The sequence below is a fragment of the Nicotiana tabacum genome, chromosome 1 (assembly GCF_000715075.1).
Source record: "Nicotiana tabacum cultivar K326 chromosome 1, ASM71507v2, whole genome shotgun sequence".
NCBI classification, from domain to species: Eukaryota; Viridiplantae; Streptophyta; class Magnoliopsida; order Solanales; family Solanaceae; genus Nicotiana; species Nicotiana tabacum.
This window is the reverse complement of record NC_134080.1, coordinates 154,162,986-154,235,074: the sequence shown is the minus strand read 5'-3', so window position 1 is coordinate 154,235,074 and position 72,089 is coordinate 154,162,986. Positions and strand designations below refer to the sequence as shown.

The window sequence follows — 72,089 nt, the reverse complement described above, 5'->3', positions numbered from 1 at the left end:
TAGTTGTACAACTCTTTCTTCCAGTTTTTTGAATTTAGCATCTTCAAGTTTGTTCATGGCTTCCATGTCAATTAATTTTTCTCTCAACTTGTCTCTTTCAATTGTAACGGCATTCAAAGACGACTTCAGGTCTCTTATTTCAAGCTGGGAACCATCCGTGGATATTTCATCTTCCCATTCAAAATAACCACATGAATTATTCTGCCAAAGAAACATTTAAAAGATTCAATTTTCTTTTCAAATCAAACCAGCTAGAAAGATTATAGATATTAGACAAATTCACATCAACACATTACCTTAGGGCGTGCACATTTGTAAAATTTCCTACCGGGATTAGAGGGAGTGGTTGATGTGAAATGGTTGGTAGTAATACCACATCGACACCTTCTCTGAGAAGAAGTACTGCTCTGCGTGTCACGACCCAAATCCCGGTCGTGATGGCGCCCAGCACACTACTAGGCAAGCCCGACCATTATTCAACACTTAACCCAATTTATCAAAAATAGCGGAAAGAAATATCAATTAAGCAAGATTAAAGTACTGAAGAATTTAACAAAATACACAATATAATCTCACTAGGACCCGGTGTCACGAATCTGAGCCTCTAGAATACAGAATATCATCCTAATACATGGTATATCCAAAGTCTGATAATGCGGAAATAAAGAGATAGGATAGGAGGGAGAAGATCAATGGCTGCGAACGCCGTGCAGCTACCTCGATACTCCCAGAAGCTGGATCTGCTGATCAACTGGATCTACTGAGCCTGAGACTGCCCTGGATCTGCACACAAGGTGCAGGGAGTAAAGTGAGTACTCCGACCCAGTGAGTAATAAAAGTAACTACAGTCCGAAGATAAGAAAATCCAGTAAATACACAAAGTAAGCTAAAATCCAAATATACAGCAATATATGGAACTGAGCAGCTAAACAACAGTATAAATAGAAATACATGAATGCAATGCAATGCATATGATGGTACATTCCAGTACCCACTGCGGCGTGCAGCCCGAGCCATCCATATTTATTTATCGTTGACGGCGCTCGCTGGGGGTGTGTACAGACTCCGGAGGGGCTCCTACAGCCCAAGCGCAATATCTTGGTCAGTCATTGTTACCTGACCGGTCAGCCATTGTTACCTAACCAATTTATATCATACAGTGCCATTGTTACCACTGTTCAAGTATATCATCCAGTGTCATTGTTACCACTATTTCAAGTATATCACACAGTGTCATTGTTACCACTGTTTCAAGTATATCACACAGTGTCATTGTTACCACTGTTTCAAGTATATCACACAGTGTCATTGTTACCACTGTTTCAAGTCACTTTATAATCAGTCCAGAAAATAATATAATAAGCCCCTTGGGCATTTACAAAACAGAAGTTCCCAGCCCGTAATACATTTAAAAGTATCATTTAAGTTTTCAACACTTAGAATTATGGCTGAGTTTGCAAAACAACATTTAAAACCTTGGACTGAAATTAAATGATATGCAAATCATGCTAAGCAGTAATATCAATCCTCGAAGGATTTTACAAATCGGCACAAGGCCCTAAACATGGCATCAAGCCCCGTAATATCAATGAAGTATGTGTATCAATCACCAGTATAGTATAAACATCACACGGGATGGACCAAGTCACAATCCCCAATAGTATTCGACCCCGCACTCGCCATGGAGTGCGTGTCACGCCTCAATATAGCGTTACGATGTGAAAGTCCGGGGTTTCAAACCCTCAAAACAGCATTTACATCTATTACTCACCTCAAGACGGCCAAAAGTCTACTCCGCGATGCCCTTTCCTTTCGAATCGACCTCCTCGCGCGTCAAATCTTGCCAAAACCACAAGGAATATATTACAATAGGCTAAGGGAATATAACTCAATCGAAAAGACTCGAAAAATATCAAAAATCACGAAATTTGCAAAACCCGAGCCCCGGGCCCACTTCTCGAAAAATTACAAAAGTCACATCGACGGATTCCTCGTCTTGCCACGAGTCCGTACATATAAAATTTACCAAAATCGGAGTTCAAATGACCCCTCAAATCTTCATTTTAGAATTTCAATCTCAAGCCCTAATTTCTTATAATTTGGCTATGTTTTCATGGATTTCAAGGATGATTCTTCAATAAAATCATGTATTTAACTCATAAAACTTACCTCCAATCGATCTCAGTTGAAACTCCATTCAATCCCCGTCCAAAAGCTCTCAAAATGACTGAAAATGGTGGAAAAATGACCCAAAATCGGATATAAACTCACTGACCAGATTTTTCGCAATTACTGTTCACCCGCGCGGTATTGTTCACTGCTGCTAAAAAAATGCACCAGCAGCCAATTTAAATTGCAGCACAGCCATTTTTCACTAAAATAGCTCTAACTCCATCATACGAACCCGGAATTAGACGATTCTTGTTCCTATGAGTCAAAAATAATAATACGAACATAACCCTTCAATCGAAACTCAATTCGGAGCTCATTTGCCCAGTGCGATATCCATTTCGCTCGTTAAACAATTACTCATGTTTCGCGTCAAAAACCTAATCGTGGCTTGATAAAATTAGACCAAAATTTCCAGATTAGTCCTATAATTCATTATCAAAATTCCGGAAGTCTCGGAATCAAATTTGAATCTCTAGAACTAAAAATGAACCTTCAGATCATTACATTTATGCTCAAAATGGCAATAATCTTCCAAAAACTCTTCCAAAACTTATCCGAGCCTCATGGGACCCCGACCAAAAATGCCAACATAATTCATAACATCATTAAAACCTGCTCAAATCATCAAAGTACCTCAAACAACATCAAATTACCCAAAACTCATCGAATTCAAGCCTAAGTTTCCAAAAACTTCCGAAAATATACGTTCGATCAAAAACCCGACCAAACGATGTCCGAATGACCTGAAATTTTGCACACACATCACAAATGACATAACAAAGCTATATCAATTCTCGGAATTCTATTCCGACTCCCGGATCAAAATCTCACCTATCAACCGGAATTCGCCAAAATACTAACTTCGCCAATTCAAGCCTAATTCTACACCGGACCTCCAAAATTACGTCTGATCACACTCCTAAGTTACAAATCATCCCCCGAAGCTAACTGAATCATCGGAATTCAAATCCGAGCCCTCTAACACATAAGTCAATGTTCGGTTGACTTTTCCAACTTAAACCTCCTTAAAAGAGACTAAGTGTCTCAAACCTTACCAAAATCATTCCGGAATGACTTCAAATTTTGCACACAAGTCACATTCAATATTACGGACTTGCCCCATCTTTCAGAACCACATTCCGACCCCGATATCAAAATTTCCACTTCCGATCGAATTTTCTCAAAAACCTTCAAATTTCTATATTTAGCCAAATGACTTCAAAATGACCTCCGGGCATCCGAATTCACTTCCGATCGCGCTCCCAACTCCAGAATCACCATACGGATCTATTCCCAGACTCAGAATCCCAAACGGACATCTATAACACTGAAATGCCTTCCAACCCAAATTTATGAAATTCTTCTAAAGTACTAACTTTCACAATATACGCCGAAATGCTCACGGGTTACCCAAAACCAAATCCGGACATACGCCCAAGTCCTAAATCATCATACGAACATGTTGGAACTTTCAGATCCCAATTCCGAGGTCGTTTACTCAAAATTCTAATCCTAGTTCATTTCTTCAATTTTAAGCTTTCAAAATGAGAATTTCCATTTAAATTTGACTCCAAACTTCCTGAATTTTAATTCTGACCATACACACAAGTCAATATACCTGAGATGAAGCCGCTCATGGCCTCAAACTGCTGAATGACGCGCCGGAGCTCAAAATGACCGGTCGGGTCGTTACAATCTCCCCCACTTAAACATATGTTCGTCCTCGAACGTGCTGAGAACTACACTGAAGTAGTCCAAAATCACTTGTTTAACACATCATGCACCTTCCCATGCTACCACTACTCCGTTGAGCAGATTAGCTCGATAATTCTGTAGATATACTTATTTATTCAAGCAAATAAGCCATTAGGCCCAATTCCAACATCCTGAATTTCCCTGTCAAGCCTATTTCCATCATACGACCACCATATCAATCTCCACACGGTGTACCCAAACATGACTGCATAACTTTGCTGAATTCACACTTTGCATCACTTACTCATAGAATCACAATAACATTCTTTAAACATAATGGTCGAAATTCCACGAATCTGATGCTCCCATTGCATCTCATGATCTACACAGGTCTTGCTCTAGTTTTTTTTTTATATATATATATTTTTCAACACCGATACGACTGAAGAGATGTGCCGAAATTCACAACCAACTGCTGAATCAACAATTCATTGGATCTACACTCCTGACAAGTTCCATTACCTTGTCCCAAACCAAAGAATGATCTTTGCTCTATAATATACTTCATATAATCAGTTTGCACTGACCCCAAATCTAATAACCTCGTCTCACCTAGTATGAACTGCCCAGGCAATAAGTCACCTCAGACATAATCAAAAATCCCACAAGGCGCCACAATGTGCCAGTATGCTATCAATTCGAACGCGATACAAAAGGAAGGCGAACTCTAGAAGGAACTACTCAACTCGCACACTAACATAGACTTCCTCAGAAAACAAGGAAACAGAACACACAAAAGCAAATATGGGCACTGAACTGAACATCACACTGTTGCGGCGTGCAACCCGATCCAAACAACATACCCATGGCGGTGTGCCACCCGATCCACATATAGAACTCACATAAGGAGATATACGTCGAGCTGAATAGCTCATCACATCAAAATACCGAATATCGGTCATAAACACACTAAGGTGCATAATATCATTCCCAAGGAAACATATAGCGCTATAGGCTACAAACTCAAGCACAACTAAGGTGCGATACATGATCTAAGTCTCATCCTGCTCATATAACACACCGCTGAGCGGAACCTCAACACATAAGGAATTTACCAAGCCATCTCACAACTCATACGGTGCAATATATCTTTACATGAATTAACTGACCACGAAATAAGACCGCGACTATCCTTCCATAAAGAGCGCATTGCTGAAATAAACACAACTGGCCTGACGTAAGGCTCACTTCCACATTTAAATCTATCCACCGACCTTAAGTCGATCCTGATCGTGCTAAGCTAGGCCAATAATCTTTCACAAGTCCATAACCCAATAAATAGAGTGCCCTCCAGGCATAAATTCTCAAATGGATGATATTACCAAAATTCTCATACTTGGTTTAAATTTCTAATTAATCAAGTGACTACATGTCACACTTATACAATATTCATGTGGGACAAGCTCCCACCATCTTCCGAAATAATTAACGGGTCTGCACATCCAAACCACCGGCTGCACTAACGCTGAAAAGCGTTCAAGAATCCCTAACCAGGATGCAAAGCCTTTCTCACAGAACACCGACCTTAGGTGATACTGATGTCAATACCCATCTTACTCAAAACACTGAAACTCATATACTGCTTATCCGAGATCGTGACATCACAGTCATTGACCAAACTGCAACCTTGGTCCTTACTTCAAATTCCATACCACTCACTGCACCTCACGTGCTAATATACGATAGACGCGATTTCCATCACAACTCTGGAACCGCCGATAGGCTAATATTTCATCACATAATACTTTCCATTTAACTCACTTCAGGAGAACTATAGCAGCATACAGGCGAATCCTCATAATCGTCGAATATGCCAATCTCTAAGTAGTTGTCCAAGCCACCATAACATTTTCTGGGATCTGCCTACTCATAATAGGCCCTAACAAAAGAATGCTTCAGAATAACATCAATCACTGCGGCCGACAAGCCTCACATACATAACTCGATCACGCTGAACGAACCGATCACTGACACCAGTATACCAACTCAACTATGGCTAATCAATCTACTTCCTTCCAATTTATCCTTGATTGCCTTAGAAATAATAATATCTCCCTTTAACACCTAACTTATTTCAACCAAACTCACCCCGAGTGACCTTAAATCACGAGACCATGCTGTCTCAAATACCATGACCATTTCATGTCTCTCAAATGCTACACCACAAGTCAAAACATCATAGAACATTCTGTGTCTTTCTTCATAAGCTGCTTCAAAAGCTTGACTCTTAACCGTACTTATAGACTCAAAATCATTAGGCACCACACTTTACCTCTTGAATTAACTAGGACTGCTATTGAGAGCCACCCAGCTCTGACTTGGCCCCGAATGCAACCAACTCTACTGAATTTTATAACATATGAATACCCTCTCGATAAAGCACCTAGAGGGATCACATCCCTCGAAGCCTGCACCTATACGAGGCATAAATCATGAATCTTCTCTCAAGTCTGAACATGAGCCAATAAGGCTAACCATAGCATGCATCCAACAATTCATTTACTTAAATTACCACTCATGGTCCTTTTCCGTAGAAGCAATAACCCACCAATACGCCAATAACCAGAATTCACGCAGGTAATAAATCGTGCAATCAGCTAATCAACAGCAAGCTCCCCAACTTGGCTCGAAGCCATAGATCACAACACATATACTCTATTGCTGTCGTAATATCATGGTGAGATTAAACTCACTCCATGATAAGCTCGTGGAAACACGAATCATCTGGAATTTTAACTCTTCTGCAATTCTTGCATTTACTCACACAACAGTTAAGCCCACTCTCTAGGCGACCAATTTTTTTTATTTTTTTTATTTTTTTACTAAGTCCTAAATTTTTCAAAAATTTCGGCAGAGCCTCCTTTGTAATTGGTCCTATCCACCTGCCAGAGAATCACCAAAACCATCCTAACAACACATCCACAACTTGACAAAGCATCACAATGCATATCAATTACATAAATCTAAATTGATACATGGACATGCGTTGCACCTATTTGAATCATAACACATAGAAAATACCTTTCAACCCTCCATTATTGGGCTAATCAACCAAGTAGGAACATATTCTTTCTTTAATATTTTCGACCTTCAAGGTGGTCTCCTTGACTCAACGATTTCATCATAATACATTTACGGAAGCGATCTCAGCTCCCAGACTTATCTAACTAGGAGACACAAAAAATATTCTTCACGCGCCCATAACTCGGGCTACTCAACAGATCACAATAAGAAACGAATCACTTAACAGTTCATCTACTATCCAGTAGGCTTCTTCGCCACAACCAAGTCGTACAAATACACCTCGCAACACTAGCATACTCATCACGTGGATATCCAACCGCCATTCCGACTAACAAGGACAATAATGAACATATGAGTTCAAAACACTTGCTCACAAAATCAGCACCTCGGTGCTCAAGCCAATGGCAAAGATTTAGCCTCAAGTCCTCCAGACTGGTCTAACTTCAAACTCACAGAGATTACACCTCGCCCCTCGATTGGGGAATCAAAGCCATCGAGACACATCTGATACTAAGCGCCCGTTGGTGCATACGATCACGCGGAAGGAATTTCAAAAGTTTCTTTTCAAGCTAAATCAAGAACGCACGATAAGAATTCAAGAATGTGAAGTTTTCCTAAAGGTTCGGCAGCCTCTCGAGGATAAGTACAGACGTCTCCATATCGATCCGCGAGACTCTACTAAACTGGCTCATGGCTCGCGAGACCAAGTAACCTAGGCTCTGATACCAACTTGTCACGACCCAAATCCCGGTTGTGATGGCGCCCAGCACACTACTAGGCAAGCCCGACCATTATTCAACACTTAACCCAATTTATCAAAAATAGCGGAAAGAAATATCAATTAAGCAAGACTAAAGTACTGAAGAATTTAACAAAATACACAATATAATCTCACTAGGACCCGGTGTCACGAATCTGAGCCTCTAGAATACAGAATATCATCCTAATACATGGTATATCCAAAGTCTGATAATGCGGAAATAAAGAGATAGGATAGGAGGGAGAAGATCAATGGCTGCGAACGCCGTGCAGCTACCTCGATACTCCTAGAAGCTGGATCTGCTGATCAACTGGATCTACTGAGCCTGAGACTGCCCTGGATCTGCACACAAGGTGCAGGGAGTAAAGTGAGTACTCCGACCCAGTGAGTAATAAAAGTAACTACAGTCCGAAGATAAGAAAATCCAGTAAATACACAAAGTAAGATAAAATCCAAATACACAGCAACATATGGAACTGAGCAGCTAAACAACAGTATAAATAGAAATACATGAATGCAATGCATGCATATGATGGTACATTCTAGTACCCACTGCGGCGTGCAGCCCGAGCCATCCATATTTATTTATCGTCGACGGCGCTCACTTGAGGTGTGTACAGACTCCGCAGGGGCTCCTACAGCCCAAGCGCAATATCTTGGTCAGTCATTGTAACCTGACGGGTCAGCCATTGTTACCTGACCAATTTATATCATACAGTGCCATTGTTACCACTGTTCAAGTATATCATCCAGTGTCATTGTTACCACTATTTCAAGTATATCACACAGTGTCATTGTTACCATTGTTTCAAGTATATCACACAGTGTCATTGTTACCACTGTTTCAAGTATATCACACAGTGTCATTGTTACCACTGTTTCAAGTCACTTTATAATCAGTCCAGAAAATAATATAATAAGCCCCTTGGGCATTTACAAAACAGAAGTTCCCAGCCCGGAATACATTTAAAAATATCATTTAAGTTTTCAACACTTAGAATTATGGCTGAGTTTGCAAAACAACATTTAAAACCTTGGACTGAAATTAAATGATATGCAAATCATGCTAAGCAGTAATATCAATCTTCAAAGGATTTTACAAATTGGCACAAGGCCCCAAACATGGCATCAAGCCCCGTAATATCAATGAAGTATGTGTATCAATCACCAGTATAGTATAAACATCACACGGGATGGACCAAGTCACAATCCCCAATAGTATTCGACCCCGCACTCGCCATGGAGTGTGTGTCATGCCTCAATATAGCGTTACGAAGTGAAAGTCTGGGGTTTCAAACCCCTAGAACAGCATTTACATCTATTACTCACCTCAAGACGGCCAAAAGTCTACTCCACGATGCCCTTTCCTTTCGAATCGACCTCCTCGCGCGTCGAATCTTGCCAAAACCACAAGGAATATATTACAATAGGCTAAGGGAATATAACTCAATCGAAAAGACTCGAAAAATATCGAAAATCACGAAATTTGCAAAACCCGAGCCCCGGGCCCACTTCTCAAAAATTACGAAAGTCACATCGCCGGATTCCTCGTCTCGCCACGAGTCCGTACATATAAAATTTACCAAAATCGGAGTTCAAATGACCCCTCAAATCTTCATTTTAGAATTTCAATCTCAAGCCCTAATTTCTTATAATTTGGCTATGTTTTCATGGATTTCAAGGATGATTCTTCAATAAAATCATGTATTTAACTCATAAAACTTACCTCCAATCGATCTCAGTTGAAACTCCCTTCAATCCCCGTCCAAAAGCTCTCAAAATGACTGAAAATGGTGGAAAAATGACCCAAAATCGGATATAAACTCACTGACCAGATTTTTCGCAATTACTGTTCACCCGCGCGGTACTGTTCACTGCTGCTAAAAAAATGCACCAGCAGCCAATTTAAATTGCAGCACAGCTATTTTTCACTAAAATGGCTCTAACTCCATCATACGAACTCGGAATTAGACGATTCTTGTTCCTATGAGTCACAAATAATAATACGAACACAACCCTTCAATCGAAACTCAATTCGGAGCTCATTTGCCCAGTGCGATATCCATTTCGCTCGTTAAACAATTACTCATGTTTCGCGTCAAAAACCTAATCGCGGCTTGATGAAATTAGACCAAAATTTTCAGATTAGTCCTATAATTCATTATCAAAATTCCGGAAGTCTCGGAATCAAATTTGGATCTCTAGAACTAAAAATGAACCTTTAGATCATTACATTTATGCTCAAAACGGCAAAAATCTTCCAAAAACTCTTCCAAAACTTATCCGAGCATCATGGGACCCCGACAAAAATGCCAACATAATTCATAACATCATTAAAACCTGCTCAAATCATCAAAACACCTCAAACAACATCAAATTACCCAAAACTCATCGAATTCAAGCCTAAGTTTCCAAAAACTTTCGAAAATATACTTTTGATCAAAAACCCGACCAAACGATGTCTGAATGACCTGAAATTTTGCACACACATCACAAATGACATAACAAAGCTACAGCAATTCTCGGAATTCCATTCCGACTCCCGGATCATAATCTCACCTATCAAACGGAATTCGCCAAAATACTAACTTCGCCAATTCAAGCCTAATTCTACACCGGACCTCCAAAATTACTTCTGATCACACTCCTAAGTCACAAATCATCTCCCGAAGCTAACCGAATCATCGGAATTCAAATCCGAGCCCTCTAACACATAAGTCAACGTTCGGTTGACTTTTCCAACTTAAACCTCCTTAAAAGAGACTAAGTGTCTCAAACCTTACCAAAATCATTCCGAAATGACTTCAAATTTTGCACACAAGTCACATTCGATATTACGGACTTGCCCCATCTTTCGGAACCGCATTCCGACCCCGATATCAAAATTTTCACTTCCGGTCGAATTTTCTCAAAAACCTTCAAATTTTTATATTTAGCCAAATGACTTCAAAATGACCTCCGGACATCCGAATTCACTTCCGATCGCGCTCCCAACTCCAGAATTACCATACGGATCTATTCCCAAACTCAGAATCCCAAACGGACATCTATAACACTGAAATGCCTTCCAACCCAAATTTATGAAATTCTTCTAAAGTACTAACTTTCACAATATACGCCAAAATGCTCACGGGTTACCCAAAACTAAATTCGGACATACACCCAAGTCCAAAATCATCATACGAACATGCTGGAACTTTCAGATCCCAATTCCGAGGTCGTTTACTCAAAATTCTAATCCTAGTTCATTTCTTCAATTTTAAGCTTTCAAAATGAGAATTTCCATTTAGATTTGACTCCAAACTTCCTGAATTTTAATTCTGACCATACACACAAGTCAATATACCTGAGATAAAGCCGCTCATGGCCTCAAACTGCTGAATGACGCGCCGGAGCTCAAAACGACCGGTCGGGTCGTTACACTGCGACATTGATGAAGATGAGAGAGGATAGAGTCGAGCAAACGAGAAGAAACCCTATTTTTATTCGACTGATATTGTTTTTAGGTGGAATTATTATAAAATGGGGCGGGTTATTATACGGGGCGGGTTAAAAAAGTCTAGTTGGCAATATATTGACTGGTTGGCACATTATTATGGGGGACCCGGTTGCCACGTAGGAGATCCGTTAAATTTAGGTATAAATTCTCCTATTTTAATAACGGCAGGTATTATTTTAGCCGAAAAGTAGAACGGGGTATTAACGTGAATAATTTTGAATAGTAGGGGTACAATTTTGGTTCTTTGCCCAACTAAGAAATGTGTAGTAAAGTCCCGAAATTTGGTTCAAAGATTTCGAAAGAAATGCAAGCATAATAGGGGAGTAGACAGATATATGGTTTTTTTGGGATGTCCGAAACCACTGAAATGAAAACCTTAATACACAAGACACATCAATCCAACTAAATTTCATTTTTAACGAACTTTCTAGAATACATGTGTTGGGCAGATTCGACTATTGGTAGATGAAGCTTGAGCATACTGCAATTAGTTAAGAGGAGGTAAGAGCTCCACTTATGGCACAAATTGCCACTAGTGGAAATGGAGTTCACAAACATGCAAGGAAGGAGTTCTTAATGAAGAAAGAAAAAGAACATGACCTATACAGTAAATCTTCAAAAGGAGAGTGTAGAATAAAGAATATTATGATGCCAATGCCTAGTAAGCCAGCATTGAGTGCTGCTATTGTAATTGAATATTATACCTCCTGATTTTTGTACATGAAAAGAGATGCCACATATATTAATGAACTTCTACGAAAAGTTGACTTCAATACAACATTAACGCATGAGTCACAATTTTCTTTTAAGGCAAAATCTGCCACGTTGAGTTCTTATCCAAAATATTTTGGATAATTATCAATTACCCGCATAATTAAGAATTATCCCAACTTACTTAAAATACTACTCATTTTTAATACACATTATATAACATACTATAATATACTTGTACTATCATGATGTGGTACTATACAAAATAAATACATATACTATTATTTCATTAAAATATCCATGTAAAAATACATATATCTTCTCAACTTCTAATTTTCCTAATCTCATATAAATAGTACAAATTTTCGTAAGCTTAATTCTTAAAATGGTAAAAAGATTACCTTCTTTTCTTGTGAAAAAAATAATTTCTATCTTTACAATAAAGAAAATCTCATAAACTTTTCTCATATTAGGTGTATAATTTAAAACATATTCGAAAGTAGTAATACTAATAACTATATGAAATCATATTATTATTTTGTTTCAAACTATTTTACAAAAATATTCCACTCAAAATACCATATCAAACGCATATAACGGTGTCAATATTGCTAAACTTACGGGGTGTAATAATTTCAGATAGGGGTGCTCAGTTTATTCGCAGTTTTGGAGGTCTGTGTATCGAGAGTTGGGTACTCAGGTTGAGTTGAGCACAGCTTTTCAGCCTCAGACGGACGGACAGTCCGAGCGCACTTTTCAGATATTGGAGGACATGTTGAGTGCTTGTGTCATTGATTTCGGAGGGTCATGGGATCAGTTTCTACCGCTTGCAGAGTTTGCTTATAACAACAGCTACCAGTCGAGTATTCATATGGCTCCATATGAGGCTTTGTATGGGAGGCGGTGTAGATCTCCAGTTGGTTGGTTCGAGCCCGGTGAGGCTAGGCTATTGCGGACAAACTTGGTGCAGGATGCTTTAGAAAAGGTGAAGGTGATTCAGGAGAGGCTTCGTATAGCGCAGTCAAGACAAAAGAGTTATGCTGACAGGAAGGTTCGAGATGTATCCTACATGGTTGGTGAGAAGGTTCTGTTGAAGGTTTCGCTCATGAAGGGTGTTATGAGATTTGGGAAGAAGGGAAAATTGAGTTCTCGATTCATTGGACCTTTTGAGGTGCTTTGGAGGATTGGGGAGGTGGCTTATGAGCTTGCTTTGGCACCCAGCTTATCGAGCGTGCATCCGGTATTTCATGTTTCTATGCTCCGGAAGTATATTGGGGATCCATCTCATGTTCTGGATTTCAGCACGGTTCAGTTAGATGGTAATTTGACCTATGATGTGGAGCCAGTAGCTATTTTGGGTCGTCAGGTTTGAAAATTGAGGCCAAAAGATATAGCTTCAGTGAAAGTGCAATAGAGAGGTTAGCCCGTGGAGGAGGATACCTGGGAGACCGAGCAGGAGATGCGGAGCAGATATCCTCACCTGTTTGAGGCTTCAGGTACGTTTCTTGACTCGTTCGAGGATGAAAGTTTGTTTAATTAGGGAGGATGTGATGACCCGGCCAGTCGTCTAATGAGTTACCGCTCCGTTTTCCCTATTTCTGCTTCTTTATGCTTTGTTATCGTGTTATGTGGTATCGGATTGGTCGGATCGAATCCGGAATGATTTTGGTAAGGTTTGAGATACTTAGTCTCTTTTAAGGAAGTTTAAGTTGGAAAAGTCAACCGGATGTTGACTTATATGTTAGAGGGCTCGGATGTGAGTTCCGATGGTCCGGTTAGCTTCGGGAGGTGATTTGGGACTTAGGAGTGCGATCGGAATGGGTTTTGGAGGTCCGGAGAAGTTTTAGGCTTGAATTGGCGAAGTTGATATTTTGGAGATTTCCGGTTGGTAGGCAATATTTTGATATAGGGGTCGGAATGGAATTCCGAGAGTTGCAGTAGTTCCATTGTGTCATCTGGGATGTGTGTGCAAAATTTCAAATCATTCGAACGTGGTTTGGATGGGTTTTTTTATCAAAAGCGGAATTTGGAAGATTTTAGAAAATTTTGGCTTGAACCCGATGTGTTTTAGTTGATTTGATATTGTTTGAGGTGTTTTGAAGATTAGTACAAGTTCGAATAAGGTATTAGGATATGTTTGTACTTTTTGTTGAGGTCTCGGGGGCCTCGGGGTGATTTCGGATGGTTAACGGAGAAGTTGGGACTTTGTTGCAGCTGGTGAAGTTACTGCTGCTGGTATTTCTGCACATGCGGATTGGGGACTGCAGGTGCGGCGCCGCATAAGCGGAAGAGTAGTCGCAGAAGCGGAACCTAGAGAAGTTGTCAGGAACCGTAGAAGCGGCTAAGGGGACTGCATCTGCGAAGTCGCAGATGCGGATAAAAGATCGTGGAAGTAGAAATGCCTGGAAAGGCAGTGACCACAGATGCGGTTGATGGACCGCACCTGCGAAGGCACAGGTGCGGGAAGATTGATCGCAGAAGCGGGTTTGGTCCATTAAGTGATTTCCGCAGAAGCGGAAGAAGAACCGCATATGCGGTACCGCAGAAGCGGGTATTGGGTCGCAGATGCGAAAAGTTCTAGGCAGAAAGTATAAATTGTGGCCTTCTCGAATTTTGAGCTATTTCACCATTTTTATCTCGGCTTTGGAGCTTTTTGGACGAATTGAAAGAGGGATTTTAAAGGGAACTTCATTGAGGTAAGAAATTTGGACCTAAAACTCGTTCCTATGCTATAATTTCTTGGACTAGAGCTAGAAATCATGGAAAATAAGGGTGAAAATTGGGGAAACTAGGACTTGGGAATTTAAGCCTTTAATTGAGGATTTTAAGGACCATTTGAGGTCGGATTTCAGAACTTTTGATACGTATGAACTCGTGGGGAGATAAGGAACCTATTGATGTAAAAATTATTGAATTCCGAGACGCGTGCCCGGGAGTCGGGTTTTGGTAATTTCGGATTTTATGAAATTTATTGATTGTTTTCGCTTGGGCTTCGTTCCCTTAGCATATTTGACGTCCTCGTTCTGATTTTGGATAGATTCGACGTGAGTAGAGGCCGATTCGAGGAGCAAGGCGTCGCGAGCTAGAGATTTGACCGGTTCGAGATGAGTAATGATTGTAAATGATGTTTTGAGGGTCTGAAACCCTGGATTGCACATCGTAGTGTTATATTGAGGTGAGGCACACACTTGATGACGAGCGTGGAGTCATGCACTATTGGGGATTGTGACTTGGTCAGTACCGATTGATAATTTTACCGCGTATTTGACTGGAAATTATTTTCTATCATCATTATTTGGGTTGAATGTCATATTTGGGCTTCATGCCAACTATTTAAATCCTTCGGGGATTTTTACTGGTATTTCCTCACTATTTTGACTTTATACTTGAACTCAGTCATGTTATTTTCCAATGTGTTCGTACTCATCCATGTTTACTCAGTTTTAATACTTAAATGATATTTTTAAAAGATGTTTGGGTTAAGAAACACTATTTTACTATTGCCTGAGTGGCTTGTGAGGATTTTTGACTGAGTGAGGCCGAGGGCCTATGTTGTGAGGAAACATTTGATACTGATTATGAAGTCGAGGGCCTGAAATGTGTACGCCATGAGGTGGCTTGATTGATATGAGGCCGAGGGCCTAGTGATGATGCCACGAGATGGCTTGACATTGCTCTTGGGTCGTAAGGGGCCCCTTCAGGAGTCTGTACACCCCCAGTGAGTGCGGGTACCCATTGTGATATGAGATTGAGCCCGAAGGGCTGATATTATGATGTGAGATTTGAGCTCGAGAGGCTTGTACTGTTCTGAGATGTTGCCCGAGGGGCGGATTTGTTGATACTGTGCCCGAGGGGCGAGCCTTTATGTGTTTATTTTTCATAATTGACTGTCAATTACCTGCTTAAGTATGGAAAAAAGGCTTTTCATGAAACTACATCTGAGATAAAGAATTTTACCTATCTTTCATTTATTTACTAGTTTTACTTGGTTTTACTACTTCATTATAGAATGCTTTGTGCCTTGCGTGATTTCTTGCTTTCGGCCTTTATTTACATTTGTTACTCACTCAGTTGGAGTACTCATTTTACTCCCTGCACCCTATGTGTAGATTCAGGCATTGCGGATCCTGCTAGTGCGAGTTGAGAGCTCCCAGCAGATATCGGAGTTCACGAGGTAGCTACTTGACATCCGTAGTCCCGTATTTCTCCCTCTTTATCATTTCTATCTCTTATCAGACATTTGTAATAGTTTGTAGACTCTTTAGACTTGTATTAGGTTTTATAGATGCTCATGACTAGTGACACCCCGGTTAGGGCTGTGAATGGGTGTTCTTCCGCGTATTTATGTTATCATTGTTATTTCGGATTTCTTTTATCATGTTTAGACCGTCTCTTAAATGCTTAATTGTTAATAATTGGATAACGGGAAGTGTCGGCTAGCATTGTCCTCACGACAAGCGCCATCACGACCGGGTCCGGGTTAGGGTCATGACAAGTTGTAGCTACACCTTAGTTCTCTGTGGGATTCGACTCCAGACTCTTAGACCGGATTATCTTTGCAACGATCGATTATCCTTTTTAGGACTAGAGTTGGGCGTGATCACTTATCTTCGAGAGTCTAACGAACTGTCAGGAAAATTCACTTTCTTGTATTCTTGTCGTGCGAATTTGATATTTTCGAAATTTGAACTTGACTCTTCTATTCTTTCACAGATGGTAAGGACACCTGCGACTGAATGAGGCGGGCGGCCACGAGTACCATCGGATGGGCCGCGAGTGGTTGGGGCCACGATATAGGCGAAGGTGTGGCTCGTGCAACAACTAGAGCAGCACTTGTGGAGCCCCCAGTTGCTCCAGCTTAGGAGCAGGTACCAGATGTGGTTGAGCTAGTAGGACCAGCTCCGGCACTAACAGTGATCCATTGTGATTCCTGGCCTTTAGGAGGCCTTAGCACATATTTTGACTGTGTGCACGAACCTGGCTCAGGCAGTCTCAGATCTAGCTGCACCAGCCACTTCTCAAGCCAGGGAGGTGCCCAGACTCCTACCGCCCGTACTCCAGAGCAACTAGCTCAGGGTCATCAAACACCGGGCGTATTGCCAGTTCACCCGTAAATAAGGCATGTCCTAAAGATTCTTTTCCATTGACGAATATTAATCAAATGATCGATGCTACGGCCGGGCATGAATTGAGGAGTTTTTTTGATGAAAACCCCGGGTATAATCAAATAAGGATGCACCCGGAAGATAAATAAAAACCCTCGTTTATCACAAATTTAGGCATTTATTACTATAATGTGATGCCTTTGGGCTTAAGAATGTTGGAGCCACTTATCAAAGGCTTGTTAATAAGATATTTGAATGTCAAATTGGTAAAACCATTATATTAATGACATGTTGGTTAAGTCTCTTAGTGCAGGAAATCATTTGACTCATCTACAGGAGACATTCGATGTTTTGAGAAAATACAACATGAAGCTCAACACAGAAAAATAAGCTTTTGGAGTTGGGTTCGGGAAGTTTCTTGGCTTCTCAGTTTCTCAAAGAGGAATTGAATTGAATCCCCACAAGATTAAGGTAATTGAAGATATCCACGACCAACTAACAAGTGTGAAAGAAGTGCAAAGGTTGACCGGCAGGCTAGCAACCCTTAGCAGATTCATATCAAGGTCATCGGAAAAATGTCATTATCTCTTTCCACTTTTATAAAAGAAGAATAATTTTTTGTGTACACTAAAATGTCAACAAGTGTTGAGAGACCTGAAAAGGTACTTGTCTAGTCCTCCATTAATATCTAAAGTAAAGGAGGGGGAACAACTATTAATTTATTTAGCGGTCTCAGAAGTTGGGGTGAGTGCAGTCCTGGTCTAGGAGGAAGAAGGTATGCAATTTCCTATTTATTATGTTAGTAAAATACTATCGGGAGCGGAGACACATTATTCGCACCTGGAAAAGTTGGATCTAGCTCTCACAGTTGCCTCTTGAAAGCTTAGATCCTGCTTTCAATATCACCCAATAGGCGTTGTGACCTCTATTTTAAAAGGCAGAATTGGAACTCGCCCGGGACTCACCCTGAGGCGAAACACTCGTAAAATTCCCTTAGGCTTATGTGTGGGGCTTAGTTCCGTCAGACTTACGTCCATCCACCGAGGCTTACGCACCGGACACGCTCAACGCCCGGTGTACCGGGCTCGTTTCATAGAACTTTATGCAATTGTGTGTAACTAACCTTGTAAATCCTCAAATTTTATTAATAAATCTTTGAATATTCAAAATTACTTGTTCTTAATCATAAATTATTAAGTTGAGAGTATTTTATGCCATAATTAAAATAAAAATTACTGCACGTTATCCATTAAGACTGCTATGATAGTAAATTTTAAATAAATCTTTCATTTAAAAGTATTTATTTATTAACTTTTGTTATGTCTTTATTATATAATATTCCATAATTGTTTTTATAATTATTTTCTTAAATATTATTTTTTTCACGTTTACGAGATACAATACTTATTAATTTAATAGCTCAGTATTAGCTAGTAACTATTTATAACTAATTAATTATCGTGGTATAGTATGGTGAATTATATGTCACTTTATTAACTTGTTGAAACTTAAAAATAAATGATGCTAGAGAGTCATATTTAAATTATGAATTATATTTTTATAAAATTCTCTTTCAAATAGAAAGCATATTAAATAAAAGAAATATTTTTAAAAAAATCAAATTATAATATCAAAATTCTTTCAAGATTCATTACTTCTTAAGAGATATATATAAGATTTCGCATCGAATACGTTACTTTTAATGTTTGAGTTGTAACGACGTTGTAGCAATTTGCATATTATGATATATGTCATACTTTTCGTATTATTCTAGTTGAATTATAATTTATAAATATTTTAAATAGATTATTTTTTATAATTTTATAATTTAATGTAATTTTTTATAATTATTTTTTTATTTTATACTATCTTAAAATTCTTGAAATTAGTAAAATTTAAAGATCTGTGGGACTTATACCCCATGTATCAGGGCTTACGCCTCGCCTCGTCAGAGGTAAAATGCCTCGCCTTATGCCCCCGCCTTTTAAAACATTAGTTGTGACACTTTCCCCTTGAGGAATGTCCGATATAAGCCTAAATAATCGGGTCGATTGGCTAAATGGGAAGTTAAAATTAGTGCATTTAATATAGAATGTAAACCTCAGACTACGATTAAGTCACAAGTTTTGCCCGACTTTGTGGATGATTTTAGCTTGGGAATGATTTCTTTAGCTGCTAAAGAAGCAATTTTGGTATCAGGAACCATCTCTGGTGTGCAGTCCTTGTTTACGGACGGAGCTTCCAATTTAAAAGGGTTCGGTCTTGGGATAGTACTAATCACTCCATCAGGAGAGACACTGAGACAAGCAATTAGAACTGTTCGATTGACTAATAATGAAGCCGAGTATGAGACTTTGGTGGCAGGACTTAAATTATCCCGAGGACTAGGCTCTAAGGTGATTGAATAAAGTGTGACTTCCAGTTAGTAGTGAATTAGATATATTGAGTCTTTGACATCAAAGAAGAGTGTATGTAGTAGTACTTGAATAAAGTTCAAGTTTTACTTTCCCGGTTCAGGGAGTGGTTGGTAATTCACATCCCAATGGAAAAGAACGTGGAGGAGGATGCATTGGCCAATTTAGGGTCATACACGGAAATAAAAGGAGTTGATTACGGTGTAGTTTTTCAGTTGTTGCATTTCAGTCCTGGACGTGGATGGGTATTGCGAAGTTAACTCGAGTAATCTAATCTGGGATCGGAGAAACGAGTTTATAGAATATTTAAGGCATGGAAAATTGCCTGAAGATTCTAAAGCCTCTAGGGAACTACGAACTAACATTGCTCGTTATTGCCTTATTGATGGTCAATTGTACAAAAGATCTTTTCAGGAACCGTTGGCTCGATGTTTATGAATATCAACGGCTGATTATATGATGAGAGAGGTTCATGAAGGGCTTTGTGGAAAATCATTCTGGTGTGGACTTGTTGGTTCTTAAATTGATAAGGGCTGGTTACTATTGGCCCCAAATGGAACAAGACGCAAAGGCATTTGTACAAAAGTGTGATAAGTGTCAGCGTCATGCACAATTAGTTCATTAGCCGACAGAGCTTCTGCATTCAGTGGTGTCATTGTGTTTATTCATGAAATGGGGGATGGACAAAGTTGGGCGTTTGCCTCAAGGGCCTGGGCAGGTAAAATTTCTTTTAGTTTTAACTGATTATTTCACTAAATAAGTTGTAGTTAGTGCTTTCAAAAATATTGGAGATGAAGAAGGGATTGATTTCATTTGAGGTCATATCATTTGCCAGTTTGGAGTACCAAAAGATATTTCTTGTGATAATGGGCCACAATTTATAGGTTCCAAAGTCACAAAGTTTTTGGAAGGATTGAAGATCAAAGGATCACATCTTCCCTATATCATTCAAATGTTATTTGTCAAGCGGAGTCAACCAACAAGGTGATAATTCAAAACCTCCAAAGGAAATTTGAGGATGTTAAAGGCAATTGGACAGAAGAGTTACAGAGAGTGTTATGGGCATATCGAACAACGGCGAAGTCAAGCACGGGAGAAACACCCTTTTCCCTTATGTACGGTGAAGAAGCTTTGACTCTGGTGGAAATTGGGGAACCGACCATAAGGTATCCCTGGGAAAATGAGGAGGAAAATGATGAAGCAATGTTGATCAAGCTGGATTTACTTAAAGAGAATCAAAATATAGCATATGTGAGGATGGTGGCACAAAAGCAAAGGATGGAAAGGTACTATAATCGCAGAGTAAATATTTGGTATTTCAAAGTTGGAGATTTAGTTTTTGCGGAAAGTGACTCAAAGTACCCCGAGAAGTTAATGCTTGAAAGCTAGGACCAACATGGGAAGGACCTTATCGAATTTCAGCTATAACCCGCAAATGTTCATATCAAATAAAAATCAAGATGGATTAAAATTGCCAAGCAATTAGAACATGACTCGCCTCAAAAGGCATTATTGTTGAAGACCATTGATGATACTGAAAGTATGTGCCGCACTCTTTTTTCCTCCGTCCAATTTTTGTCCTAATTGGGTTTTTCTAGCAAGATTTTTAATGAGACAGCAACGTGAAGCATACTACGAAGAAGGATCATCGACAACATCAAGAACTCCAGTGTTCGAATTCTCATACCTAGCATCTGAACACTGGGGGAACTATTATATATCAGAGCACTAAAAGTGTCATTAAGACCGGGGACTATTAAAACTGGAAGTTGTATCTTATCAGGACAGGGGGATGCATGATCCGCCCCGTAAATATAAGTAGTACAAGTTAGCCACATGTATTGCTAGCTTTAATTGCTTAAGTGAATTTTTTATCATGTAAATGTACCTTTAGAAATGGAAGGAATAAATTAAAATCCTTTTGTTCTTGTCTTGTTTCTTGTCCAAATGATATGATATAGTCTTTTTCATTTGAAATTTACTTAAATTTCAAATGTTTGTGCCGGAATGATCAGGAAACATCCTCTGCAGGAGCATCTTAAACATAAGGGCCCTCTCTTATGCAACCCTCATAGTTAAAGGGTAAAAACGGAAGTATGAATGCCCGGAATTAAAGTTATCGGATGTAAAAAAAATTGAACTTTATCAAATGGAAAAAGATATTTTTGCACAAAAATTAAGCAAAAGATGTCTTTTATTTGTCAAAATGCCAAACTCAATAGAAGTTTCGGCATAGTCACAACAAAAAAAATACATCAGTTGGTTTTATCAGCAGAGTCCAAAGGATGAGAAGTCTCCACTGCATCTTTTGAAGATGAAGGATGTTCCGCATCCGGTTTAGTACCTTCATCCTTATCTTTATCCTCTTCTTCAGCTTCCTCCTTGGTTTTTGAGGATCAAAACAAGTGCTCGAGGAGCTTAAAGCAGTGGGCCGAGCATGAATGTTCTCGAAGGCGGTTGTCTCCAATTCAAGAGCCTCAACAATGCAGTCGTCCATGTTTGAAATGCCTTCTTTGGCTTTATCCAAAGTTTTCCTCCTCACATGATAAATCGCATGAGTTTTATTAAGGAGGAAAGAATATTCTTGGTCCAGGAGTTTGGCTTTAAGCTTTTTGATTTTGGACTGCAGCTGGTCATTTTCAAATCTCATGATGTCATAGGTCCCGCAAAGATCAATATTTGTCCTCGCATGTTCGCGATTTTGCTTCATGGCCCTTTTGAGCCTTCCCTCCATCCTAGCTCTCTTCTCCTAGGCTACAGAGCCTCATCAGTTTTGGAATGTAAGTGTGCTTCCAGGTTATTGATTTGTTTCGTGGAAGCAAACTAACGTTCGACATCTACAGTTATAGTATCCTACAGCTCAGCCCACTTGACTTTCAACTCAAAAAGCTTTGTATGCAACTAAGTTGCCTCTTGGCTATGAATCGCTTTTTCTTACTCAGACTGCTCCAATCGGGCTTCGAGTTCGCCCATTTGAGCAAGTCTAGCTTCTAAATTCGGGAGGCGCTCAGCAAGTTGATCTCGTCTGGCAGCACTTTGATCCCGCTCGGGAGCAAGTTCTTCTTTAACTTGGATCGTCTTTTGCAAGCCCTCAAAGGCAAGGAGGTTAGCCTGAAAAGTCAAAAATTAAAATTATTGAGGTTAATGTTTAGCAAATGGAAGAAAGAAGAGTAAGATGATACCTGAGAAGCAAAGTGCATGTTGTTATTGATCAGACACTCCGCAGAAAGAGCCTCCATCTTCCGCCTGTCTTTGTTTGAAGCCAAAGGCTTTAAGTAGTTGGCAACTCCTACCGGCTTGGAGAAGGAGGTGGAAGAATATCAAAGGTGGAACCCCTCTAATCGGAAGCAACAACTAGAGCCCGGAAACGAGATTCTGCGATTTCAAATTATTTCCATTTTAGTAAAGAGTCCTCGAATTCCTTCCGATTGAGCAAGGGAAGTCTTTCTTCTTTTTCTTTGAAGAGAAACCATTTCATGATCATCCTCAGTTTTGTCTTCATCATAGACCACTATGGTCGGTCCAGCTAGGGTTTCTTTTGTCAAAGGCTTCTCTTAAGTCTCAACTTTCGAGGTACGTCTTATTTTTGGTTTTTTCTCCTTGGGCTGGGGACTTACGGAAGATGGGCCTTCACCTAAAATAGTAGCATCGCGAACCCTCTTCCGGTCAATGGCTGCTCGAATTTGTTGATGAGCCACCATTAGGTCATAGGAAACCTCAACAGCAGAGCAGACAGAAGACCCCGTCGAAAGGCATGTGTATTATGAAAGGGAGTCAACAAATTTGTAATATGTCATGATGGAGATTGAAAAGGAAAGAAGTTTTACTTACCATGGTTCTTGGCCTTTGAATTGAATTTGGGTGAAATTTCTTTCCACTTACGGGAGTCCGTTGTGAAAACATCCAAGATTTTTTGTACTCATTGGGTTATGTTCTAAACCATTGTAGGAATCCAATGGGTAGCTGAAATAGAAGAAGGGAGAGTTAGCAGAGGAGAGAATTTTCTTTAATGAAGTAGAAGAAGGAAATTTGAAAAAAATTATGAGTAAAGTTTCAGGATTCAGGGATAAGATGTATTGTTGCCGGTAGAATATCCCTGATAGCAATGATAACGAACCTCTTTATCCAACCACGGTCATTATCATCATCTACACGGTGACCATGGCATGGTGGCCGCATTTACTAAGTTTGATCATGCCTTCTCGGAAAATATTTGGGGAGTAGAGGTCGATCAGATGAGCAAGAGTGAGGGTTTTACCGGCCCAGGAGCATAGTACCCGAAGGCACGCCACAGTTCTCCATATTAACGGGACTACCGGAGCCAAACAGACTTGGTAGTTCTTGCAAAACTTTAAAATAATGGGATCAATTTCTCGGCCCATTCTTAAAGTGAAGAGTATGTATAAATGTACATGAACCCTTGTTTGCTGAAGGTGACCCTTTCCACTTCATTAGGGGCTAAAACTTTAATATTTTGCTAGTCATAGTCTTCCTTCAGGACAGGGATACTAGTAGGACTAATAGAAGAAGTATATCTGCTGACTAGCTAATTTCTGTCATTTTTAGGGTTAGGAGGTTCCTTTTGTACTTGAAGATCTGTCCTTAAATTTAATTGAGAGGGAATGATTGTGTTGGTAGTAGGAAGACCGACATCAGCTTCCTTGGTTTTGTTCTTCTTAGAAGGGCTACCACCGATGTAAATGCCTGAGTTACCGGGGGAAGAGGTAGAAGAAGGCATGATGATGGAAAATTTGAGTAAGAAAATTTTACTTAGAAAGAGAGTCTGCAGAAAAGCTTTAAGAAAATTCGAAGAAGAAAAGTTTGTAAAAGTGAAAGGTAAAAATGATGAGAAGTGAAGGAGTTTATAGGCGGCAAAATTTATGGTCATCATTACCTAGGAAAATGGCGAAAATATTTACCGAATTACGGGATAACACATGTTCGGCTCATTAAATGCAAGGAAACGTGCGTCCTTTCAAGTGTCAGAAATCGTTCAAGAATTTTTTTGCCAAGAAAAGAGGTCTTATCTACTTCCTGGTAATATAAAGTTTAGTCACCGGAAAGTAGGGGGACTATCTGTATGGGGTAAAATCGATAAATGACAAGTGGATGTTCGTCAAGTTGACACATGGCAGTGAAGACAAATAAGATATGAGTCAGCAAATAGCTAGCGCCGATTATGAACATGTAACCGGTGTTGAGTGAGTTCTGAAGACGCTGGAACCGGGGAGAAAGTTTGAAAGGAAGATATCGGATGGAAAGGGCAGCATTCAATGAGAAGCCGTTACAAAAAATCTTTGCATTTATACTCAAATGTTATGCAGTCATCAAGAGGAGTTTTATTCATATTAAAGAAGAGCTTGATTTGGGGATCTTGTCTCCTTGAATTGAGCTAAATAGAACTTGTATTCATTGTAGGACACGAAACATCTGTACGCAAAAAAATAAAATTGCTCTTATTATGTTAACAATATTCTCTCTTCTTGTTTTACATATTGTCTTTATTCTTGCTTCCAGGGAAGCTCGTCTCACAGTCAGGCTTGTATTTTCTTCAAGTTCCTTTATTCAATTTATTTCTGTTCTTGGTTATTTTATATTCTTGGATCAAATTAATCACGTATGTATAAACGACGTTACAAATTCAACTGTACCGTTTTACGAGTAAACAACTCCATGGTCTACAGCTTCTACTGTGGAAGATATTCAGATGTATATGCAACTATGTCAGGTGCAGCATATTCATTGTTATAGGGAAGGTAATGCATTGGCAGATTTCTTGGCTAATCATGCATTTGAAGTTGATGGACTGGTGCAATTCCATTCTTTTGCAGGACTTCCATCCCAAGCTCGCAAAATCTTGAACCTGGATAAGGCTCAAGTCCCAAACTTCATAATCAAAACAAGAAGGATTATTGCAGGATGAGCTCTATAGTGTTTTATGTCATGACAGTTTACGATAGCACTTGTTACAATTCTATCGCCAGATACGGAAGGAAGCTTATTCATGAGTGCATTACTATGGATAGGTTGGGGACGTCCAGTGCAAATGACAAAGGAGTACCAGTTTTGAGTTTCTGCAGATTTATGTTAAGTTAGTTAGGTTAGATAGCTGTAATGTCAAGTTTGAGTTACGCAGTAGCTTGAAATTGATCCTAGCCTTAGTTATTTTCGCAAGTTCTTTTTTTTTTAAAATAAATTGTAAGACATTATTTGGATTTTGATGTTATTAATAAAATTAGCCAGTAGGCAGAGTGTCTAGTGGTAATATATATATATATAAAAGACATTCTTTATTCTTTTATAAGCACAAGAGGAATATTATCAGATACAAATAATGCAGGTGAATAGTCAAAGCTGTTGTTCTCCTCATAAATTGAAGTTGCTTCAGCTATTGACTAAGATAATCTGCGGAAAAGGGGGAGGCAGATATGTAGCAGATGCTGTGTGTTGTAAGAGAAGCATAATACATTGCTATGAATATCAGATATCTCAATTGTGGGATATGTTCCTGAATATGCGAAGGAATGATGTTCGAATAGGATTATAAAAAACACACCACTCCTGCTGTTATTTGGGTAGATGATAAGGATAAAAAGAAATCAAATGAATAGCAAACGAAAAGATGTGCTTTTTTAGAACTTAGTTTAGCATCAGATTTTTCTGTTTCCTTCAGCTGGTTGTCCTAGTTTTTTTCTCTGTCAATTTGAGATGGTAGTGCCAAAACAAAGTTCGCATCTACCACTATTATATATTTATATCTGCCAGACGCTAGTATTCCTAACTCCCAGCATCTATTAAGCATACAAGTTTCCGTCAATGCCTTGTATTCAGGAACATGGGTCTCAGAATTGCCTCAAGCCACTACAGAAAAAAGAAGATGAATCTAGATTTGCAATCACAAAAAGAAACAAAAGTATATCGATATATCTGATGTAACATTATAATCAGACTTATTGATGGAATTCACAAAATTTTAACAGAGTGAAGATTTGATTGTTATTAAATGGGAAAAAGAATCAACAGCCAGACTTACAGAAATTAAACAATCCCAACACTGCAGAGAAACTAGGAATTAGGGAAAACCAATCAAGACTTCCATTTACTAAACAAATAACAAGTGGAGTGGTTACACACTGTACACAACCTCGCGTCACAGCCTAATGAGTTTTCATTTGCAAACCCCCAGGTTTTCTATTAAATCAATGATGGCTAAAACCAACCAAAAATAAAAAAAATTGGAAAAGAAATAGGATGCGTAAAAAAATGCAAACTCACAACAAACAAAAAGAATCAAGCAACTAACTTATAATAAATTAGCAAAAAGAAACCCCCAAAAATATCACTGGAAGTAAAGAAGGGATCCTTAGTCCTGTTCAGTTCCGAAACATAGGACCAGTAGCAGCTAAAATTACACTGGCGCTGTCCCTCAACACTGTTGAAATTGGTCCCTTGTTGCTGTATGAGCCAATTATAGAAAACTGGAAGCAATTGGAATGGGCGAAAATTGATAGAGAAGGGTTGTAAAATTCTCTAAGTATGTTTTCTTCTATCCGCAGTCTATGCTGCAGCAACCTGGGAGAGAGTAGGCCTGGATGCACTCAGAACAACTGGAGTGCCATTTTTAGCTTATTCTGTTTCCACTTGGGTAACTTGTAGAAAGCATCCTTAGCCATCCCAAATTTCTCTCTGAACTCTTCTGAAGACAAGTAAGTCTGCAGGGAAGGAAAAAAAAAAGGGGATCATAGTAAAATCAAAAAAAGCATCATGTACTATCCTCCAAATGGAGCTTTCTGAAGACGCACCTCTCGCTTAGTTACATCAATTTCAGTAACAGGATCTGCTGCTGTTGTTTTAAGCCGGTCATAAGGATAGATCGGAAGTCCTTCCTCATCTTCAGTTTCACCCTCTTTCACATCTTCCTGTATTGTTTCTGGTTTAGGTTTAGGAGCCTCCTCTGTTGTACTATTAACTGAGTTCTCCTTTGAGTTTGCCTGAGGACTTGATGTGAGGGTTTCAGTGCTCAATTTTGGTGCCTCAGGGATCCCTTCATCATTTGAAGAGGTTTAGTTTTCTCATATGGAGAAACGAAGTTGTTAGTTCCAAGATAAAGAGACTGTACCTTTGATAGAGCGAGGTATTATGACGTCCTTGGCGGGTAAAGGTTTATCAAAACTTGCTGTTAATGCTGCAATAGCAGCTGATCTGGGTGCCAATTTTGCTGAATCTGGAGTCACAGATTTTGGATAAAGCTTTCTCACCATTGGTGGAGGCGTAGATAGATTTCTAGCATTTGGGTTCTCAAAAGTAGCTGCCAGTGCGTTAAAAGCAGGAGACCTGCCCCTAACACGAACTCGGTCAGGGCTGAAAGATACGCTCCTCGATCGCTGTGACTTTTCAGGGGCAGCAGACCTTCCACCATATGACACAGGTGTTCTCCTTTTAGGTTTCTGATAAAGCAAAGCATGCAAAGTTAGAAAAATCAGCACGAAGATAGAGGAGTCATTACATGAAGGGCAACAACAACTCAAAGAACTCACCCAAACGCTAAAAATTAGAAAAGGGACAGCAGTCTATACAGGGAAGAAACAAGACACCAAAATCACGTGGAAGCGCCTAAGAGCAAGATGATTCTATTTCCAGAAATATATGTATACAAAGGGAAAAAGCCATCTCTTCAAGTAGACTTTGAAATAAAGTTTGCATTCTATAAGTCGTATCTTATAAGAATGATAAAACAGCTTTGACTTTTGCAATCCCAACAACAAATTTGAAAGGATAAATCAACGAACAAAGTGTCATATGAACTAACAAAGTGCCAGATGGTAAAAGAAGAAAATAAAACAAACATGGACAATGAAACGTATAGTAATTCATTACCACTGTAGTTCCAGGAAAGGAAAGACAGCAAGTACATATAGGAAGAAACTTACATCCATTGGTGGAGGGCCCCCATTCTTCACTAGTGTGAGCTTTCTTTGGAATGAGTTCCCATGCATCTGCCAAGTGTTCTCTATTAGCAAAAATTAGCGTCAGAAATCATATGAAAACATCATTAAGACACTTACAGCAGATTTAATGGAGTCCCAACTGAAATGACGAGTGAAGAAAGGCGGTTCACTCCCTTCCATAACAATATATATTGGAGCTTGGTGAGATAGTTTCTCCATAAGAAAATCGTATTCCAGGAATTTCTGATGGAATTGATCAAAGATAATGTCATATTACAAAATAAAATTAACAAACCACGAGATCACAAATTCAATTTTGGTTTTGTTAAACTGTGCAGCTATAAACTTTATGCTTTAGCACTTCATAAACTATGCAAAACTAGTGTTTAGGTTTCTGAAGAATTGTTATCTTATACTTCCCAGGGAAACGGCATTATCCAGTTAATCTTGTATTCACAGAGGAATTCAAGAAAAAGAAGACTACATGTCTTCAAAGATTGGAACTTGGGTGCTGAGGCAAGAGGAAGTCCACAAAAGTAAGAGATAATTAACTCTTTTGGTGTAGAAAGAAAGCATAGATGAAGAATGCTGGCGATGATGGGGGTTTTGTGAGTTATTTAGTGAATCACTCTGCTGTTTAAATGTCAAGGAATTTCAGTAACAAGGGTTAGCTATCAAAAAAAAAAAAAAAAAAACCCTATTCTTGAACATGGGTTACATGTTCTAAACAAAATAGCTAAGCATGTAACTTCACTTTATACATCCCTATCAAGGAGAATGGAAAGGGTTCATTCTTAATTTTTAAAAATATTAACTCTGACCCTATATATGAGAAAAATGCCAATAGCAACTACTGGAAAAATACGTTGAACAGGTGATGATGTCACAATTACATTGGAATATCAGTACATCCAGCTACTTACATAAGAAGAGTAAAGCGCAACCTAGGATCCAGATTACCAAAATTTAAGCTGGGCGTTTGGGTCTTACTAAAATCCTACACGAATGCTCGTGTGACACTACTTGGACACTCGAACATGTTTTAGACATCCACCCAGTTTTGGCCTTTCCGCAAAAGTCTTTTGAGCTTTGATATTTCTTACCCATTTGGGACCATCATGTCACCCTGCTAGACACTCAGGGCTCACTTGATTGCACTATAAAAAGTAATCTACGTATAAAACTCAGCATTATGCATTATTTGATTTCTGGTATAAAATTTGGATTATTAGCACACTGCATTAATAAGTTAGTATTTGATCTCCTGTATAATGTATACGGGAATCTATGTTTTACTTTATACTCGATAGACATGGAATAAGACGTGTATCAGCAATACTGTGACAAAGTTAATTCTTCACTTCGGCATTACAACTGCACAACAGTCCTTGTTAATATTTCATCACATAACAATCTCAAAATTATCATTCACCGAACAACCAATTCCGTATTTCAATCCCTAAATAACTAGTCCTCGAACCAAATGGTCCCAAACTAGAAACTATGTTCCAGTTCTCTATTTGGAAGTCCTCACGTCGGGGCTCCCTGCAATCATTCAAGGAAGTAGCTCTTGACACGACTCTCTTTCCTGCTCTTTTCTTAATCAATGTTTAAATTGTAAATCACACATTTAAAGGAACAGATAACACTTAGTTATCACACATGAAATTTCTTTGACAAGTTTTATTTAAATGATACATGAGACTGAACAGCCAGCCCTCTTTCTTTTCGTTCCACGGTGTACTTTTTTGGCAATAAGTACCCAAGGGTATGCTAAAAGATTAGTGTGGACTTGACCCAGCTTATAGATTGAAAGAATCTAAGAAGTCCATAATATGTGCTATATCATTTACCATATTCATCCTAAAGCAAAAGCCCAAAATTTCAAAGACATCTAAACTGTACAAAAGAAATGTAGTCCTTTTTCCCCTCAAAACACTTACTATTTCTTTTCTATCCAAATTTTCCAAATGATACATAACAAAATCATTTCCAGATTTGTCTCTAAATCATAGCTAACTCTTCTCCCAACCACTTGTTGAGTACATCAAGTCTTCTGACATCACCAACTGAACTCCAAACATATGAAAAATGTTATTCAAATTTACCAATTCTGCATGCAATATAATAGGAGGTGGCCGATTGATCCAGTGGAATCTTCACAAAGAAAACATCAACTGCAGATTTTGAGGCCTAATCTTTTTCTTTTCTTCCTTTTTTCTTCTCTTTTTGGCTTTTTTTCCACATACTATCTTGTTTCAGACAAGCACCAAGTGCTGCAGTCCAACAAACAAGCTACTTTGGGTAGCAGTCTACCATAGTGTATTTTTTATAAAAGACAAGGCTGAACAAATCTGGGAAGAGCTCTTTCAATGTCACATTCTCCAGCTATTTCTCAATTCACATTCTATCTTCTTCAAGATGCCAAACTTTATACTGAAATTCTTCAGTAAAGGCCTTATTACTTCCACTCAATCAAATTGAAGCTTCAAGGAGGGCGAAAAGGAACATGCTAAAAATCAGCAAGCAACTGGGGATAAAATCAGTTGATGTTGAAGACAAGCTAATGGAGCTCCTTTTACGAGTTGAAAATGCTAGACCCAAGAAACCTCTCTCTCCTCCTCCTCCTCCTCCTCCTCCTCCTCCTCCTTCTTTACTTCGCAAACAAAAAATATGAAGGGAGATGAAGCTTCTTGAGTTGGGGATGGGCTTTGGGGGAAAGGCAAGAAAAGGGAGCAGAGTTAAGGGTAGGAGGCCTTTGACAATTGATCACTGAATTTGAAGTCATATGCTGGAACGTTAGAGGTCTAAATGACAAAGATAAAAGGGACATGGTGAACATTCTGTTGCGGAAGTCGAATGCTGATATTGTTTGTCTGACAAACAAAAATGGAGGGTATATATCATTCTTGTATCAGTCAGATTGGAGGCTAAAGATGGACTGATTGGGTAGGGTTGGAAGCACAAGGGAACAGTGGTGGGATTCTTATTTTCTGGGACAAAAGAAGATGGAATTGCCTGGAGAAATATTTGGGACAGCATTCAGTAACTATTATGCTGGAAGAAGCTACTTCTGGGCTCCAATATGCTTTTAAAGGAGTTTATGGTCGACAAGAAAACGAGGAAAAAACTATGAAGGGAAACTGCCGCAATTAATGGGATTATGACACAACCATGAAATGTGGAGCAAGACTTCAATGTGATAAGATTTGAAGAGGAGAAGCAAGGGAGGGCCAGAAATACAAGAGCAATGAGGCTTTTCAAAGTTCATTCATGATCTGTCTCTGATTGATCTGCCTCTTCATGGGGATGCTTTTACATGGTTTAGGGGAAGAAACAGTCAGTGTGCTTCCAGGATAGACAGATTTTTAGTATCAGAAGGTTGGGATGAACATTTCAAGTTTGTGATACAGAGGGTTTTCCCCAGAACCACCTCTGATCATTGTTCAATCCTTCTGGGGTGTGAGGAATGGAGAAAAGGAAAAGGATACTTCAAGTTTGAGAATATGTGGTTCGAACACCAGGGCTTTATTTAACAGTTAAGAGAATTGGTGGAGCTCTTATAATATCTAAGGTGAACCAGATGCTACACTTGCCAAGAAATTAATGATGCTGAAAAGTGATCTTGAAAAATGGAACAGAGAAGTGTTTGGATATTTAGAAGAAGAATAAGGCATTGGCCAGTGGAAGCGATAGATCATGGACAAAGAATCAATCAAGATGAGGAGCAGATAGAGACAAAGAGAAACTCTATTGAAAGGGAATTAGAGGAGGTAGCAAAAGCTAAGGAGATATCATGGAGACAAAAGTCTAGGTGTCTATGGCTAAAAACATGGAGATAGAAATACAAAGTTCTTCCATAAACCAGCCAATGCCCATAAAAGATTTAATTGCATTGATAAGATGGTAATTGATGGGGAACTGAATGATGATAAGAAACTCATAAAGGACCATATACAGTGCTTTTATGAAAATCTTTTCAGAGAAACAGAAGAATGGAGGCCAACCCGGGAAAATGAAAATCTAAAGAGGCTTTCTGAAGATGATAAAGAGTGGCTGCAAAGACCCTTTTCGATGGAAGAGTTGGAGGTTGTAATCAAGTTTTTCAAAGGTGACAAAGCTCTTGGCCCAGATGGTTTTAATCTATACTTCATTCAGAAATGTTGGAATATTGTGAAGAATGATGTTTGGAAGACTGTGGAACCATTTCATCAGAGAGATACCTTTGTTAAAAGCTTAAATGCTATTTTTATTGCATTAACTCCAAAAAAGAAGGGAGCAGTCAAGGTGAAAGATTTCATGCCCATTAGCTTGTTGGGAAATGTTTATAAAATTATTGTTAAGCTGTTAGCTGAGAAGCTCAAGCTAGTAATTGATAAGCTAATTTCAGCTCCCTTTCAATCACGATTCAATCACTAGAATATTTTCCTTGAGGCTCCCCTATCTCTCTCTTGTTTACTCAAAGAAGCAGTGTCAAGCGATGAAAGTTTGTTTTCTTACTATGCTCATCCTCTCGTTAGATCAAATGATTATAAATACTTTTGCTATTGAACCATTTTCTTGACTTCCATATATCCTGTCACAAATCCCTTAACCAATTTGCTTTTATTATTTTGAATTTTAAAAAAAATAAAAAATCATTTGCATTGCAAATTTATCTTGCTACGATGCATTGCGAAATTACAACTCATAGATTCCTCAACAGCAGAGAGTTTCATCATCTAAGCTCTCTCGACATTCTTCTTAAATTGCAACAAAGAACAAAACCTAATTTTGGTACTCCATCAGTTCTTTACAGAACAAACTGAGGGTTTATCCCTTAAAACTTCCAGTCATTCAAGGAATTCAAACAAGGCATGTCCTATCTGAATAGTACATACCAGGATAATCCTATAACATGCTCAATCCAATTTTCTGAAGACTCAGATTAACAACCTAAAGTAAACCTCACCAACAAATAAATGCGGAAGTTTATATTTAGTAGTTCATAATCACCTTAGTAATGAAAGAACTTCCTAGATAAAATGTTGAAGGCATACCTCACCAATGGATAAAGCCTGCATTTTATTCTTGTACTCTACCAGCTGGCCAACCCAAACATAAATATCCGAATGACAATCAAGGATAAAAATATCTTCTGTCATCAAATCATCTTGGTCGAAATTGTAGATCTCTGTCACCTGTAATACAGAGGTGAGTTGTCACATTGGACAAGTTTTAAGAGAATCAAGTCAAAGTGAAGTCTAGAATTTTTCCGTTAGTGTTGACTTGATGATAAGTGGGCATCCACACTTCGTCACTTAAGGTGTCTAATAACTATCTATTATATACACAAGCTACTTGTAATAGGATACAGTGTGTATCTTGTGACCATTGTATTTTATCACTTCCCCTCCTCTCTCACGAAGTAATTAGGCAAAACAACAAACTGCAAAAGTCTAAGAAGATTTGAGCGATAAAAAGAACAGTCCATCCGAACACTCACCTTTAGATCCCCTGGAGATCAAGTCAAATTCCAGTAGCCAAGAAATGGAGAAGTGAAGAAAATTAAATTAGTTGAACTACTAAAAGCAAAGAACCATATTACTGCAAAAATGTTGATCTATTCTTTAAGTAAAAGATTCTGAAAATAAAAACAAAAAGAAAGTGAGAATCCTTACCTTTTGAGAAGGTGCACGAGAACAAATGAGGATCGCTTTCAGCATCCCGTCCAATCTTCTCACTAGGATATTCAGATTTTCCACCCAATAACTCCCAAAATTGCTCAGATTCTGCCCCTTCTTTTTGCAGTTTCGACTGCATATCAGGCTGCACATTGTGTGTGACAAATAAGACAAGGATATAGCATAATTAATAGAACCAAGATGCTTCAGTTTTTGTTTTTTTGTTTTTTATGAAGAGAACCAAGATGCTTCAGTGAGAGCACAAAACTGGTTCAATGCTCAGACCCTTCACATTCCTTGTCGCACCTGTGTCGACTTGACATGATTTAGGTGTGGGTGTGGGATCCACACTGGATTGGTCAAGTTACTTTTGGGTGCTCTGACTACATCTATGACCAAGAAGTATAGATTAATTGGGTATTTGGTTTGAGTTTGGTTCATGTCATATATATAAAGTTATATGAAGTATCTGAACGTTATGCTATATTACACGAGTATCTTATGAATAGAATATTAAGTGTTTAGAAGGAACGAAATTTTATTAGTGTAGTTAAATAACTTTAATTAATCGCATTATATACTTATATATGTCGTAATTTACATTTATTGGTCGTATCCCAGCACCTATATCCACACTCGGACCCATACCCCTGATCCTAAATTCATGTGATGAAGAATCCGACCTCTATATCTGCATTCGGATCAAGTACCCACAACCGAGTCCAAAAACATAGTCGCAAGTTAACGAGTTACGCAGGTTTCAACAAATAAACATTAAATGTAAATGTGAGAAATATGACACGGGAAAATTATATTATTGATTAATTTTCTATGTTACAATAAGCCTTAATTATATGTATACATCAAGCTAGTGTATATAAATCATATGTACCGAACTTGTTACATATGTAGTTAATACGAGGACCAGTGAGGGACTTGGTGAAAATCTGATCATTCAACTTCACAAACTTTGTAGCAATATCTCTCGAGAGTATCTTTTCTCTAACAAAGTGACAGTCAATCTCAATGTGTTTAGTTCTCTCATGGAACACTGGATTTGACGCAATATGAAGAGCAACTTGATTAACACACACAAGTCTCATCTGACTAATATCACCAAATTTCAACTCCTTGAGCAACTGTTTGATCCAAATTAGCTCACATGTCGCCATAGCCATTGCTCGATATTCTGCTTCTGCACTAGACCGAGCAACCACATTTTGTTTCTTGCTCTTCCAAGACACCAAATTTCCTCCTACTAAGAAACAATATCCAGACGTAGAACGTCTATCAAAATGTGATCCTGCCCAATCAGCATCTGAGTATCCAACTATCTGCTCATGGCCTCGATCCTCAAACAATAAGCCTTTGCCTAGAGCTGATTTTATATACCGAAGAATGCGGACAACTGCATCCCAATGACTATCACAGGGAGAATCCATAAACTGACTCACAATACTCACAGGAAAGTAAATGTCAGGTCTAGTCACTGTGAGGTAATTTAATTTACCAATCAACCGCCTATATCTTGCAGGACCACTAAGAGGCTCCCCCGTCCTGGTAGAAGTTTAGAATTCGGAACCATCGGAGTGTCAACATGTCTACAACCTGTCATTCCTGTCTCCTCAAGAATATCTAAGGCATACATCCGTTGTGAGATCACAATACATGAGCTAGACTGAGCGACCTCAATACCCAGAAAATACTTTAATCTGCCCAGATCCTTAGTCTGAAAGAGATGTTGCTTCAACTTACTAATACCATCCTAATCATTGCCGGTAATAACAATATCGTCAACATAAACGACCAGATAAACACAAAGATTTGAAGCAAAATGTCGATAAAATACAGAGTGATCAGCTTCACTACGAGTCATGCCAAACTCCTGAATAACTGTGCTGAACTTACCAAACCAGGCTCGAAGAGACTGCTTTAGACCATAGAGGGACCGGCGCAACCGACATACAACGCCACTAGACTCCCCTTGAGCAACAAAACCAGGTGATTGCTCCATATAAACCTCATCCTCAAGGTCACCATGAAGAAAAGCATTTTTAATGTCCAACTGATAGAGAGGTCAATGGCGAACAACAGCCATGGATAGAAAAAGGCGGACTGATGTTATTTTAGCCACGGAAGAGAAAGTGTCACTGTAATCGAGTCCAAATATCTGAGTATACCCTTTGGTAACAAGACGAGTCTTAAGTCGATCAACCTGGCCATCTGGACCAACTTTGACTGCATACACCCAACGACAACCAACAGTCGATTTGCCCGAAGGTAGAGGGACAAGCTCCCAAGTGCCACTCGTATGTAAAGCAGACATCTCGCCAATCATAGTCTGTCGCCACCCTGGATGAGACAGTGCTTCACCTATAGACTTAGGGATGGAAACAGAGGACAAAGATGATACAAATGCACAATGGGATGATGACAGACGATGGTAACTTAAACCGACATAGTGGGGATTAGGATTAAGTGTGGACCGTATACCTTTTCGTAGTGCAATCGGTTGACTAAGAGGCACAGTATTAGCAGGGTCAGGTGCAGGACGTGAATCAACCGGGCCTGATGCTGGTGCGGACGACGATGATAAGTCAGCAGTGGTGGAGCTGTAGAAGGTTGAACTAGACTAGGTGGTGGCACTTGAGCTATAGGTGGTGGAGCTGCAACTGGAGCTATAGGTGGTGGAGCTGCGACTGGATCTATAGAGGAAGATGAATGGAAGATAGTGACTGAATCTCCAAAAGACGGAACTGGTAGCACCTCAGAAATGTCAGTGATTAACTGGACTTGTGAAGTATGATTGGGTTTCAAAGAAGGTAACATCAATAGACATAAAAACCCGCTGGAGGTCAAGAGAATAACATCGATATCCCTTTTGCGTTCTCGAGTAACCCAGAAATATGCACTTAAGAGCACGAGGAGCTAACTTATCTTTTCCTAGAGTAAGGTCATGAACAAAACACGTACTTCCAAAGACACGGGGTGGAAGAGAGAACAAAGGTAAGTGGAGAAACAGGACAGCGAATGGAACCTGATTCTGGATAGCTGAAGATGGCATACGATTAATAAGATAGCAAGATGTAAGAATTGCATCCCCCAAAAACGCAGCGGAACATGAGATTGTATGAGTAGGGTACGAGTAGTTTCAATAAAATGTCTATTCTTTCTTTCAGCTACCCCATTTTGTTGGGATGTGTACGGACAAGATGTTTGATGAATGATCCCATGGGAGTTCATAAACTGCTGAAATGGGGAAGACAAATACTCTAGGGCATTATCACTACGAAATATGCGGATAGAAACCCCAAATTGATTTTGATTTTCAGCGTGTAAAAGTCTGGAAAATAGAAAACAACTCAGATCAATTTTTCATCAAAAATATCCAAGTGCACCTGGAATAATCATCAATGAAAACTGACAAAGTAGCGGAATCCCAAAGTAGAACTAACCCAACTAGGACCCCAAACATCTGAATGGACTAAAGTAAACGGTGACTCTGCTCGATTATCAAGACGCAGTGAGAAATGCGAGCGGGTATGCTTACCGAGCTGACATGACTCACACTCTAGAGTGGACAAGTGAGATAAGCCAGGTACCATTTTCTGAAGTTTTGACAAACTAGGATGTCCCAACCGTTTATGTAATAAATCTGGTGAATCAGTAATGGGACAAGTTATTGAAGGAAGACAAGATGCGAGTCCATGTGATTTTGCAAGGATAAGGTAATAAAGTCCATCTGATTCACATCCGGAACCAATGATCCGCCCCGTACTACGTTCCTGTATAAAAACAAGGTCACCAAGAAATAAAACAGCAGATTTAAGTGATTTGGCTAAGCGACTAACGGCTATGAGATTAAAAGGACTACCAGTAACATAAAGAACAAGAACTGAGTCTAAAGGTAAGGAAGGAAGTGGACTTGCTTGACCTATTGCAGTTGCCATGGCTTGAGACCCATTGGCCATTGTAACTGTTGGAAGAGATTGAGAATATGAAATACTAGTGACAAAAGATTTGTTACCAGAAATATGATCAGATGCACCTGAATCAATGACCCAAGACTCGGAGGTTGAAGATTGGGAGACACAAAGTCACGCTACTGTCTGTTGGAACAACGGAGGCTAATCCTGAAGATGTCTGTTTACGTGCTTTGTACTGAAGGAACTCAATATAATATGGTAATGAAACCATCTGGAATGGATCCAACGGATTGTGAGTTAAAGGCTTCTGATATGAATGCCATTATAATGTTGCGCCGAAGAGTATAAAAGTGGTCGGAATTTGATTTAAACTTGAACGAAAAGACTCGGAATAACCTCCTGAGTAAGCTGTCCAAAAAAGTTGTCGGAAAAAATCACTGTAGCTGCCGGAAAGTCAGTGTAGTTGCCGGAAAATCTCAAAGTGATCGGAATAAAAAGAAAAAAGTATGGGTAGGCTCGGAATTGCTGTGCGACCAGGCTGTCCTGAAGAAGGTCGGCCAAAAAATGGCCGGAAGAAGCCTCACGCGCCGGCGCGTGACGACGGAGACTAGCTTGAAAATATTTTCCGGCGGCGCATGAGGGCACGTGGGAAGGGGTCTGCCGGAGAAATTTTTACGGGTTGGTCGCCGGAAGTGAAGCACGGCGACTGTTTTGAGTGAGTTTTCTTTCCCGAATGTTTTCTCACTGCTGCTCTGATACATGTGAGAAATATGACACGGGAAAATAATATTACAGATTAATTTTCTATGTTACAATAAGCTCTATTTATATGTATACATAATACATAACCTACTCCTATTAAATAAGGGATTAGGATTAATTACATACATTCACATAACTATTCTAACAGTAAAGACTACCAAGCATAATTCCTTAGTAGCTTGCAGATAAAGGTCAAGTAATACATGTTCACAATGAGAAAGCATCATATGACAACTTGCCTTGATAAGATCCAGCTGCCTCTCAACAAGTTCCTGGTCCTCAGAGGTGGTAAGATTTCCAGTCCATGTGAAGACAGAGGAGCCACTGTGTAATATGTAGCAATATGAGGAGTTCAAAGACGAAGCCACCTGATCCCGTTAAAATGGTAAAATGAAAATTGTGATTTGTTAGCCAAACACTACGTAGGCAGAGTGCAGAATAACATAAGTGTATACATGTAGCTCTCAACAAGCACAACAGACACAAATTCAGGTAAAATAAATTTTCCGAAAAACAATGACCACTCAATTTTTAGTAACTGGACTGCCTATCTAATATTAGTTTTGTTTCTATTAGGATCTACGAAAAAGAAAAGTGCAACAACTTGCAAAACCCAATTCGCTGAAGAACTACATAGGAAGATGTTTAAAATCAGGATTTGCCATACACAAGCATGACGTTTTCAGGAATAATATATGGTGTACCTCATCCACTCAATGATTTATTAATTATTCCAATTATTTCATGTTAAAAACTTTCCAAATTGGGACATCTTACAGTAATTGGAAAACATCTCAATTATAAGAACAGCTCCTTTTTCCTATAGCTGTGATGTTCCACTGAATACATACTACCTCCACCAACACAGGTATTGGGTAATTCTGCCTGTTAAAGCATTAAGTAGATAAGGAAGAATTCACCTAATGTTGCCACATCTAGAATTCGAACCTTGGTTTCCAAGGTTGTTACTTCAGCTCTTCAAAGAGCTTTCAAGCATTCCAACTCAAGTAGTCGATGTTTTTTGAATAAAGTAATCCTTCTTTTGTGAAAACAAAAAACCAAGTAAAATGCATTCTTTTACTTCTGCAAGTACATCACATTAGTCAAACTATCTTTTAATCTCTGCAACAAGTTAAACACAGATAAAATAGGACTGAGGGCAACAAAAGAATTTGGACCACAACAAGCTCTTTAAGGAAAGATTTGACAAGCTACTAATCTACTATGTCATCTGCAGGATGACATTTCTGTGAGGGTCGCTTAGTTGGACACTAAGGTCCAGATACAGATACGGTTTTGGTGTAACAAGATTAAAACTTTCATCTGGAAGCATTTTCCTTTCCAAAAAAAATCTCAGAATCAGAGAAGACTGCAGTCCTCTCAGTAGCATTTGAAGAGTAGTAGGCTGGGCTAGCAAGATAGAATCTAGAGTGAGCAACTTCTTAATTGATGATCTATGCCTGTTTGTTCCCTGACACACCCTGGTGACGGGGAAGTAACAAATAAGAAAATGTGATAATTGACATCATAAAAACCAAGAGAAACTAGTGATAAAACGAAAACAGTATTAATTTATCAAAAAATAAATAAAACTACTTTCAATGTCCATATAAAATAATGAGAAAATCGTTTAAATAATGGAAAAACTGGAATCCTAAACTAGAACTCTTAATCACTGCTGACGAAGAACAGCTAAAATGGAAAGAAAACAAAGCAAGAGAACAGAGATCCTAAAATAACTAGGGAAAAAATATAGTAGAGATCCTAATATACACACGAAACCAAGAAATTAAAAAAGAATACTCCCTCTCCAATTTATGCGGTACCATTTGACTCAAGTTACGGAGTTTAAGAAAGAAAGAAGACTTTTGAAACCTGTGGTCTAAAACAAACCTCAGGTATTTGTGTGACGGTAAATCATGTCATCAAGGATTAAATGAGAATTTTAAAATTAAATCATTTCTAAATATAGAAAGGTGACACTTTTTGGGACAGACTAAAAAGTAAAGTGTTTACTTCCTTACCTCGGGTAGGTTGAAAAAGTGTGCCATAAATTGGGATAGAGGGAGTAATATGTACTGCAATCTGAGCAGTACATGATAAATGGTAATTCCCCAACCCCAACCCCAGCCCCCTTTTCATCCCCAGTCAGTTAGACAGAGTGAAGAAGATTCCTAATTGTCAAATGCTGAAGATTCAGCGGTCATGAGTTACGCCATTCACTTTTGAATCGGAATTTCTAATCTCACTTAAACAGGAACCAGCACAAATAAAACCGTTTTAAGATGGATTTGAGGCCAGAGATATTAGGAAGAATGAGAGGACTTCTAAGTCAACCATGCTGAATAAACCAACCCACTCGCACCCTTCTTCCCCTTGTAGCATCCTTTTGTATATCATTTGGAAATGGGAAAACATTCTACATCGATTCACATTCCAACTAGACACATTTATGACACCTCCAGTACCAATATGTGTGCATGTATATAATGAACTGGCAGGATGGACTTACAGGTTCTACTTGAATTGATTGCATATTATCAGGTCCAGTACCCTGAATTCGGAATAATGCAATTCCATCCTCTTTATATGTATCATCAGCAAGCTCCTTCTCTACTAGGTGTTTTTTGTATCCTTCACTAAGACCACCCTGGTAATTTTAGTATAAATAAGTTTACAATAAATGTTCAAAATGATTTTAGAAAAGACGAAACAATAGCCTCAGTCAGACACTTTCTGCACTTCCACAAACCTTAAATACAATAAAGCTCTGAAAGATGACAAAGAACTGGAGTGGTTCATATCCTTCATATATGCGAGCCTGGAAGTTTTCCATATTAATCAAAATTCAGCATCAACTCTAAGTTAATGATCAATTTTCAATTTTGAACTATTATCATGCCAGTGAATTACCTGAGTAGCTGAGAACTTCAGTGACTCACTTATCTTGACTGCTTGAGAAATTGCTGAAACTCTATCTTCCTGTGTTCCATAACAAGAAAGCAGGATAAGTAATGCTATTTTTTTTTTTTTTGATGAAGTAAAGATTTTTATTAGCATAAGTAATGCTATCTCTAAATGTTTAATAGCCGTTTAGAATTTGTTTTGACACAAGCACAAGGGAACCTTTCAAAACTACACATCCCCACTCTACTTCCTGAACCAAACCAAAAGCCATATTCTCTCCACTTGCTTTTTTTAGTTCTAGAAGCTTTCAACATTCATTTTCTTTGCTGACTTGATAACTTGAAACATGCTTCTTTTATATGTTATATAATTTTTATTGTATCCTTTTTATATTGATCGTTAGCCTTTCCGATTGTTCACAAGTTAAGAAGTCTGCGAGATAGAACATTCAATACACAGGCAGCAAGAGAAGAGGCGGATTGAAGGACCTCTCAAGTATTCTTTTGGATTTAATGGAAGGAGAGGAACAGAAACATTTTGGAGAAGTTGCAACTACTTGTATGGAAGATCAAGGGATGTCCTCTATTTCTTATCAATGTTGGAGTTGATACAGATTTCCAAAAGGATAGATGCCTGCAGAGGCAGATCTAGGATTTTTAGTATATGGGTGCACTACTAAAAAATGAGAAAAAAAGGTATTACGTGGAAATCGATCCCTCTTCCTCTTGGCAAATAACTCAACTTTCAAGCAAATGCACCATTGAAACTTCTTGGAGCATGGGTGCCAAGAGTTAATATTATACCAATTTTAGAAAATATGTACATAAAATATTTAATTTTGCAAAGAGACCATGGGTTCACGTGCCCCGCATTGTACCCTATGAATCCGCCCCTGGATGCCTGGCTTGATATTTTGGTTTGATATTCATTCTGGCACTTTCTTGATGCCAGAATATAACGTTGATTTACAAAAACAGTGTCAATTCAAGAAGCACTAGCCTTGGACCATATTCCCGTAGGTTCGTTCAGTGATTTGTTTGTGACTTGCGGATATGGGTGGTTCGGGTCCTGAAGGTCCCCGGGAGCGTTTTTGTATGCCTACTAGTTAACTAGAAGCCTTGAAGTTCGAGGAGTTGACCAAAGTCAACAATTTGGGTTAACATGGTTCAAATCATGGTTTGAAGCTTCTAACAAGATAATTTTGGACTTGTACAATTTTCGGACTAGGACCCCAGGGGCTCGGGTACAGGGGCTCGGGTACACGATTGCATGAAAGTTGGAAACTTAAGAATTCACTTGACTTGAGTCTTGATTTGATGGTGGGGCGTTTACCTTCGTATTTTGAACCTTCTTTTTAGAATGGTAACAATTTTCATATATCAAAGCACTAAAGATGTACCAAAGCCATATTTACAGGAGAGAAAGTGGAAGAAAGGAGGAAAAAAATGTCCTACAACTTACAAGGATTCTAAATCTCTAGGATAGATTCAGTATTGACGGTAAATTCCTCTTTACACCAAAAATAAAATAACAAAAGGGCATTCATTTTGATCTTCTGAATTGGGCTGCATGTACCCTCAAAACATCTTAAATTTCTTTCTGTCCAGATAGTTCACCAAATGCATGGTGGTATCATCTTCCATCTGCTTTTCTGCCTGGGAAGACCACCTCCCCTGTTCCAGCATTGTTCCAGCATTTAAGCAATTCCAAGGAGCTTTTTGGCATTACCCAAGAGAGACCCCTCATACACACAAAAAATGTTCCAGATTTGTGAGGTAACCTCACAATGCAAAAAATAGATGAAAGTTGGTATCAGCCTTCCTGCCATATAGATGGCATCTAGAACACAAAGGAAAGCCTCTCTTCATCAGATTTTCTTCAGTTAAATAGGCCTCTTTTATCACTAACCACATGAAGCATGCCATTTTGTATGGCATTTTGACTTTCCATATATGTTTCCATGGCCACAGTTCTAGCTGAATGAGAGCTTTGTTGAGAGTCTCATAGATAGCTTTGACTGAAGAGAGTTCGATATATGTTTCCCTATGAAGATTCCCTAACTGTTGCCCTGCCTCCATAATCCGTCTTCCCTTTGTTCTGTGCCCTTGAACTGTCCAAGCACCTTATAGAAATTAATAATTCTCATAATTTCCCAATCATTTAAAAATCTTCTGAAAGTTAGGTTCCATTCCTGATGAGTCCAAACTTCTCCAATTTTACATCCATGTTCTTAGGATATAAATATCTGGAAAACCCATCTTTAAAGCTCCCTGTCCCAACCAATTATCCTCCTAGAATAAGATCTTCATACCATTCCCCACCCTAGAATAGGTTCCTAGTAGATCTCTCCTCTCCCACCCCATAAGGAGTAGTTAGCTTTTTAGTTGTCCATAGCCCCTCTTCCCAAAGATTCTTTTTCCTTATTTCCATGCCATAGAAAGCTCCTTCCTAATTTGTCGAATCACAAAGACATCATGTATATAGGCAAAGCATCTAACACACTATTGTTCAGGGTTAATCTACCTCCCAAGGATAGATATTGACTTCTCCATTTTGTAAGCTTTTTCTCACACCTCTCCAAAACACCATTCCAGATCTCCAGAGATTTGTTGCTCCCATAGGCATTCCCAAGTATGTTGTTGGGCAGATTCCCTACTTTAGCCCCTAGAATTTGTGCCAGGCTCTCCATCTCAGGACTAGATTGACAGAAAATAATGAGCTTTTTCCCCAAGTAATATGTAGGCCAGAAATTCCTCCAAATATAGTGAGAATCACTCTGATCATCCTCAGTTGATCTTCCTTAGCTTCACATAGTATAAGTGAGTCATCTGCATGAAGCAAATGTGTGATCTCCAGGCTTGACTCTCGTTTCGGGGGTTGACCATGTGAGCCTGGGTTGATTTTTGTTGACTCTGACCTAGGGCTAGAATTAAATGGGATTGATTCCTATAGCCTTATTTGACCTCGTTAAGCATTCTTTGGCTAGAGTGTGGATGTTTGGAGACCATAGAGAAATGAAAAGGCATTCTCGAAGCTTGAAGCTTGATTGGAGAGGGTAAGTATTTTGCCTAACCTCGACTTGAGGGAATTCTCCCTGGACTTGTTTGTTAGATGCTATGAGGTTGGAGGTAATGTATATGAGAAGTGACGAACGTATATACATATACCAAGGGTTTATCCATGCTCGGGGTAGTTTTTTAGGCCTTATTATGCTTTGTTTTGCTATATGTCTTTACTTGTTGCACGTCTTTACTTGTTGTATGACTACTTGAGCATCTTATTCATGCTAGAATAATATTATAGGCATCCTTCACACGCTAGTTTAACTTTCATGTACTTGTCTTACATGGTAGAGTTGCGTAGTCATACACTATTTTTTTTTAATTAATATTTTTTTAGTAGAACCCACCCATGGTGGATGGGCATTTAAGGTGTGTCGCCATGACTGAATGTTGACAATTCTATTTGATTTGAGTGCTAACGCACCCATAGTGGGTGTGTTTGTATGTCCATCTTCTTCGTTGACAATTCTATTTGATTTAAGTGCTAACGCACCCATAGTGGGTGTGTTTGTATGTCCATCTTCTTCAATCAAGTTCATGGCTCACACACCCATATTGGGTGTTTTTCCTTGATACACTGTTTCATATATGCACCTTGATAACATATATCTCTTGTTCTCATACTTGTTGAGTCTATTGAGAGCTATTGAGCTTTTAGGGCGTTTGGACTCACGTTCCTGTTGAGGTATCAGTTTAGGCAAGTCATTACATGTCCGTGTAGAGCGTATGGATTCCCTCCAGAGTCACGTGATCACCATTCTACTTTAGGTTGTATGTGCGAAGTTTTTTTATGATACTAATTGATGAGTTTGAGCATAAAGGTGGAAACTTTATCCGTTTAAGTGAATCCTCTATGCTTATTCATGCATTTTTATATGCTCTTATATGCATATAGATTATGTTGTTTTATGTGCCTCTTCTCTATCACTGTTATGTATAAAATTTTAGATGTTATGTAAAGCGTGTATCTTTTGCCAAAATTCCGTTATTACTTTGTTAGGGTTAGACTTGACACTTATTGAGTACATGTTGATTATTTTACTCATACTACACTTTTGCACATATTTGTGCAGATACAGTCCGGGTACTAGCAGGATCCAGGAGTGAGCCTAGTAGTGGTTCGTGTGGAGACTCGAGGTAGAGTTGTCCGTTCGTTTTCATACCTTGAAGCAGTGTTGTTAAAAGCTCGCTCAAAGCACGCTTGAGTCCAGAAGCTCGGTGGAACCCAGGATGTGAGCTTCGCCTCGCTTAATTGGCGCTTTAGTGCATGTGTCAAGGTGTTAAGGTGTATGCACCTGTTACACTCCACACCTAAATAAAGCTTGGTAAGTGTGGTCTCTAGCGTGGCTAGTAAGCTGGCGACACGTGTGAAGCTAAAGGGGTTTACACGTTTCAGCAAGCTTTCGCCAGCTGTCCCACCCGGTGTCATAACCGGGGCGGGGCAGCCCATTTTGCATGAGGACCCGGTGGAGATTTTGCATGAGGACCCGGTGGAGATTTCTATGATTGGTACCTGCATAAAAAACGGTAGTAAGGCTCATTCTCTCTGATTCTAGAAGTATTACCAACACTTGTTCTCCCAAAATACTCTTAACGCCCCTTTAAAATTTCCTAACAAATAAAGGCAAAGTCGAAGGTGAGTCTGAATCTAAGCAGGATTTAGCGTGAAGGAGCCTGGAATCATCGTTGTAATAGTTATTATCTAGTTGGATCGATTTTTGGGATTCATTGAAGGCAAGGTGGATCATCCTAGAAGTGTAGCTAGTTCTTCAACAAGGTATGTAGGGCGACTTTCTTTGTTGGCATGAATTAGTGTAAGTTTCTCCTTCCTTCTAAATGATTCCTGCACTGAATGGTTTGGTGGTTCTAAGCCCCTCCAAATGATGTTGTTTTGTCCTTGTATATTCTTGCTGGTAGCGTTCCTGTTAAAGTCTAAATTGTTTCCAGTTGGCACCCTGTGGTCGAGAAGTATGATTCATTCTGAGTTTAAACTTATTATCTCTTGAAGATGATTCTGCATATCACGGGTATGGCACCTATTGTGCAATCACTGATCGGTTGGGTATGAAAAGGCACAATATGATATACTACTGAGCCCTTGTGTGGCCAGGTACGATCGAGCCATTGTGTGGCCGGGTACGACCGATCCTTTGTGTGGCCAGGTACGACCGAGCTCTCTATGAGGCCAAGCATGGAATAATATGCTATAAAACACCACCTGGTCCTTTCATGGCCGGGTACGATCGAGACCTCTTGAGGCCGGGTATGATGTGATAAAAGGAATGAATCTTACCGAGTCCTTTGCGATGCTACGATATAAAGTAAGATGTCCCAATGTAGGGCTAAGTAATCTTATATTGTATTCAATGCAAAGATCTAATAAGTGGCCTACTCCTTTATAAAGTTGCATCTTTACAAGTTATGGCTTCTAAAGTTCATGCCCCCTGTGACTGTTTTCGGTAGCCAGGTTGATATCATGCGATCATGTTTCTTATACTATGACTCTGATTTATATGCTTTCTTAGCTTTAGATACTCGGTACATTTTCCGTACTGACTCCCCTTTCTTTTGGGCGTTATGTTCATGTCCATGGGTGCAGATAGACCCGGTGACGTCCCTCCCCAGTAGGGTGTTGTTCCTGTTGATAGGTTGTTGCTCTCCACTCCTTCGGAGTAGCTGTTCAGAAGTCATTAGGTACTGAAGCAGATTCATAAACGTTTTGGGCATGACGGGGCCCTATCCCGACCAAGTTGTGTAATATATATATCTAGGCCCTATCCCGACCAAGTTGTGTAATATATATATCTATCTCTTTTGGTACTCTTAGAGGCTTGCAGACTAGTGTTAGTGTTTGATTGCATGTAATGGTCGGGTATGGCTATGCTAGTGACAGTGATGATCATGTATAAAATGCCAATGTTTCTTTTGATAATCAGTTATTCACATGTTAATTCTGGTGCTAATGCTTGGAGGCCTCAATGGCCCGATTTTGTGGATAAAAAGAAGGTAATAATAGATGTTGGTTCGCACGGGCCTTCAGGCATCGTGTGTCAGTCGCTCATCCCAAGGTTGGGGTGTGACAGCACCTCACCAATGGGTTATGTCGTTAAGGGCACAGCATCATATATAGAGCTTAAATAAGTTTTTCCATTCTTTTGTCCAAATAATTATATTTGTGTTTATAGTTACCTTTTCTTGCAAATACATTTATGTTTTTATATTTTTCACTTTGACACTTTTTTTTGCCAAGACCCACACTTTAATTGCGCTTTGCCTTTAACGCTTCAACAGACTTTAGAGCTCTTTTGCAATTTACGCTTTTGACTACTCTGCTTTGAAGTCACTTTCGTCTTTTGTTACTGTTTCTTTATACCAAAGAGTGATGTATTATCCAGGGTTATGTATTTTGGTTATTTCCGCATTGTTCCAGACTTATTATGTTTCTTATTTATGATATTACAGTGAGACTTTATTTATATTGTCTTGTTATGGTTGAATATGAGTGTTGGTTCGCCAGCGGATTGGGTTAGATGTCATTACGATCCTAGTGGCATTCATGTCGTGACACACATAAAATTTTCCGGGAACAGAACAGAGAATGATAATGCTGACGATTTTACCTCAACACTTTGCTTTCCAAACCAGGTGCCAATGAGATGTTCCTCCTTATCTTCTCCAGGATAAGAATATTGGAATATATAGCAGTCTCCACTATAAAATTTTGATTGATCTGATGCTTGAAGAAGAGTCTTCTGCTGGCCATTCACACGCCACACCTGAACATTGAAATGATGAATCAAATACTTACAGCAATGTAATGTTCCATAGAAGATATTTGTCCAATATATTACTTCACACGCTTCTCGTACTTTGCTTCACAAATAACTTCTACTTTAACATGGAAATCACCAGAAAATCTTTGTAGATCAATACGGAAATAGACAGAAGTTAGACACCTGTAAATTGCCTGTGCAGTCAATATATGGTTGAGGTTCTTCCTTTGGAGGAGCTGCTTTCATTAGGCCCCTCACATTAAGCCCTTGACGCTTTAGAAGCGCTGAAGAACCACGAGGAAAGGAGAACATCAGTACTATCATCAACAGGAGAAATTGCGCGAAGAAACAAAAATATGTTGCTTTTTAGTTCTAGGAATTAGCAGAAATCCACCAGTAAAGTGACTAACCAGCAACTTTGCCTCTACCATCCTCCGTCACTGCCACATTAGTTGATTGAGGCCAAGAGTCGAACTTTGAGCGAAACATGACAGTCTCGAACCCTTCAATTACACGAATTACATGGCACTTTGGTCTATCAAGGCCACGGAGTAATTCCTATAAGGTGATAGTGAAATGAGATAATGATAGGGTAAACATAAGTTAAGATACAGATTTAATAATCCAAACCGACAAGTGAAATATTACATCTGCAGCCCCACTTGCAGTTTTCCTATCATCAAGAGAAGTGTTTCTTCCCATCCACACAAAAACTTCTATTCCACAATCAACTATATAGCAACCATTTGTATCTAGCAACTCCCTTGTCAAAGACTCAATCTCAAGAGGTTCTGCTTGCCCTTTCTGAACTCTGTAAAAATAAACAAATACCAGCAGAATTGAGATGTAGAGGCTATAAAGGTGATCATAAGAAAAGGAAAAAGAAATTACACTTCTAACATCTTGAAACGTATCTGAACAAGAAATCCTTCTTTAGTGGCAAATGTTTCTCAAGTATAAACGTTGCACATTTACCTATAATTTGCAACTTTTGGATAAACATCATTTTGCTTTTTATTTACTCTGGTCTGTTATTAAAGTCTGAAACACTCCAAAAGTACCTGACCACAGCAGAAATAAACTGGAAAAACATGAACTTTATACCTCCAAAATATGAAGGTAATAGAAGATCACTAAACATAGATTTTTAATGCTTGAGTCTTATTTTAGTCCCAAAGGCCAACTTCTGTATGCCTCCTAGGACTAATGTTAGTATTTCTAACAGGGAGTCTCCCTCTCTAGGATTCCAGCAAACAGATTTCAATTCTTTTCTGTTAAAGTAAACATTGTTCATAAGCATCCAGAGGATGCAAGCAAACTATAATGTAAGATTAGCTCCAGTACATATACTTTGAGCATTCAAGTTTCAAATAAGATTCATGGAGCTAACAAAATCAATGATCTGTACGATGCTATTTACATTGTGCAAATTGCACCAGCAAAAAAGAGAAAGTCAAACACCTAGCTTTCAGAGAGTGAATGGGAGTTAAAACTTCATTAAAGCATCTGCAATCTCTTTCTGTCCATACACACCAAAAAAATGCAGGCAGAAACCATTAGCCAGATCTTTTTAATAGGCTTTCTAACTCTCCAAAGTCCCCAGCTTGCGTAAGCATCTCTGTTACTATAGGGCATTACCAAGTGTACCCCAAAATCTCTTAGGGGTCATTTGGTAGGATGCATTAGATAAGCTAATGCATGCATTAGCTTTGTGTATTAATAATACATTGTTTGGTAGACATTTTGAACCTATGCATTAGTTATGCAAGCATTAGTTATACATCCTATTTGGTATTATCCTATGCATAAATAGGATGCATAACTAATGCATAGAAAACAATGGTATTAGCAATGCAATGGGTTTTAATGCATGCATTAGCTTAGTTAAAGACAAAATTGTCCTTCAAAATTTATGCTTGATTAAAATATGCTAGTTAATATATTAATGCAACTTCAAAATAATCCAAATAGTGAGAAATAAAATTATATCCTTAGTAAATAAATAAATACTTAGCATATTTCCTTTTTTATAAACAAATATTTAATTTTATTTTACAATATAGGTAGACAAATAAAATAATTTTTTTTTAAACTTTTTCATATAAAAACATTTCTCAACATATGTTTCTTTTAAAAAGTTAGAGTGTGGGCTAGTTTTGAGGATATTTTTGTAAACAAACAATTCTTTTAGAAACTGTGCAATGCTTTAATACATCAAACCAAACAATGGATAAGAAATATGTCAGCATAACGAATACCAGCATAACTAATGCAAGCATAACTAATACCAGCATTACTAATACACCCTATTCAGCATTATTCTTATGCACCCTACCAAACGACCCCTTAGGAACATGCTCCAAATGTCTTTAGCTTACTTCACAGTGGAGGAGGGAGGAGAAGTCCATTATCTTCAACTTCTTTTTCGACCAACAGATTTGAACTCTTAACCCAAAATTATAAACATTCCAGTGATTATAATGGATTTAGTTTACTGGGTAATGTAGGCCTAGGCTACAGAAAAGAGAAAGGTAAGGCTAAATTCGCTGTTTAAACTTGAGAGAGAGAACAAATACGCTCCTTGTGGCTGGAAAAAAAAAACTGTTTGAAGTCAGGAGATTGGAACTACCATCACAAATGGTACACATGATTACTGAAAGGAGAGGAAACTAATAGAATTGGTAGAGTCAACTTTCTTAGCGTTTGCAAGCTGCTGAGACTACTTAAGGATAGACGTCATTTTGCTGGTGATTCTGCCAAAAAAAATGTTGCACTAGAGGTGCTAGTTCCGGGGTAAGAATGTACAATTTCATACTATTCCTGACACTGCTTGGAACTTAAATTTTAGAAGGAATAATTTTAATTTAAAAAAATGGAAGAGTCAATCTCTTGTTAGAGAAATTGACGACAGTAGAGTTAAAAGAAGATTTGAATTATTCCTTACTGTGGAATCTCTGTTAGGTAAATTAGGGACAATAGAATGGCAAGAAAACTTGAATGATTCCATACAGTGGACTGTAGGAACGACGGCAAATTCTCTGTTAAGTCATGCTATTAGTATTGCTGAAGGCTGAAGCATGAGAGCAGTGCACAAGAACACTGGCCATCCAGAATGATTGGAAAACTAAGGCCCCTCCTCAGGTGGCCTATTTTGAATGGAGCACAGTGCTCAAAGTTTGATAACATTCGATAATATAGAAAGAAGAGGCTTTACTCTTTACAGCAGGGGCTATCTTTGTGAAGAATACACTCAATCAGTCAAACATCTTCCACACTGCAGACAAACATGGAAAACATGGACAATGTTTCGGAATTTATATGGAGTCCAGTGGGTGATGCCAGGTGACCTAAATCATGGCCTTACTAGTGGGCAGGGACAGTGGGAAAGAAGTAGAGACAATGCTAGAAGACTATCCCATTATGTGTATCTTGGATGATTTGGATAGAAAAGAAATCATAGATGTTTGAGGGGAAAAAGAAATACATTTCTTATATAAAGCTTAGACGCCTTCAAAATCTATACTATTGTTCTAGGAAGAATGTGGTAAGTTGGTATAGGGTACAAGGTTGGACCTTATAACTCTGTACACATATAAAAGGAACCAGGTCCACTGACACCTTCTAGGTACTGTATATTACTCCCTACGGTCCATAATAAGTGACTTTTTGGCCTTCGTATTTTTGGTCCAAAATAAGTGTCGTTTTACATAATCGCGAAGGAATTAACTTATTTTTCCAAAATTTTCCCTTATTTACATATCCCAATATGTCAAGTTAACAATATGCAAATTCTAATTAAGGGTAATTAGTCAAAATACTTTTTTTTTAGGAGCTAGTATTTTCTTAAGGGGTGTGCCGAAGGCCAAAAAGTCACTTATTATGGACGAGGGAGTAATATTAGTATATTACTTTACTCTAAACAATAAAAAATAAACATAAAATTGCCAGGAAAGAAGGCAGTATGTAATAGACCTTCAGGTCATAGTCCTTATTTTATCTGCAATTTAAAATTAAACTACTGGAAAATACAACAGATTTACAGGGGAAAAAGGTATCAGCATATCAGTAAGGTGATGAATCAAGCAACAACATATATAATAGCATTACCTAATTTGATGTGGAAAGGGGAATCTGAGGATGCAACATCAGATGTAGGAATAACTCACCTATACAATCTAGTAGGAACAGTATCAATGCTTTTAGCCTCATCCCTTGTAGTCTTCCTTGGAAGAGGAGCAAAGCCACCAAAAAAGCCCCAGAATTCTCCGGTCTCGGCGTCAGCCATCAATTTACCATCCTCTACATGTCAATCAGACCACAGTTTAATGCAACAGACACTTCAGCATAATTGCCTTAAGTAACTAAATTACTAACTACTTACCAATTGCAGCGACCTCACATTTGCCGTCGTGGTACGTATCTTTAATGTACTGAACAACTTCAAGTGCTTTCGCCCTTTCTTGAATAGAGGAATTGGAACCATTAAATTGGAAGATTTTTGACTTGGTATCAAGAATGAAGATGTCATCATGATTAAGTGAGGATCGAGCGAAAGGAACCTGTCCCAATAATGTAGAAATTGGTAATGAAAATTTAAGCTTAAAGGTTTTCTCATCATTCATTATCAGAAGCAAAGTAGTTGGGCAGACTTGCCTCCTTCACATGGACGACATGCTTCCCTTGGCATACATACAAACAGGTCTTGTACTCTTCTTCCTCGACATGCTTAAATCCAGATGCAATTCCACCTTTTAGAGGGATTATACATGGTTTGAAATAGGAAAGGAACTTCTCAGTTTCATGGCCCTGCACTTCACGATATTGAACCGCACGCCCACCAAGTGCTGCATCTAATTCAACAGTTTTTATGGCAGCAGCACCAGCTTCATCCTAAATAAAACAGATTCAACTATAAGATTACATTTAAAAAAATACTGGCTGCATAATCTTCTAACTAGAAACAAACCTGACTAGTATCTTTACCAAGCCAATAATGAATATCATGTCGTAAGGCACCAGTTTTTGATGTGCTGGTCTGCAAAAAGAGCAAAAAAAAGCCTCAGATTAACAACTAAAGCAATATAAAAGAAAAAATTGTTGATAAGCTACAGCACTCTAACATTTTTTGAAAAGGAACACTTTCTCAAGGATATCAAGTCTACTGTTTTGCATCTTATTTAGTCCACTAAATGCTGCTTTAATGATTAGATCTAAATTATGTCTCTACAAGCAAATGGCAACTGATACTCCCATAAATTCTCTGTTTCCAGACTACATTTGAGAATTTTCTCTAGGCCAAATTGATTTTTTTTTCCTTGTCTTCTTGATTCTTGAATTTTCAGCACTTTCAACCTATACACATAATCCAACTGAAATATAAGATATATGAGGTCTTTTCCAGCGTCATCAAAGTTTAGCTACAATCACAGTAAGCTCCTACAATCCAAACGAGAGGGAAAGACTAAAGCTCTTATAGCTGACAACTCTGACTTATTAAGCTGCAAAAGTTAGGTCAGTACCGTCCCTTCAACCAGATAAGACACAAATGACTTCCAATTCATCAAGTGACTCATGCTGATCCAACATCATAAATGGCTCCATAATAGCACAATGACAGTTACCCTTTACCATGGCATAGAAGCACAAAGCATTCTAGAAATAAAGGTTATATTCCAATTTGAAACTTCAATCAAGCAGTACAATACAACATGCCAGACTTCAAAGGAAGAAACAGATAGCCTAAATAGATTCATTTAGTTAGACTGTTCCTCATCCATAGGATGCAATAAGCATCTTCTATGGATCGGCCAGATTATATTAAGAATGAAATATTCAAGAAAATCTAGCAGGCCAAAGGAATATTTTATTTTGTTTTAACAGTTTAATAACTGCTAGTTTGAGGTATGTTGTATATTTAAGATTATACCACGTATATAATAGTAAAACACTATGCAATGACAACCAACGTTTTCCTGTCAGTCTAACAGTATGGAAGTAAAACAAAATGACATCAGTAAGATCTTTAAACAGATGATGAAAGATAATAGATCAACAAAAAAAACATACCTTCAAAACAATATAAGAGTCTCCTGTGTAAAATTTACCGTGTGATGACTTTGGAACAGGGACTGGACTTAGCTTTTCAATACGCCAGATCTCTATTCCACTATTAATGGGGTCAAGGAATTTGAACTTGAACACTTCTTTAGCTAAAACGTTAGTTAATGAAATTAGAAATTAAATTTGGAAACAAACATAGACATCAATTCACGACAATGTTACACTTCTACATGACCTAAATGAGGATACGCCTTTTGGCCTGCTCCTTGAAAAGCTGGATCCAAATCTCTCATTGAAACAGCCATAGTTGTTCCTTTCTGCTTTCAGTACTTCAACAGAAGAGAAGGGTATGAATAATCAGGGATAATATCAATAGAAAAGGAGAAGTTTCGAAACAAATCCTTCTACTAGGCTCATGGCACAAGAGCCTCATAAACTTCTCAGAAGATAATCCGAAACATAATTATCCAAAAGACGAAAAAAGATGGTAGAGGCAGGTTGCACTACTTAACAAAAGAATACAAAGGTGAAAGATAAGTACAGCTGCCACAAACCTGTACATTTAGCAGAAAAAGGACAAATTATACAGAAACTCATACAAGAACAGAAAAATCCATCAAACATCGAAATCAAATGAATGTATGCTTCACCAAGTGATGCAAGATCAAGAAGGCCAAGAATCCATTCAAGATGAGGATTTCTTTTCCTTAACGATTCGGATTTCTTAATTCTTATTTTAGTAGGATTATATTTATAGTTCTAGTCAAGCTAGGATTGTTAGTTGGTAGTCCATTCCTACTAGAATTCTGTTTCCCAGTTTAGTTAGGATAGGTTTTCTAAGTCTTATTCTTATTCTAGTTTAATTAGGATTTAGTTTTCCTTAAAGCAAGAGCTTAGAAAAACTATTCACCAATGTTTATTTTCAGCATATTGAGCCCTTTAAATAGAGGCCTTACAATAAGTAAAATAAGGTTAAGAAAAACTAATCATAATTAAACAGATTAAGAAGGAACTTTCTATGGGATGGCAACAGCATCAGTGCAAAAATCCACTTGGTGAAATGGTCCAAGGTCACACTTCCTAAATCACTATGTGGACTTGGTGTAAAAGATCTAGCCTTACATAGCAAGGCCATGTTGATGAAATGGCATTGGAGATTCAATCAAGATGATGCTGGTCTCTGGAAAGAGGTTATCACGGCCAAGAATGGGAGACTTAACTACTGGTGTACCAAACCTGTGAGATCACCCCATGGCAGAGGGCTATGGAAACACAAACTGCTTACGGGAAGATTTCTTCAGCAGCACATACTTCCAGGTTGGAGATCGGACCAACATAAAGTTTTGGACAGACAAATGGCTAGGGGATACTACACTAAAGGAAGCATTCCCAACTCTGTTCCTTATTGAAGATAACCCAGACTCTCTCATTGCACACAATAGAGAGGTCAACACATGGAATCCCATTCTTAGAAGGAACTTGCATGACTGGGAGGTAGATGAGTTCATTGACATGATGAAAACACGGGAGAAATGTTCAATCAACTCTCAGCTAAGGGACAAACTGAAATGGGGCAACTCTAAGGATGGCCTTTACACTGTTAAGGCAGGGTATGCTAATCTTTGCTCTAACAATTTGATGGTTGATCTTTGGCCCTGGAAGCTAGTTTGGAAAACAAAACTTCCACCTAAAGTGAGCTGCTTCAGCTGGTTGGCTCTAAAGGGTGCCTGTCTCACCCAAGACAACCTTTTTTTTATGAAGCAAGTGGTGTATTAATTAAAAGGCATCCAGAAGATGCAATGATTACAAAAAAAAAAGGAGATATCAGCTCCAAGGAAAGACAAAAACCTATTTACAATACTATAGAGTTGATAAAGTCCAAAAAAAGGTCAGGGTTATACACAGGGGTGTGATTCACCCAGCAAAAAAGTAAAACCAAACATCTAGCCTTGAGTTTGTGTCTGACAGTTGAAATGCCATCAAAGCATCTTTGATTCCTTAATGTCCATATGCACCACAAAATAGCAGCAGGAACCATAGACCAGATTCTCTTGATGGACTTCTCAACTTTCCAGGAGCTCCAGCTCACAAAGGCATCCCTGACATTGTGCGGCATAGTCCAATGTAGACCAAAAAGTGATATAAACATAGACCAAATGTCTGTTGCAACTGTACAGTGGAGGATCAGGTGATTGATTGTTTCATGATTTCTAAGACACATGTTGCTAAGACACATATGGCATCTGTTAGCAAGTTCAGAAGAAATTTCCAACTAGCAAACAGATGTTTCATGTGTGTCAAATTCAGAATCCATTAACCACCTTCTTCTGCGCTGTCCAGTCGCCACAGACATCTGGAATTTGTTTCTTAATATTTTTGGATTGAAATGGACTATGCCATCATTTGTCAAAGATGCCTGTGCAAGTTGGAGCTTAAGGAAAGTTGATAAGACCATCAGAAGAATATGGATTATGGTTCCTGCTAGCATTTTTTGGTGTACCTGGACCGAGAGGAATAGTATATTCTTTGATGGTGTATCAACTTCAATTGGCTATCTGAAGGCTAGATGTTTGGTTAACTTTTTTAGTTGGGCTAACCTCTCTCCTGTAAATTAACTCTGACATATTTTTAGACTTTGTCAGCTCTCTAGTTTTGTAGCACTTCAAATATAAATGAGCTGATAAACTTTGCTTTGTAATCTTTTTGCATCTTCTTGATGCCTTTAATGATATCCTGCTTACTTCATCAAAAAAAAAACGTGATTTACTTTTTATTTCATTGTTCTTCCTTTATTCAACGCTTCTTGCAATCTTGCGGGATTGAAGAACGTATGGGTGAGGTTTCTTTTCATCTTACATTCTTTTAAGTGAGTTTGAAGAATGCTTTCGCTAGTTTTGTGGGGTGCTTTTGTTTTTCTCTCTTCTTTGTGCTTGAGAGGTGCAAAACCTTCAAAGTACATCAATTTGGTATCAGAGCATAAGTTCCAGGTTCGAATTCTTGACTTGCTATCTTGTTCATCGTGTCACCAAACAAGAAAATAGCAAATTTGTGATCCTCTCCAATGGATTTTCAATTAAAATTTCAGAAATTAAGAATTACAGTCATTGAACGAGACAATGAAGAAATTAAAATGCAGCTAGATAGCTTGGCGGAATCAATGAGGCATCTTACTGAATTGGTTGAAGGTTTGGTGCTTCAAAAACAGCTACCAAATCCACCACAACGCCTACAACCTCCACCGCCACATAACATACCAGTGCTACCACTTCTATATCCATCAATACAACCGTGTAGAGCAAGATATATCAAGCATGATGAAGAGGTTGAATCTGATCTAGGCATAAGAGTACCAAGGAACCATGCCGGATATGATAAATTTTTGGATAATCAAGGGAGTGAAGAGGACGAAACTGATGAAGACCATTATCAAAGAGATGAAGAAAAACATGCATTGGATCCAAAACTTGAGGAATTACCACCAAAGTTTTATGGGGATCCATTGGATTATTCAGCCATGTGTGTCGTTGACTTTTCACCTTTCAGAGATGCTCAACATAATATTGACTTGATTGTTGACTTTATCATCCCAAACAAGTTTGCATATTGCGTTAATAAGTCCATAAAAATATGCATGAACAAGAAGAAAGATTACCTATAAAGGAGAGGATAATGGAGAGTTTGAGTCCACATATTGGAGAAACAAGATGTCTTAACGTCATAAATATATTATATATATATGGCTATCATCAAAGTGATTGTTGGTGTACAAGCGATGCAATTGATGCATTCCCAAGAAGAGTGTTGATCGCGATGTTTAACTCAAAGCTAGACATGGAGTTGGTTAAGTTTACATAAACCTGTTAATCGGGCCGGGCTGACCCGTTTTCAGCCCGGTTCGGCCCGGCGCTGTAGCATATAGCGCGGGCTAGGACGGGTTGGACGGGGAGCAGGTTTTAGACGAACACATTTTGGATACCGGTGCACCGGAACCCGCTAACCCGTTAACGAATTGTTAATGGGCTGCAGCCCGGTTCAGCCCGTTAACGGGTTAAAATTTTTATTTTTTTTAATCTGTGTACCGTTGCTAACAAAATTTAATTTAAAAAAAATTAGCACAGCCCGCCCGAGCCCGTTAAGACCGAACCCGGACGGGCCACAAAAGCCCGCAAATTCCCAACCCGCTATCAGCCCGCTAACCAACACGATCCGTTAACGAACAGGTTGGGTTTTTTTGTTCAACCCGCCCGTTAAACACCTCTAAGTTTACACCAATAACTTCATATTGTAAGTTGAAGTTTGAGAGTTAACATGGAAAGATTACATGGAGAAGGCTTGATAGAACATTGAAACTTAGAAAGTGGGATTTGGTTCGACCACATTCTAAGTTTGCTTACAACGTAAAAAAGCTCTATGATAAGTTATCAAAATGTAACTTATAACCTGGTGAGCATTGGGTTCCCATTCTTTATTATAGCAAATCTTGCACTATCTGTAGAAGTTGTTAGACTCGAGGACGAGTCTTTTTCAACCAGGGGAGAATGATGCAAGATCAAGAAGGCCAAGAATCCACGAAATTAAAAAAGTCCAAGAATCCATTCAAGATTAGGATTTCTTTTCCTTGACGATTAAGATTTCTTAATTCTTGTTTAAGTAGGATTATATTTATAGTTCTAATGAAACTAGGATTATTAGTTGGTAGTCCATTCCTACTAGAATTCTTTTTCCCATTTTAGTTAGGATAAGATTTCTCAGCCTTATTCTTACTCTAGTTTAATTAGGATTAGTTTTCCTTAATCTTATCAATTTTACTCATTGTAAGGTCTATTTAAAGGGCTCAATATGATGAAAATAAACATTGGTAATTAGTTTTTCCAAGCTCTTGCTTCAAAAACGTGATTTACTTTTTATTTCATTGTTCTTCCTTTATTCAACGGTTCTTGCAATCTTGCGAGATTGAAGAACGTGTGGGTGAGGTTTCTTTTCATCTTACATTCTTCTAACGTGAGTTTGAAGAACGCTTTCGCTAATTTTGTGAAAACTTTAGCGGGATGCTTTTGTTTTTCTCTTTCTTTGTGCGTGAGAGGTGCAAAACCTTGAAAGTACATCACCAAGGCAAAACACATATCACTTGGTAGCCTCTCATGACTTCAGATACTGCTCGCATTCCAGATAACACTAAAACGAAAGGAAATGGCGACTCTTCCATGAAAGGAGCTGGTAAAGCAATCTTCGTGCAAGATATATAACACATCATCTAAGAAAGGAACGTGTGGTGGATTCAAATAATCACACTGTAATTTGAATACACCTTTGTAATTGAACAAGTGCAGGATATTCTTACTTGAACCCTTTAAATCTTGAAGCCATTTGTTTTAGAGTGATATATAAATGTTTTATAACCTACCAGTTCCTAACCAAACCCAATTTCATCGGTTTTAGCTTCATTCTCAAGTAGAGCCATCCATTTGGATTTTCAAAAATCATCCTCCACCCTCTCTTCGTCGCCTACAATACTTGTCCCATTTCATGAATGCATTTTTTTTAATTCCATTTTGATCATATAAAGCTTATTAAGCAACTAAAAGAGAAATTAAAAACAATTAAAAGAGAAGGCATCACAACTTACACCACCCCTGCCCCACTCCCCCAATTGCATGCAAAAGAAAACAGAGTTTTTCCTTCATTTCCTTTATCGGAGTGGGGGCGGGGAGAGGAATTCAAGGAACAGACAGAAAGGAAGAGAGAATTCTGTGAAGGGGGCAATAAATTTTTGAAGCGGGAGAAAAGAAGCAAAAGGACTCGGAGAGAACAGCGGCAAACTTAAGAAAGGAGAAAATGAAAATAAAAGAAAAAAAGAGAGGGACCAATAATATCATATTAAATCCAAAATCACAACCCCAGGAAAAAGGTGTTGCGTTCCCAATGATCTGGGAATTGTAAATCTAACCAAAACAAAACAAGACATAATAAACCAAAAAAAAAAACTCAGATTGCACAGTCCACAGAGGGGGGGGGGGGGTCCGAAAATTGATGCTCCAACATTCGAGCATCAGTTACTAATGCAACTTCCATTCTCAGATCACACAAAAATATCTTCTCAGTTAATAATTCTAAAAGTATTTCGTGACCCAAAACAACGCATAAAAGCGACCCAAAACAACGGATAATAGCAAATTTCAGAAATAACAACAAAAACAGGAAAATTACCTAGCTTTATCTAGTGAATTGACCCAAATCCACAGCCTTAAGATCAACAGATCCAATCCAACAGCACAATTAAGCAGAAATGCAAAATCTGACAGGAACAAGGGAAAGTGTTTTTGTTTTTCTTTGGAGAGAGAAAGAGTATTGTATTGTTATCACTAGGGGGGGTAATATATGTTCGAGAGGGGGAGAGAGAAAGTCGGGGGGTTGGAGGGAATGATTTGTTGCCAGGCGTGCTTGTCACTAACGGCAGAGAAGAAAAGGGAGGTGAAAGGAAAGAGAGAGAAAATAGACAGTGAGATGAACTGTAAAGACTTATGATTAATCAATATTCCGTCAAATATATAACTGCAAATTAAAGCTGAAAATGAAGAAATTTCTTCCTTTTCGTTTTCTTTTTTCTTTTTTCTTTTTTCTTTTATCTCTTTCCTCTCGACTAAGTGCAATTATACAACGTAAATAATGGAGTGAGGTCTAGATTAATGCGAATAAATTTTCAGTTTACACCAAGGTAGTTCCTTAAACATCGGATAGTGTCATAGGGTGTGCTCGGTGTAAAAAAAATACTTACGGAATATATTTTTTTGAAAAATATAGAAAAATAGGTGAAGAAATACAATACAAGAGCTAAAGGGGCTATAATCAACGCACTTGATTTTTTAAAATAAATCTACATATATTTGAAAACTACCTGAAACATACTATAAGTCAATATAGCTATTGATTTAAGCACTTTGAATTGGCAAATGGAAAATAGCAAAATTTAATTGTTTAGCATTTAAAGTTGCACGAGTGCTACAACTTCATGTGGGGTGAGAGGGTAAGAGCATGGATCAGTGGAGTGGGATGGGCGTGTAGGATGCAGGGTTTAGGGGGTGGGAAGAAGACACTTATAAAACTTACTTTTCTTACCTTTACCAGGGAAGTCATTTTTTAAATTTCTAAGGAACTTATTTTTTCTAAGGAAAAATATTTTTCAAAATATTTGGGTCAAGTAAACAAGAAAAATTGAAGAGTTTTCCCCATACCAAACATACTCACAGTAACTATGCATATTATTATAGTTTGAAAATATTTTGATAATAGATTGAACAAAATGACCAAATTTTCCCCTTTTAGCTAGAAAAATAAAATAAAGGCAAATTAAATTCTCTTTTTTCACATATTTTCTGATTTGATCACTCAAAACAAATTGTAAAGATGTTATGCTTGAAAAATAATAAAACTCATTTTATTGAATTTGAATCAAAATAAAATTAGCGAAAATAAGTTTATATGTTCATCGTTGCACTAGCCATCAGTTTCTCCATTACGAGGACAATTATTTCTTTTGCTTGGTTTCTCATCAGTATATTCCAGACGTACTATAAAGATGGAAGGGTGTAGATAATCAACTTTCAAAGATAATAGAATATCGTGTACTTCTTAAGGTTGAGGGATTGTACGTGTAATAACTCAATCATTCGTATTAAATATTTGTGTGTCGTTGTACGATTTGAGATTTTTTACAACTTCATATGATACTTTCATATATAGAGAGAGAGTATGGGACCTGAGGGCCACGGGGGTATTTCGGCATATTGAGAAGCATAATTGCAGTTGTAGATTTTCTAGTTTTAGTTTCCTCTATCGTGATCGCCATGAGAAGGGTCGCAGCCATGAAGCTTCAGCTGGCTTGGTCATCGGGTTCGAAGAGGGTAGTCCGTGACCGCGAGGGGAAAAGAGGAAGTTAACGGGTAGTCTGATCAAACCTTCAGTGTGACCACGAGTTATAAAACCCCAGATTGCATCGCAATCATGTGACTTGGATGTCACAAACACAAAGAAGGAATTGTAGCACTATAAAGTCATAAAGCTCGATTTTCAGTAGGCATTTTCACTTGTTTTGTGGACTTAGAGGTAAGAGATTGCCACGACACAAAAATTACAAACAAGGAGTCGTGATGTAACGATCCGATAGGTTGTTTTGAGTACTAGCATTTATTTTCGTGTTCTAAGACCTTTATTAGCTTCATTTGATATTTCTTGATTTACGTGCGTGGTCTGTGTCATTTTCCGAAAAGTTTTTACGTAAAAATTTGAAGAAAATATGATTATTGGCATAAAATAGGACTTGAGTTGACCATGGTAAACGACCTTGGATCGGTCCAATTCCGGTAGGTTCGTATGATATTTTTGGGCTTGTACGCATGTTTGGTTGGGTTTCGGGGTGACTCGGGCGCGTTTCGGCACATTATGTGAAAGTTTGTGAAAATGAGTTTTCATGTTGAAATCTTGAGTTTTGATGATCGGTTCTTGTGATTTGATGTTATTTTGATGATTTGAGGTAGCGATCAAGTTTATATGATGTTATTACACTTGTGTGCATATTCGGTTTGGAGCCCGAGGGGCTCGGGTGGGTTTCAGATCATTTTTGAACTCGTTGAAACTGCTGGTTTTTGCTTCTAGTGTCAAGTGCTTCGCGATCGCGAAGGGGAAATTTTGGGTTGGGGCTGGTTACTCTTAGCGAACGCAAGAAGGAGGTCGCAAAAGCGAAGCATTGGGGGGATTACCCTTCAAGAAGGCAACTGACCAATCGCACACGCATTGCTTTAGGGAGTGGCTGGGGAAGGCAGGATAATCCTCACCGCGAACGCGAAGGCTGGCTGGGGAATAAGCCTTCGCGAACACGATGTGGACTTTGCGAACGTGTAGGCTTTTGGGCCAATGCTCATCGAGAACGCATCAGGTGCCTCGCGAACGCAAAGAACACCTGACGCGCAACTATTTAAAAGCTGAAAGTCGAAATTTTGAAAGCTAGAGCTCGGACTAGAGAGGATTTTGCAGAGATTTTCATCCAACTTCATTGTTTAGTAAATTTTAACTAGTTTTGATGTATTTCCATAACCACCCATTGATTTTTAACCTTAATCTATGAATTTCATGCACATGATTTTTATTGACTTGGAGAAAGCGTATAACAGGGTCCCTAGGGAGATGCTCTGGAGATGTCTTGAGGCGAAGGGCGTACCGGTAGCTTACATCAGAGTAATCAAGGACATGTATGATGGAGCTAAGACTAAGGTTAGGACTATGGGAGGTGACTCGGAGTATTTTCCGGTTGTTATGGGGTTACATCAAGGCTCTGCGCTTAGCCCGTTCTTATTTGCCTTGATGGTGGATGCACTGACACGCTATATTCAAGGGGATATGCCATGGTATATGTTATTGGCTGATGACATAGTTCTAATTGATGAGACGATGAACGATGTTAACGAGAGGTTGGAGGTTTGGAGACAGACCCTCAAGTCTAAGGTTTTCGAGTTGAGCAGGTCTAAGACGAAGTACCTGGAGTGCAAGTTTAGCGTTGAGTCGAGGGAAGTAGGTAGGGACGTGAGGCTTGGATCACAGGTCATCCCCAAGAGAGGTAGTTTCAAGTACATTGGGTCGGTTATTTAGGGGGACGGAGAGATCGACGAGGACGTCACTCACCGTATAGGGGTGGGCTGGATGAAATGGAGGCTTGCATCTGGAGTCTTGTGTGACAAGAAAGTGCCACCGATACTCAAAGGTAAGTATTATAGAGCTGTAGTTAGACCGGCCATGTTGTATGGGGCAGAGTGTTGGCCGGTTAAGAACTCCCATATCCAGAGGATAAAAGTAGCAGAGATGAGGATGTTGAGGTGGATGTACGGGCACACTAGTATAGAAAAGATTAGGAATGAAGATACTCGGAAGAAGGTGGGCATGGACCCTGTGGATGACAAGATGCGGGAAGCGAGGCTCAGATTGTTCGGGCACGTGCAAAGGAGAAGCCTTGATGCTTCGGTAAGGAGGTGTGAGCGGTTGGTTGTGGTGGGTACGAGAAGAGGTAGAGGGTGGCCTAAGAAGTATTGGGGAGAGGTGATCAGGCAGGACATGGCAGGACTGCAGATTTCCGAGGACATGGCCCTTGATAGGAAGGTCCGGAGGTCAAGCATTAGGGTTGTAGGCTAGAAGGTAGTAGAGCTTTTCCTACTTCATACCCGGGGTGAGGCGGGGTTGGATAGGGTTGATCTTAGATGGATTGTGGTTTATGTTGAGTCCACACTATCCTTTTTGTTTATCTTAGCCCCGAACCTTAAATATTGGTTACTATTATTGCATGTCATTTATCTTTTAGTTTTTATGCTTCTGTTACTATTTCTACGGTTCTCTACTGACATTACTAATGAACTGTTTCTTCTTGTTATATTTCTATCTTCCTGATCTGAGGATCTATCGAAAGCAGTCTCTCTGCCCCATCGGGGTAGGGATAAGGTCTGCGTACACACTACCCTCCCCAGACCACACTTCATAAGATTACTGGGTGGTTGTTGTTGTTAATCTATGAATTTCATGATAGAAATTAGGGGTTTTGGGTAGAAATTAGGGATTTTGAGATTAGACATCTAATTAAGGTTGAATTTTGAAATAAATCACATAACCAGGCTCCAGGGTGAATGGGTATTCGGATTTTGGTCCGAATCTCGGGATTTGACCAAGCGCGATCGGGGTTAACTTTTGTTGACTTTCTTCAATTTCATTAAAGATTGAATCTTTTTCACTCGTGGGTAGTTTTTAAAGCTTATTTTAAATTATTTGAACTATATTTGGCTAGATTTGACTGAATTGGAGGTTGATTCTAAAGGTAAAGCCGTGGTTAATCCTTAATTTATTTGCGGGAAGAGGTAAATATCGAGGTTAACCTTGAATTGAGGGAATTAGGACTTGTTTGGTTTATTTATTATAGGATCTATGTGTGGGGACGGCGTATATGCAAGATGACGAGTGTATATACGTAGTTATGGGTTAAACATGCGGCTTAGAATATTTATTTATTGTCTTTAATTATTTTATGCTTTCATTTAATCCATGTTATTACTTGTTAAATGCTTTAATTATTACTTGTCGTTACTTGTTAAATTCATGACTTTATCCTATACATGCCTTACTTGCTAATTGTTTCCATGCATCCGTGCCTTTATTTATTAATTGCTTTTACCTGTTTTATGACCTTGTGTATTACTAGACAACTACTTTATCCACTTTATGTCTTTTATCATGTAATTCTCTTATTGCATTTTATTTGAGATACGTCGTAGTTGGTTGTAGTTATACGTTTATATTATTATTGTGTAGGATCGAGTTGCACGTCGTAACTGTTACTGGTATTATTATGTGGGATTCGGTTGCCCGCCGCAATGAATATCGGTACTACTGTTTGGGATCAGGTGCACGTTGCAACGGTGTGTGTGTGTGTGTGTGTGTGTGTGTGTGTGTGTGTGTGTGTAACGGAGAAGATATATTGACTGTTCATAACTGTTGATTACGGTATTGTATTGAGGAGATTGAGCTTTGATGTTATTCTAGGGCCCCCTATTATGTATTTCCTATTCCAGTTTTCCTGTTATACTTGTTGTCGCGCCCCCTTTTTCTCGCGAAATCGGGTTTCGACATTTTGACAACTCCTTTTGAGGGGGGAAGGAATTGGTTATTAGAGTCGCCACCTAACAGATTAAGGTGTGTTAGGGCACCTATAGCAAATAACTCAGATTATACCAGTTTGCATCACCAGATATCAGGTAAGGGCTCAAATTACCTTGAGGGGAAGGTGTTAGGCACCCCTCGAGGTCCACAATGGTGGGTCCCGGCCGAACTTAAATTATGCGAATTAGTCTAAGGAAGCGAATAAACTATTTAATAAGGATGTGTGATCCTAAATTTTTTAGCCTAAAGGATCACCCCGTGCAACATAAATAATACTTCGTAACTCCTTCAAGATGGGGTGTTACTCATATTATTCAGCGGGCACAGACTATCATCTCCTGCTACCTGATTACTATCTTTGAGTTTTTACCTAAAACACTCTCGTTGATTCTAACTCTGTCCTATGTGTGTACTACCTGTCCTTTACCTAAGGTCCTAGAGGCATTGGGACCTCTATTTAGTAAGGTCCTAGACTAGGCCTAAGGTTCTCAAAATTGTAAAATACTAGGCGACAAGCAAAAGAATTAGGACTTTTCAAATAAAGACAGATATAGGCTCACGTTAACCTCCGCACGTAAACAGCAAATGCACGCAACTGATTTAGCAGACTTTATTAATCTTGGAGTCCTATGGGCAGGATATCTATATGATGAACATGCAAGCAGTAGTATGTAGAGTCAGTTCTTAATGCGAGTGTTAAGGCCTATGTATATTTGCCTACTGATTTTAATTCAGTACAATATCTGGGCGTCTCAACAGTAAATCACAATCACAAGTCTAGAATTATTGTTAAACCCTATGGGCATGTTGTCTAAGTGATTGGCGGTGATAATCGAATTCCGAATTAGTTAATAGAATCCTATAGGCATGGCTTATACGAGTGTGCTGATTATTACCCTATAGGCATAATTTCTAGGTTTGAACTGATTTTAATCCTATAGACATGATTTCTATCATTGAACTGACTTTAATTACATGATTTCTAGCATCGAACTGATTTTAATCCTATAGGCATGATTTCTAGCATTGAGCAGTATATGAGCAGGAATTTATACACATTGAGCCAGAAAATAATTACGTCAAATATTGATCCTATAGGCATGATTGCTAACACACGTTTATTGGACAGATGGATACACCTAAAGGCAGGATTTCTAACAAATCATAACATCAATCTTATAGGCAGGATCTCTAGTATGTAAACATAACATAGGACTTATAAGCATGATATGAAACAACACAAATGAGATCCTATAGGCAGGATTTCTACCTAACCTTGCAAATAAAAATAAGAACCCCTTCCTAACTTTACTAATACCCCCAAAATTTTTATTACAACAATTATTACAGACCAGAGTTAATGAATGAATTACAAAAGGTAAGTAAAACTATAGAGAGCCTAACAGGCCCAAATATACCTGGGCAACCCAGGCCTTGGACTCGTAATAGCTCCAATGCTCATTTTCATAGATACACAGTAATTAGTGGTGAATGATTCACCCATAGCACACAGAACCCAAATCTCTAGTGTGTCAAAGTTCCCAAGGGCTTCAAGATCCCAGGGCAATGCTCACATGAAAGAATAAATACTCAGAAACTGTTCAAAGGAGATTAGAAACCAAACTCAGTGTGTCAGAGTTCACAAGGGTCTCATATGGACCCCGAGCAGTACTCACACTGAGGAGGTGAAGGATATAATCTAAAGGACCTAGGAATGGGAGTTTAAAAGTAGCATCATATAAAAGGAGAAAATGGTAAAGGATAAATTTTTAAAACAGGTTTGATTTTAGAAAAGCCATCATGACAGAGTTCAAAACACATAATATAGGCAGAATTGCATTAAGAAGACAATTTGACAAGATTTGCAAAGTTGTTTATGCACAGTATCTAATGAGTTAAAGTCTGAGAGGCCTAATTAGGCTAAGTGTACATGCTACCATTTCAGGACAGCTTTGTTCAATCACAGAAAACATTTAGACAATGCATTAAGGCAAACAGTCAGATAATCACATGAATCCAAATGGATGCAAAACACATTAGAAGGCAAGTTATCAGGGCACATGAATGACAGAGAAATGTTTAATAACAATACAAGTTTGTAAAGACTCAAGACTGATTAACTGATGAACATACTAGTATTATCCTAAAGATGCCAAGTTCAAGACAATTTCAGAACTAGCAAAACAACATACATGAAACAAGTTAAACGACATTAAGTTAACCTCTAAGAGAATTCATATTATTCAAAGATAACTAATCTCGGAACTAACAATATCATTTATAGGATTAAAAGAAATCATAGGAACATAAAAGTGGTAGAATCATGCTTAGAATGAATTTTAAATATGCTGGATCATAAACACAGTTCATAGATACATAGAAATGAAATGACAAAAGGATAGTCACTCACCAGTTAGGCAAGAAAACAAGAAATACACCACAATAGTTGAGAGCCTAGAATTACTTGGCCTTGGCTTTCAGCCGGCCAAGACCAGAAGCAAACGAGATAGCAAAAAGAATATAGAGCCAAAACCCTAAGTTTTTAGTGAGAGTATATTTATTTCAGTCTATCATAAAGGGGAAGGGGGAAGGGGTTTAAATAGTCTTAAACTAGGGCATGCAAATATGGAAACAATCAATCATATTGTTTAAGCGAAAGTTCGGAATACCATTAAAGAAAGTCGATAATTAAACAGGTTTAACTAAAGCAAGTAACCACAGGATGAAACATAATAATAATCGAAACCCTAAAATAAAGTTATTAGTCGAAATGCACCTAGATAGATACTGAGAAAGAAATCAGAAATACAAGAACCTTTAACAGTTTTGAACCCTCGTCCAGGGCCAATAATTTAGACAAACAACATCATGAAAAATATAAGGTAAATATACGGAAGGTCGAAATAATCGGCCAAAATAGATCTTAGTCAGATCTAAGCCCTAATTTTAGGGCAAAATAAATTAGGCAAGGGTTTTTAATGAAAAATTACAAAACAGACATACGAGAACATAAAAAGGTTTATTTTTTAAACAAAAATAATAAAAATATAAATAGATCTATAAAAGATCTAAACTCTAATATTTAAGGTAAATGAGAACAGAGAAATCTCAGAGATTCGTACATAGAGAGAGGGAAGACGAACACAAATGAGAAAATGGGGGGATTCGAACCAGATTTGGTCTGAAAATGGAGAGATTAGCTTGACATGTTAGGCAAGCTACTAAATAATACCATAATCGAGTAGCCAGTAGTGAAATACGACCGATAAGGTAAGAAAATCGTCAAGGAATTTCATATCCGATTGGAATCGAAGAAAGATTATGGGTGACGATGCCTAGGATTTCAGAGTAAAAGAAATGAGTGGGGTTTGAGGGTAGTGGTCTTTAATAAGTGGGGATTAGGGTAGAGAGGAGGGATAAAAGGGAATAGGGCATTAGTTGTGGGCCGTTGATCAACTTTGATCAACAGTCAGAATTTAGGCGGATTGGGGTTGGGTTTAATGAATGTGTATGGGTAATTGGGTTATTTGATTTGGGCTAGCGGATTGGGTTGGGCATTTTAGATGTTGGGCTGGTTTGGGTAGCTTAGGTCCGAAAATTAGGAATTTAGGACTATTAGTTAAATACCTATTTTTTAATTAATAAAATAATTCATAAAAATGATAAATAAAATAGTAAAAATATTATTTATGCATAAAATGGTTAAAACAATTATTTAATATTATAAAATATAAAAATTTAGTTTTTGCATAAATAGAGTGATTATAAGTATATAAAGGCTATTATTGCAAAATATGCAATTTTAGCCTAAAGATGCAAATGTAATTATAATAAATGCGTCAAAAACATTTAAGGCTGCTTAATATGGATATAAATGATGAAGTTAGATGATAAATTCATCATAAAAATTATTTGTGATGCAATTAATAATTATTTATATAATAAAATATGGGAATAAACTGATTAAAAATCTTTAAAATTATGAAAAAATTAGAAAAAAATACTTGATGATGCTCATGCACTATTTTGAAAGTATATATGCATATTTGAAATATATGAGGGAAAAATTGGGTATCAACACTTGCTTTTCTCTGTTTTGTCGTTATTCCATTATACTCGTACAAGTTTATAGTGAGTACTTTGTTATAGCCTCATCACTACTTCGTCAAAGTTAGGCCCGACACTTACATAGTACAGGGGGTCGGTTGTAACCATGCTATGCTTCTGCACTTCTTGTGCGGATTCTGGTGTTGGTCCCAGCAGCAGCTAGGGGAGGCTCGCTCGGATTAGCTTATCACAGAGACATTGAGGTAGAGCTGCACGACGTTCGCAGACCTTGAAGTCTCCTTCTTATTTCTTGCACTGTTATTTAATACAGATAATTGTATTTCTTTATTTCAGACCTTGATTGTAGTATTTTGTTTTAGTATGCTCATGTACTTGTGACACCAGATTCCGGGGTTTGACTAGTTAGCGTCTGGAGTATTTATATCTATTTTTGAAATTCTACAGCTTTATTTCTTATTAAATTGATTTCAAATTGGTTTTAAAATGATTAATTGTGTACTAATGTTGGCTGCCTAGCAAGTGGACGTTAGACGCCATCACGGCCCCGCAATTGGAGTTTCGGATCGTGACAAGTTGGTATCAAAGAACTAGGTTTCCTAGGTCTCACGAGTCATGAGCAAACTTAGTAGAGTCTGGAGGATCAGTATGGAGAAATCTGTACTTATCTTCCAGAGGCTATAGGGCTTTAGGAAAATTTCACTTCTTTCCTTCTCTATCGTGTGGTTTTATTCTATAATTGAGATTGAATTATCCTATTCTTGTTCTCTCACAGATGGTGAGGACACGCACAATATCCACAGCGGACCGGGAGCCGAATCCCCAAGTTGTAGCCACTACTAGGGGTAAGGGCCGGGGCCAAAGTAGGGGCAAAAGTAGAGCTCAGCCTAGAGCACGCCCCATTGCAGAGCCTCAGATCGAGTAGGAGGAGGAGATCCCTGTTTAGACTGCGCCAATTGGACCAACTCAGGTACGAGAGGGGTTTATTGCTACTCCCGTACTTCAGGAGGCTCTAGTCTGCCTGGTCGGCCTTATGCAGAGTGTGGCCCAGGCTAGAGTATTTCATATAGAACCAACTGTCTTACAGGCTGGGGGAGGAGCCCAGACTCCCGCTCCTCACACACCATAGCAGATGACTCATGGTTATCAGACTCCGGCAGTCCCAGCTGTTGGAGTTCAACCCGTCATTTCTACTCAGCTCATTAAGAGGCCCGCTATCTCGTCAGAAGGGTTGAAGAGGTTGGACAAGTTCACTAAGTTATTTCCTATTCGCTTTGGTGGCACACCTTCTAAGGACCCACAGGATTTCATAGACATTTGTCATGAGGTGTTGTGCAACATGGGTATTTATGGAGTCCAATGGAGTTGACTTTGCGGTATTTCAGATGCATGGCTCCGCCAAGAGGTGGTGGTTGGATTATGTTCGGGGCAGACTAGTAGGTTCACCTCCACTCACTTGGGATCAGTTCTCACAGCTATTTCTGGAGAAGTTCATTCCTTTTAATCTGAGAAAGGACTACCGCAGCCAATTTGAGCACCTCTAGCAGAGTAGCATGACTGTTACCTAGTATGAAATCAGATTCGTGGATTTATCTCGCCATGCAGTTTTCTTGATTTCCACTGAGAGGGAGAGGGTGAGGAGGTTTATTGATGGCCTTACTTTGGTATTAGGCTACAGATGGCCAGATAAACTGATGATGATATTTCTTTCAATCGAGTTATAGATATTACTAGACGGATCGAGAAGGTTCAGGGTAGAGAGGTGGCTCCTGCGAAGAGGCCTCGTCATTTC

At 38.6% G+C, this 72,089-nt stretch overlaps 1 protein-coding gene across 2 annotated transcripts; it reads right to left on the bottom strand.

Moving 5' to 3' along the window:
- Positions 1–26,512: 26,512 nt before the first annotated feature.
- LOC107806812 (villin-4) lies at positions 26,513–61,062 on the bottom strand. 2 transcript variants are annotated; one of them, XM_075254123.1, is made up of 23 exons: positions 60,749–61,062; positions 54,791–54,858; positions 54,548–54,647; positions 53,448–53,516; positions 53,135–53,371; positions 52,863–53,040; positions 52,648–52,780; positions 49,130–49,292; positions 48,892–49,039; positions 48,665–48,765; positions 48,329–48,484; positions 41,653–41,721; positions 41,492–41,560; positions 41,252–41,389; positions 38,979–39,107; positions 34,049–34,196; positions 33,874–33,884; positions 33,428–33,568; positions 28,506–28,631; positions 28,371–28,436; positions 27,560–27,887; positions 27,243–27,484; positions 26,513–27,152 (listed from the first exon to the last, which is right to left on the bottom strand). In XM_075254123.1, the coding sequence occupies exons 2-23, from the start codon at positions 54,844–54,846 to the stop codon at positions 27,039–27,041; spliced, it is 2,922 nt and encodes a 973-aa protein (XP_075110224.1). In that variant the 5' UTR covers positions 54,847–54,858; positions 60,749–61,062; the 3' UTR covers positions 26,513–27,038. The 2 variants fall into 2 exon arrangements, with proteins under 2 accessions (XP_075110224.1, XP_075110219.1); XM_075254118.1 differs by having other exon boundaries at positions 54,791–54,870; positions 60,749–61,060.
- Between the last annotated feature and the right edge of the window lie 11,027 nt (positions 61,063–72,089).

Bases quoted from the DNA above. Each gene is read 5' to 3' on its own strand.
- LOC107806812 (XM_075254123.1), bottom strand. From the start codon at position 54,846: ATGGCTGTTTCAATGAGAGATTTGGATCCAGCTTTTCAAGGAGCAGGC. The intron at 41,561-41,652 runs GTAATTCACTGG...GAAAACTTCCAG, and splicing joins TGAAGTTCTCAGCTACTCAG to GCTCGCATATATGAAGGATA. The intron at 41,390-41,491 runs GTTTGTGGAAGT...TAAAATTACCAG, and splicing joins AGAGCTTTATTGTATTTAAG to GGTGGTCTTAGTGAAGGATA.